The 55024-nt window shown below is 42.6% G+C and overlaps 3 protein-coding genes and 1 long non-coding RNA gene across 5 annotated transcripts; 2 read left to right on the plus strand and 2 right to left on the minus strand.

The window, feature by feature from the left end:
• Positions 1–705: 705 nt before the first annotated feature.
• Positions 706–5309, minus strand: LOC129160824 (uncharacterized). Its single transcript, XR_008561311.2, has 2 exons — positions 3661–5309; positions 706–1824 (listed from the first exon to the last, which is right to left on the minus strand). It is a non-coding gene; the product is annotated as an uncharacterized lncRNA (long non-coding RNA).
• LOC107396439 (rho GDP-dissociation inhibitor 1) lies at positions 1606–11029 on the plus strand. The gene is made up of 5 exons (XM_015976176.3): positions 1606–1792; positions 2349–2432; positions 6471–6547; positions 6971–7034; positions 9480–11029. Exons 1-5 carry the CDS (start codon positions 1606–1608, stop codon positions 9677–9679), a joined length of 612 nt encoding a protein of 203 aa, XP_015831662.1. The 3' UTR covers positions 9680–11029.
• A 5164-nt stretch (positions 11030–16193) lies between these two features.
• Positions 16194–43120, minus strand: ppp1r12c (protein phosphatase 1, regulatory subunit 12C). 2 transcript variants are annotated; one of them, XM_015976171.2, is made up of 20 exons: positions 42456–43120; positions 40183–40363; positions 38544–38674; positions 38066–38184; positions 37363–37522; positions 37128–37272; positions 36956–37030; positions 36797–36876; positions 36422–36534; positions 36278–36345; positions 34992–35137; positions 34809–34896; positions 30051–30168; positions 24993–25105; positions 21879–21928; positions 21229–21268; positions 20933–21037; positions 19062–19112; positions 18838–18888; positions 16194–17176 (listed from the first exon to the last, which is right to left on the minus strand). In XM_015976171.2, the coding sequence occupies exons 1-20, from the start codon at positions 42662–42664 to the stop codon at positions 17090–17092; spliced, it is 2130 nt and encodes a 709-aa protein (XP_015831657.1). In that variant the 5' UTR covers positions 42665–43120; the 3' UTR covers positions 16194–17089. The 2 variants fall into 2 exon arrangements, with proteins under 2 accessions (XP_015831657.1, XP_015831656.1); XM_015976170.2 differs by having other exon boundaries at positions 20924–21037.
• Positions 43121–43235: 115 nt separating this feature from the next.
• On the plus strand, positions 43236–46022 carry LOC107396437 (nicotinate-nucleotide pyrophosphorylase [carboxylating]). The gene is made up of 6 exons (XM_015976172.3): positions 43236–43398; positions 43747–44014; positions 44147–44457; positions 44887–45018; positions 45095–45278; positions 45394–46022. Exons 2-6 carry the CDS (start codon positions 43762–43764, stop codon positions 45399–45401), a joined length of 888 nt encoding a protein of 295 aa, XP_015831658.1. The 5' UTR covers positions 43236–43398; positions 43747–43761; the 3' UTR covers positions 45402–46022.
• Positions 46023–55024: the final 9002 nt, after the last annotated feature.

The following is a 55024-nucleotide window of genomic DNA, read 5'->3' on the forward strand; positions in this document are numbered from 1 at the left end:
TCTTCAGCAGAGCTGATCAACTTACTCCCACTGTGGAGGTCACTTCAGTAAAACCTTCTGTGAAAGAGGAAGGAGGGGGCCAGCGGTTACATAATCCGTCCAGTACCACCTGCCATTTCCTTCTCCCTCGCTCGTCTTTTCTGGATTTGACACTTAATAATGCAAAGCAGTGAAATGCAGTATGTGGCCCGTTCTCTTTGTATTTTGCGTTAACGATGAATCAAAGCGGCCAGTGAAGCATAAGTCGTTTCATGGTTTTACTCTAACATGGTCAAGACTTGAAATATTTCTGGTTTTGTTTGTCTGGATTATGAACCGGTCGGTAATAATATGGGAGTGTTTGATTTGTTGTTTTTTCCTCTTCAAAAATTTCTCACATGACAGCTAGTTTAGGACCAGTTGGATCAGAAATCTGTATTTTAATTTTAGATAAAGGAACATGACAAAATAATTCTGTTTGAAAAGTAACAAATGTTTAACTCTTAGTGAGCTGGTAAGTGTATATATGGTATATATATTTTTTGTTTCATAAAATAAAACAGCTGATTGTCTTAAATTGTTAGAACCAACCGGACGTATCAGCGTTTTTATCCTTCTTGAACCAGAAAAATGTAATGGTTATGTTTACTTAAGTGTTAACGCTTGTGCATGCTGTCTCTCTGTGAAATCTGCTTTTTAATTCATATGACCACATTTGCTGTCCTCTCAGGATGATGTTGTAGACATTTTTATTTAAAAAAAGCATCCATCCATCCATCCCTCTCTCCCTCCCTCTTCAGCTTATCCAGAGTCAGGTCGTGAGGACAACAGCAATAAATCAATTACAGTAACATTGTTAAATATTAGTAAGCAGCTCCAAGTTGGGAAAAGGATAAAGTAATTCTAATAAAAACTGAAATCATTCTGAATAAATGTTTAAACTGCACAACTTTGGTCCCCTGGCCTGTATTGATGGTTGTGTGGAGATCTGCGGGTGGGATGGCCGGAATGTCAAACCAAACGGAGCTCTTCCTGCTTTTGTTACTCGCCGTGTTTCGGCTGAGGAAATCGTTCTAACACTGACTTCTGAGCGGGAGATGACTTTTCCACTGGAAGACTGCCAAATGAACAGTTAGTTGTTAAAATAAATTGTAGCACTAAACGCTCATCACAATCATATGGTCTTATAAGAATTAATTGAATCTGTGGCTAAATTAAAGAAAAACCTCTAAACTGAAATATAAATTCTCATAATGAGATGATACCATTCCTTAAATCCCATCTGTCTCATTCCTGATGCTCCGGAGAAAGTTGCGTTTTTTCCCATGACCTGAACAGTGAGGTCTTCACCACATCCTCCCAGAGAGGCTTTTATCATGTGATGCGAGACACGTAATTCAGTTGACCAGAGATGATCTCACACGGCAGTGTCAGTTTTGGCAGCAGCACAGAGATGATGATTTCAGATGATGAATGATGATTTCTGTCCAGGCTGATGGTAGCTTTATGTTATCTGATTCACAGTCTTCACCCTCAGGAATGTATCCAGTTGTTTTATCCATTTATTTTACTCTTATTCTCAGCTAGCTCGTTTTTTGTCTCCCCCTGCCCGCTCCGCCTCTAGACATGGCTGAGGATGAGGTGACTCCAGAGCAGCTAGCAGCTATTGCCGCTGAAAATGAGGAGCCAGAACCAGTAAACTACAAGCCTCCAGCCCAGAAGTCAGTAAAAGAGATCCAGGAGCTGGACAAGGATGATGAAAGCTTACGCAAATACAAAGAAGCCCTTCTTGGCCCAGGGATCTCGGAGATCGGTAATGTTGCTGAAGCACGTTCATGCAGGTTTCTGAACAAAAACAGAAGCAGCATTAATTCAAATGTATGCAATGTGAAACAAACATGTTAAATGCTAGTTGGTGGTTTATTTTGGACTAAATATGTTGTTTGTTCCTGTCCAACCCTGGACATCCTTGATTTGAACCTCCACTAATCCATTTTCTCTCACAAATCTCAACTGAGGATAAACTGAAGTGTAACTAACAAACAGACTCAGTAGAGTTGTCCTACTTTCTGCTCCCCGAAGCTCTCAGAGCTACAGGATATGGGACATCGTGTCAAGTCCAGATGCTAAAGTACAAACTGAACTCAATGATACCTTATGACTTAGAAAAATGGTTTTACAAAGGAAATGGGATCTCCTAAACGTTTAAGTCGATAGTTACGGGATCAGTGAGTCAGCAGGTTTTGGTTCTGTTTATTCTGAAGACCCAGAGCAGCTGATCTGTCATGTGATCAGTCTGTTGAGCTGCAGATTACTAAAAGCCGAAATGATTCATCTTTTTTTAAATTTTTTATTTAATCTCATCTCAGATCCAAATGCTCCTAATGTCCAGGTGACCCGGATGGCACTCGTCTGCGAGGGTGCACCAAAACCTCTGGTCCTGGACCTGCAAGGTGAGTTAAACTATGTAACCACACACTATGTGATTTTTGGCCATCTTAGCCAAATTCCTCATCCTGAGCAGAATTGTGACAAAACGGTGAACGTGAGGGTGATTTGCATATCTGTGAACACAGTGTGACCGACTCCACGACAGCTTAATGAGTTGTCTCACGATCAAATCAACCTCTGTCTTCAAGCACTGCTTGAAAATCTACACATCTTGTCTACAATTGACCAATGAAAACACACCTTAGGAACGCCGCCTCCCTGAGCTTCGGTTTCAGTTTGTTTAAAGTATGGATTATAAACTACACACCAGTTTTTATTTATATTAATAGCCCCAGTTAAACTGGAGTTATACTGAAAATTAAACTACATTTTTAGACCATCAGCTGAATTGTGAAAAACTGTGATTTTAGTTGTGTGTGTGTGTGTGTGTGTGTGTGTGTGTGTGTGTGTGTGTGTGTGTGTGTGTGTGTGTGTGTGTGTGTGTGTGTGTGTGTGTGTGTGTGTGTGTGTGTGTGTGTGTGTGTGTGAGAGAGAAAGAGAGATGAGCTCACAATCATAAAAAAATTTAACACAAACATGAGCTCCTTTTGCTGTTGGTGGAAATTTCACATATTGAACTGATAAGGATGGCTTCAGTAGTGTTTTGTGTTGCAGAGCGACGGGAAGCTCTAGCCTGATCAGCCAGCTCCATGCTTCCGCATGGAGCTGGGAACTCTTCTACTGAAATAACCCCACCCCCTGGGAATTCTAACTGAGCCAATCAGCACAGAGCACACCACGGCGCTGAGTTTCTCATAAACATGGCGTCTGAAGTGGAGTTCGCTGCGACTCTTTCCTCTGTTCTAAATGACTTGGACATGTCTTTAAAACCACGACAAGTAGAAGCGCTAAAAGCCTTCTTAAAAAAATGTTTGCGCTGTCGCCAGACGCAATTTTGACTATAGCTAAAAACTACAGCATCGCGCGGTACAGTCTGCGTTTCTGCCTTTTTTCTGATTGGGTATTTTTGTGCTGGCAAGTCCTGCCCCTCATATGCCTCTCTTGCCTGTGAGTTAGCAGACTAGTTCTCTGTGTAGACAGAGGATGAGTCTGGCAGGCCAGGCTAGGGAAGCTCCGGAGTAAGACAGAATTCACGGCAAATGTTTTGATAGATATTAGAGCGATCTGTGACCGATTGTTACTTCTCTGTAGATTAGTGGGTTTTGTGTATAAGGCCGTCGCTTTTATTACCTGACACACGGGAGGCGATCCGCGGCAGCGGCAAAGCCGTCTACGCGTTCTGTTCCATGGCGAAATCGAAACTTCCGTTGTTTTGTTTGGCTGTGTCACGTTGGAGGGAATTAATGTTATTTAAGCGGTTCAGAGTTAATAAGTTGGTACGTATGATGTTTCACAAGGTGCTGCTAGAGTTATGTGAAATCTTACTTCTGATTTTACTATATAAAACATAATAATAATCAACTTCTCCTCCATGTTTGCTCGGAGGGGTACGGAGCATCCTGTCCGCTCATTGGTCAGTGAATGAAACCTCCGTTGATTGGTTCTCGTCCGAGCGACAGCGATGAAAAGTTGAAAATGTTTAAACTTTCTGGGATCGCGTCGCTGGGTTGCCTGTGCACGACACGTGCACGAGCGCAAAATTTCACACGCACGTTTTTCGCGTTTCGCTTGGTAGGAGGGAGACCTGCGATTATCGTTTTGTCACGTATTCGGCTCGACACACGGGAGGCGACAAACGACCGCGATCAGCGAAATTTGTCGCTGTCGCTTTTATTACCTGACACACGGGAGGCGATCCGCGGCAGCGGCCTGCGGCAAAGCCGTCTACGCGTTCTGTTCCATGGCGAAATCGAAACTTCCGTTGTTTTGTTTGTCTGTGTCAGGTTGGAGGGAATTAAGGTTATTTAAGCGGTTCAGAGTTAATAAAGTGGTACGTATGATGTTTCACAAGGTGCTGCTAGAGTTATGTGAAATCTTACTTCTGATTTTACTATATAAAACATAATAATAATCAACTTCTCCTCCATGTTTGCTCGTGTACGGAGCATCCTGTCCGCTCATTGGTCAGTGAATGAAACCTCCGTTGATTGGTCCTCGTCCGAGCGACAGCGATGAAAAGTTGAAAATGTTTCAACTTTCTGGGATCGCGTTGCTGGGTCGTCCGTGCACAGCACGTGCACGAGTGCAAAATTTCACACGCACGTTTTTCGCGTTTCACTTAGTAGGAGAGACCCGCGATCATCGCTTTGTCGCGCATGTCTCATTGAAAATGAATTGAGGAGAGGCGATGTCGCCTCCCGTGTGTCGAGCCCATAAAGGACGATGAGAAGAATGAATGTCCAGCAGACAGATCAGCTGTTAATCTGGAAGACAGGAAAAGAAGACCTGCAGTTGGAGTCTGAGGCCAAAGCAAGGGTTTTGAAAACGGTCCTTCCTCTTCGAGGAAGAGCTGGGTCATGAGCTGAGCTGATGCTAAAAAGAAGTGTTAACGGCAGCGCTTTTATCTTTTCAACTCCGTTTTGGTTAGCGGTCTGCCTAGTGTCTTTGTCCTCATGTCTTTGAGGGGTGCGCTCATGACGTAGCGTGTCCTGCTGGAGAGACGTTGTGTAGTCTGCCTCACTAAAATCTTACATGGTACAGTGTGCCACCTTTCTGAAGTTCTCACAGTGTGACATGAACAATCCTGTGTGACGGCCAAAACTCGCACAGTGAAATCCCAGCTCTAGAGAATAAGTGCACCTGTGAGTATTTCTCATCCTAAACACCAGTAGATGTCTCCTAGCAGGAGCATCTTCTCCAGCTGGCCACGATTTAGAATTCATCTAGAACATTCTGTCCCCTTATTCTCATCCTTTACATCGCCGCAGTTTTTAGAAGTTCTTCCTGTAATCTCATGGCCTGGCAAGCCAGACTCAATAAATGCATTTAGTCTGGCAACGCTCCATTGACGGCTCTCGGTCGTGGGACAGGTTCTACCGTTGTCTTTCAAACGATCTCCACGTGCTACTGGACAACAACTTGAGCCACCACAACGGATGTCTGTAAACGAGGCAGTCCGCTGTTGAAGGCTAGAATACATCCTTTTTTTTTTTCTAAAGAACTTAATTACATCTATCTGCTCCTGATTCTAATAAAGCCCAAATCCAAAAAGTCCAGATTTGATGTAAAAACTGTTTCAAACGAGCTGTCGCCATCTTGTTCCACTCTGTTGCATCATCCCACCCACCAAATGAATAGAGGGCCCTGATTGGTCCACAAAGCAGAGCGCTGTGATTGGGCCACCATTTTGGACCAATCACGGCACTCTATTGGATTGAAACCCCTATAGAGAGCTGTGATTAGCCAGCCAGAATGCTGCTAGGGGCTGCAGAGGTTCCAGTGGAGCGTTCCTAGACCCAACTTTGCAAAGCATGGATTTGGTTTAGTTCACTAGGCTAATGATCTCAAGGGTCTGTTTTGAGGATATGAGAGGTCAGCAGTAAAGCCCATCCCATTATTCCTGCTATCCTGCTCAAGGTAAACAAAATAAAATAACACTTTGGAGAAATTTAGACGGCCCAAATATTTTAGTACAATGGCCAAAAAAGTCCTCGCAGGACACAAACATTTTATGGTGAATATTTTTAACTGTACTGCTCTAAAATTTTAGTGAAAAAAAAAATCTGTAAAATGTTTTAAAAGTCTGGGTTTTACACCAAAGTCTTTGTCTGTCCTAGAAATACAGATACCCTCTGAGCTTGCTCCCAGAGATGCTGCAGTGTTTTAAAAATAAGTCCAGGTCCAGATTTAAACTTTAGCAGTGATGCCAGAACGTCATCCACAGGCTGTTCTCACAAGAGATGTTCTTGTGAAGTTTGTAGCAGAACCAGGTCGGCGTGTTCTTGCACACAGCGCCAGTAAATGTGTCTAAGTTAAAGATTTCCGACAATTGTTTTACTTTTGAGTTTATAAAACCAATAATCTTCTACTGACGGGTCATGTGGTTCACATGTTATAGCTAACAAATGAATAAGTGACTGAACGTTGTGGTGTTTCAACAGGAGACCTGGAAGCCTTCAAGAAGCAGGCCTTTGTGCTGAAGGAGGGAGTCGAATACAAAATAAAGATCAGTTTTAAGGTGAGAGCGGGTGTCACCTCTTGTTTTAAAATATAGGAATCTTCATCTAAAATTAAGATTCATTATGATGAAAACTGATTTTTTTTTCTCCCTGAAATAAAAAAAGTTATGAGGTGAAACTGAGAACTTCTATAAATGCTACTTGTATGTCCTGAAAGTCACTAAAATGATATGTACAGTGAATAATACCCATAAATCCACCTGGTTTATCCTTCCCAGCTCGCTTTATGATTCCAGTTTATAATGTGTTGAAGAAATCGGCATGAGAAGCAAATTTATATCCATGTTTATTAACATTCAGGAGTATTTATAAAATATAAATAACATCTATAATGTTTCTGAAACAGATTTTGATGAATTGAGCATACTAATAAAAAGTTCTGTATCTTTTGACATTATATTAAAATCAGTTTCTGTCTTCAGGTGAACAAGGAGATCGTTTCAGGTCTGAAGTACGTGCAGCAGACGTTCAGGAAAGGAATGAAAAGTGAGTTAAAAAAACAACAAAGTAAACAAACAAGCTCTGGAGTTATTCCATCTGGCCCCATGCAGCCCAACAGCCTCCGGATCAGAGAAAAGGAGAGGGGTTAGGACACCTATGGAAATTAGTTTTCTGTTATTTGATACAGAGTAGTGAATAAGCTCGACTCTCCCATGTTCCAGTCTGAATCGACAAAGCTCCTCGGATGAGAAGAGAAACGTCTTTAAGAAAACAAAGTCCAGTTGCCTTCATCTGAACTCTTGTGGATTAACAGAGAAGTGAAGCTTTTACTTTATTTCACTGACAGTTTGGGCTACCTCTGGTTGCCTTCGTCAGCGCTTTGGTCGTCGTCACACCCGTTGCTGCTTTTGTTCTCCTTATCCATCACCACTTCCCATGAAGGAACCTGCATGTAAACTCCTTCATCTTTACTCACGGTCCAGGGTCCACGCCTCTTGATCTCAGTTGCCTCTTTTCTCCTTCTTTTGTACTTCTGTTGTTGACCTGTGTGTTGTCCCAGTCCATAATGTGGTCTCTTGTGCATTGGTCAGTTATGGCCGATTTCTTCATTTAGTTATTTACTTCTACTTTGTCTGTTTGTTTGTTTTTCACAAAAATCAAACAAACAGGGGGGGGGGGGGGGGGGTCATTTTGCCTTGGCCCCCAAAATGTCTTGAAACAGCCCTGGGTGTGTGACTGAGTTTTGAGGGTGGTCTGAATTGTATCAGATGTATAAATATTACATGTGTATAACTTATTGCTTTATACAGGTAAAAACGTGTAGTGGAGATAAATCTACCAACATTTTACTTTTTGTTTTGTTTTCTTGTTTTTATTTAACCATTTCCTGTCCTGTCTGTCTCTCATCTTCCTGCATCTCCTCTAAACTCTCCAGAAAAACTTCTGCCTGGATTCTTACTTTTTCACCTCATCAGTTACTTCTGAGCAGATCAAAGGGATCTCCTGACCGTAAAGCGGACAGCGCGTTTCGATGCTGCGTCAGTGAGGTGAAATCACCGCAGCACAGGTGATGAGCTCCGCAGTAGCAGAGCGCTTCAGGCACAAATAAGATAGAAAGTAGAGAACATGTGCGGACATGAACGATCGTGTGTTAATTATAGTTTTTTGGTTGCGCTACTTTGAGAATGGACCGTGCGCTGGAAGCAGCTGCCTGGAGCGCTGCGCAACAACGCGCTGTGCTGCCCTCTGCTCAAAAGAGTCCATAAATGATGTAATATAGGTAGAAAACTTTTTTCCGGCTCCCCTGGATGTGTAGGATATACAGCTCCCCCATAATTCGATCCCTGCTCCTGGATGAAAAGCCGGACAGAGAGTGAAAAGTGGACATGTCTGGGGAAAACAGGATGTACGGTCACCATAGTCCTCATAAAGCGGGAAATTACAGATACAGTATTTTGCTCGTGCCCTTGCTGCCCTGGGCCCTTTAGAGTTCGTGGGCCCTGGGCAATTGCCCAGTTGCCCATATGGTTAATCCGGCCTTGCTCTTACTCTACTGCCTGCAGAGAGCCCGTGTGAGCGTGACCGTCAGAAGGCTGAGTAATAACCTGTAAAATGACTAACGTCATCATGCTAGAGCAGCCTTTCTCTGTGGTGGACGACTGACACCGGGTTAAGCCACTAGGAGCCGATAAAAATAATAATCATTAAATAGATCTCACAACACACAAAGTTGTGAGATCTTTAATTTCCTTTTTGAACTATTTAGTCTGACAGTTTTAACATTTTAAATCTGTTAGATTGTTACTAACAGCAGCTACATTTAAGTTTCTGTTTCTCTTCTGACTGAATCGCTGCTGCAGCATGTAGGTGTAGGTTCTCAGTCATCCCAGACATCATCCTGATGGGTTTGATTAAAAACAGCTGGACTTCTCTGGTTATGCTGGAGACATTTAACTCATCCCAGAGGCTTCTGCCATACTTTGATTGTGGTCAGAAACAAACACATGGATTGTTCTGCAAGTCTTTTTCTAAGTGAAGGTGATGTTATTAGTCATAGAATTAAAATTCACGTTATAGTTGTTGCATCAAGTAGGACCTGTGGTTAGCTGGCACATTTAAAATGGGTAATGGGTTGAAGGAATCGGAATTATCAATTATCATTGATCAAAATCGGGATCAATGGGAACCGGAATTGAAACAAGGAATTGGAATCATTTAAATTCAAATGATGCCTAACCCTAGTTGGTGGCAGTCAGAGTTTGATGGATGGATCAGGATCCAATCGCTAAGAATGGGATGTTCACAATGATTGGATGAGGGTTTTCCAGGATTATGCTCCAGACGTGATTAAAATTAATATTTTGACAAAATGTATAATTTTTTTTATGTAAAGAACATTTCAAACAATGACAACATCTCCTACCCCACCTTTAAGGTATACTGAAGCACTCAGGAAGTTCCCAGCTGACCTGTGTGTTTCTGCCTTGACAGTTGATAAATCGGACTACATGGTGGGCAGCTACGGGCCTCGCCCTTCTGAATACGACTTCCTGACCACGATGGAGGAGGCTCCTAAAGGCTTGTTAGCCAGAGGGAACTACATCATCAAGTCCAAGTTCACCGACGATGACAAGCACGACCACCTGTCCTGGGAGTGGAACCTGAACATCAAGAAGGACTGGGATGATTAAGATGCCTTTGTGTGTGTGTGTGTTGGGGGGGGATGTCTGTGGGGGTGTGAGGGAGCCAGATCGCTCAGCCTCAGCCCCCGCCCTCCACCCCCCTATCCCTCCATCCTTGTCATGTGTCCTCCACCATTTCTACGTTTTTGTTTACGTTGCATTTTGTGCTCTGGGGCCTTCGTTCTCAACCCCCTCCCCCACTCCATTTGTCCATCCGTCACTGTCCTACCTGCAGAACCTCTGATTGGTTGCACACCTCCCAAGTAGCAACTTCTTCCTCCCAGCAGCTTGAAGAGATTTACAACCCCCCCCCCCCCCCCCAGAATGGCGTCTTCCTCTTTCAGTATGAAGTTAATGTGGGAAAAGCAACTGTACAATCAACTTTTGTTTGCCTTTTTTATATATATAAATGTATTACTGGTTGTGTCATGTGACTGTAATCATGTTAATCATCTGTTGTATTCATAGTCCCCCTCTTTTTTTTTTTCACCCCACCTTGCCATCACCTCTCACTGCATCATTTCTCGCCATCTTTTGATAAATAACCAATATCTGCCTTCTGCCAGTGTGATCGGAGCTGCTCTGTAGCACCTCCCGACCCTCCCTAAATGTACTCACCCACTCATTCAAATGCCTGGGGGGGGGGGGAAGCTGCCTTATGTTGAAATGTGTCTTTAGTGTCTGAGCAGCCTTTGTCAGGTAACCTGAGTGAAGTCTTGCTACCATCTGTAGCCCTGCTGTAGTGGAGATTATTGAAACAGGTTACCTGCATGCAGCTCTGCACAAGCTCACTGCCCCCCCCGATCTAGACCTTTATAATTGGAGGGACCTGAATGTTCAACATAAAATTGGGGAAAACTACGAATCCAGTATGGCCTCTTCTGCTCCTTTTAGCCAGTTGGAGAAAAAAACATTGATTTTTATTTCTTTTTGCCTTATTGACCCAGCCCCCCCACACATTGTTCAGATTGTGTAGTTTGCAGTCAGGAGGAGGTATGTAGGAGAACCATTGAGGATGCACAGGAGGAAGAAGGATGCTGAGTCGGACACCGTCTGCTGCTGTTGGAGACCCCGACGGTGTCTGGTCTGGATCACTGAAAGTGAAAAGATGACTGACGAGCCCCTCAGCCTTTTTAAACAGCACTAACACAAAGATCAGGTGCACTAAACTGACCAGTAACATTAAATTATAAATCTAGTACTGTACCAGAACATCTGGATGTAAAACCATCTGTATTCCTGCTCCCTACATTCCTTCACATTGTACAGTTTGTATAAAACGCTGGCATGCTGGTGGGGTTGTATATTCAGTCATTAGTTGTTGCTCTTCTCAGTCAATAAAGGTTTTGCTCAACTTGACTTTGTTGTGTTTTACAAACGTTTGTTTTGTACAAAAATATAATTTCTTTCTAAACACTTGCATCGATAAGAATCTCCACCTGAACACTAACCAGACTAAAGAGCTTATCGATTTCAGGATGCTTGGATCACTGGAAGTGATCTACACAGCAGTACATCCAACTGGCCTCACAACCGTAGACCACGTGTGATCACACCAGACCAGGGGCCTCATTTATCAAGCTTGCTTACGCACAAAACGGGGTCGGAAAACTGCGTAAGCAACTTTCCACGCAAACTTTGGGATTTATGAAAGAAAACTTAGCGGAAAAATGTGCGTAACTTTAAGTTGACTAAGGACCTGGCTTACGCACATTTTGGACGTGGAGAGCACCTGCAGTGCTGCTGCTGAGAAGGATAAAATTATGAAATCCTGCAGCATTATCACTTGTACTGCTTCGTTTTCACACAAGACCCCCCACACGCGCACACAAGCGCGCGCACACACACACACACACAGCCTGAAGCACAGAATACGGAATGCAGAATATCAGCAGGGAGACGATTGAGACAGCATGTTATGCGTCTGTGACAGTGTGAGTATCCTGTCACCGTGACTCGATTGATGATGCGTCCTGGCTGCTTGGACAAGGGAGATTTCTGTTCGGGTGACTGGTTAGCACGCGTGACTTTGACCTGGTAGTCTGGGGATCGAATCCCGACTGGACCATTTTTTTATATTCGCCACAGATCTCTCTGAAGAATTCACAACATTGACGGCTTCAGCAATGCTGTGCCACTCCGTGGATTTTCTCTTATTTGTTTTGCAAAAGCACTTCCTTTAATTTCTCCACCTCACCCACAAGTACCTCAATTTCTGCTTCTGTGAAATTGTGCTTCCTTGATCTGCCTTGATCTACGGTCACCATCGTCATTAGCGGAGCGCTGCAACAGCCGGCTTATGTATATGCATGAGATTCACAAGGCTCTTTGCAGTGACTATTTATGGCAGTAACTGGGCGTGGTGAGGCCGGGATGGGACTAAAAAGCAGCTGAGAACATTTCTAGATAGTTTCTGATTTATGAAGCGGAGATTGCGTGCAGCTGTGCGTACTCCATGTTTGATAGATCACAAACCTACTTGGCAGAAGTACATATTTTTTGCTGAGCTTACAGGTGCTGGCCAGTAAATTAGAATATCATCAAAAGGTTGAAAATATTTCAGTAATTCCATTCAAAACGTGAAACTTGTACATTATATTCATGCAATGCACACAGACCAATGTATTTCCAATGTTCATTACATTTAAATTTGATATTCATAAGTGACAACTAATGAAAACTCCAAATTTGGTATCTCAAAAAATTAGAATATTCTGAAAAGGCTGAATATAGAAGACACCTGCTGCCACTCTAATCAGCTGATTTACTCAAAACACCTGCAAAGGCCTTTAAAAGGTCCCTCAGTCTTGTTTTGAAGGCACCACAATCATGGGGAAGACTTCTGACTTAACAGCTGTCCAAAAGACAATCATTGACACCTTGCACAAGGAGGGCAAGACACAAAAGGTGATTGCTAAAGAATCTGGCTGTTCGCAGAGCTCTGTGTCCAAGCACATTAACAGACAGGCGAAGGGACGGAAAAAATGTGGTAGAAAAAAGTGTACAAGCTCTAGGGATAACCGCACCCTGCAGAGAATTGTGACGACAAACCCATTCAAAAATGTGGGGGAGATCCACAAAGAGTGGACTGCAGCTGGAGTCAGCGCTTCAAGAACCACCACGAGGAGACTCATGAAAGACATGGGATTCAGGTGTCGCATTCCGTGTGTCAAGCCACTCTTGAACATGAAACAGCGCAAGAAGCGTCTCGCCTGGGCCAAGGACAAAAAGGACTGGACTGATGCTGAGTGGTCCAAAGTTATGTTTTCTGATGAAAGCAAGTTCTGCATTTCCTTTGGAAATCAAGGACCCAGAGTCTGGAGGAAGAGCGGAGAAGTACAGAATCCACGTTGCATGAGGTCCAGTGTAAAGTTTCCACCGTCAGTGATGGTGTGGGGTGCCATGTCATCTGCCGGTGTTGGCCCACTCTGTTTCCTGAGGTCCAGGGTCAATGCAGCCGTCTACCAGGAAGTTTTAGAGCACTTCATGCTTCCTGCTGCTGACCAACTTTATGGGGATGCAGACTTCACCTTTCAACAGGACTTGGCACCTGCACACAGTGCCAAAACCACCAGCACCTGGTTCAAGGACCATGGTATCCCTGTCCTTGATTGGCCAGCAAACTCGCCTGACCTTAACCCCATAGAAAATCTATGGGGTATTGTGAAGCGGAGGATGCAATACGCTAGACCCAACAATGCAGAGGAGCTGAAGACGACTATCAGAGCAACCTGGGCTCTCATAACACCTGAGCAGTGCCACAGACTGATCGAGTCCATGCCACGCCGCATTACTGCAGTTATTGAGGCAAAAGGAGCCCCGACTAAGTATTGAGTGCTATACATGCACATTCTTTTCATGTTCATTCTTTTCAGTTGGCCAACATTAGAGAAACAAACATTTTTTCATTGGCCTTTAGAATATTCTAATTTTCTGAGATACCAGATTTGATGTTTTCATTGGTTGTCACCTATAAATATCAAAATTAAACGTAATAAACATCGGAAATACATTGGTCTGTGTGCATTGCATGAATATAATGTACAAGTTTCACGTTTTGAATGGAATTACTGAAATATTTTCAACCTTTTGATGATATTCTAATTTACTGGCCAGCACCTGTAAGTACGGTTTTAGTAAGGATTCTACGCAATGTTTGACAAATGAGACCCCTGGACCTTCACATCCAGCATGTTCACATCCAGGATCACCGGAGACCTGCCACCCGGACAGCTGCAGCAACAATCGGTTTGCATAACCAGAGAATTTCTGCAAAACTGTCAGAAACCATCTCAGGAAAACCCATCTGCATGCTCGTCATCCTCATTGGAGCCTGGACCTGATTGCAGTCCGTCATCGTAACCGACTTGAGCAGGCAAACACTCGTATTCTATGGCGTCTGGCATGTTGGAAAGGCATTCTGTTCACAGGTGAGTCACGGTTTTCACTGTTTAGGGGAGATGGCAGACTGCGTGTGTGGCGCCAAGTGGGTGAGCAGTTTGCTGATGTCAACGTTGTGGAACAAGTGGCCCATGGTGGTGGTGGGGTACTGGTATGGGCAGGCATATGTTATGGACAGTGAACACAGGTGCATCCAAAAGGGATAATTTTGGATTACCCTGACCTGGATGACTGAGAACCTTCATCAGCATATGAACACAGGTGGTATTTTGAATGCACAGAGGTACTGTGATGAGATCCTGAGGCCCATTTTTGTGCCATTCATCCACGACAATCATCTCATGTGGCGTCCATGTGGAAACTTTCTGGAGCTCCAGATCTGCAATGCACAACAGCTAGTGTGAATGCTGGAGAGGGAAGTCTGGGCCTCTCAGCTTAGGCTGCTGCCCCCGCAACCCGTATCTGGATAAATGGAAGAAAATGGATGGATGAATAGAGAATAATTAAATCAATTTTTTTTCAAATTTCCTCCAGTTATTTATCAGCTTTCCCTAGTTGATGGATTCCATCCATCCATCCATTTTCATCCGCTTATCCGGAGTCGGGTCGCGGGGGCAGTAGCCTAAGGTGAGCGGCCCAGACTTCCCTCTCCCCAGCCACTTGGGCCAGCTCTCCTAAAGCCGGGCGTACACTGTGCGACTTTTTCACTCGTAGCACTCAGCTTCAGCTCAAACTGTACGACTTCCTCTCAGAGCAGATCTCACGAGCCAGACGCTCACACTGTACGACCCAGTTCTCGGATGCGACCTGACTGCTCACACTGTACGTCTGGTAGCAACACAACGGCCCTAAAATATGCTAAAAATAGCTGTTTTTACACAACACGTTAGACTTTTTTGTCTTGTTTTGCCTGTTGTCCTTCGGGAGTGCTGCAGGAGGACACACAGGGATTTATGGGGGTTGGATGAGGAAAACGAAATAAAGAAAGTAAATCTGTGTTTTGTGATCAGTTTAATTTGACAAGAACACAACAAACACGCTTTCTTAACAATCTTTGTGAGTAAAAAAAAAAATGTGTAGAAATTAAAACGAACAGCGTGTGTTATTAGGGAAATAGCGGGCGAGCGGCGTTGATGCAGGATTGCGCATGCGCCGTGAGCGGATCGGATACATTTTGGGTCGCAGCGCCGCTTCAACAGTGCGATACCCTCACGAGGGACGAGCAAAATATTAAACACGCCAAAAGTCCATGCAACCTCACGATTGCTGATCGGCAGCTGGTCACGTGGTGTTAATAGCCTCTCGTAACCCCCTGTACACTACACGACCGCTCGGCGCAAAACTCGCCCCAATGTCGTGGATCCTCGCACGACTGGAAAATCGGCTCAAAAAAGTGAAAAAGTTGCACAGTGTACGCCCGGCTTAAGGCATGTTCCCTGACCTGCTGAGAAACACAGTCCCTCCACCGTGTCCTGGGTCTACCTTTAGGTCTCCTCCCGGTTGGACGTGCCCAGAAAACCTCACCAGGGAGGCGTCCAGGAGGCATCCTGACCAGATGCCTGAGCCACCTCAACTGGCTTCTCCCGATGTGGAGGAGCAGCGAATCTACTCCGAGCCCCTCCCGGATGACCGAGCTTCTCACCCTATCTCTAAGCGAGAGCCCAGCCACTCTTCGGAGAAAACTAATTTCGGCCGCTTGTATCCGCGATCTCATTCTTTCGGTCACTACCCAAAGCTCGTGACCATAGGTGAGGGTAGGAACGTAGATCGACCGGTAAATCGAGAGCTTCACCTTCTGACTCAGCTCCCTCTTCACCACGACAGACCGGTACAACGCCCGCATCACTGCAGATGCAGCACCAATCCGCCTGTCGATCTCACGCTCCAGTTTTCCCTCACTCGTGAACAAGACCCCGAAATACTTGAACTCCTCCACTTGGGGCAGGACCTCATCCCTGACCCGGAGAAGGCATTCTACCCTTTTCTGAATCAAGACCATGGTCTCAGATTTAGAGGAGCTGATTCTCATCCCAGCTGCTTCACACTCGGCTGCGAACCGCTCCAGCGATGGATAGATTATAATAGCAAAATAAAACTGTAAAAAAGAACAGACTTGTAACAATTTATGCCCGTATTGTATTTACTCAACAATGTACACTGCCAAAGCAAATAGAAATATTACTTACAAATGTTTATCCAAAGGCACAGCATCAAAATACAGTTCGACATGCATTTCTGTCTCATACTGAAGTAAACATTCAGAGTATGACCCATCTGGTCGTTCGTCACAGGATGAATTCTTTACTGTAGGGAAGCGTTGGGACAACACAGCAGAAAGGTTCCTAGTAATGTGCAGCACTGAAGTCCAATCAGGTCTCACTTGTAACATTTCCTCTAAGCTGACATTATTAGCACCCAAAACGTCTCTGATTCACAACAGACTCTGAACGCACCTGAACTCCACCGCGTCCCACAGGCGGCCCTCGTAAACACGTGAAATGCACATTTACAGGTTTGAGGAGAAATGAGCAGGTTTGGTCCACCACCATCATCACCATCAGCAGCAGCCAGATAAAACCAGTAAAGACTCATCCTGAGAAAGATTTGATGCTTTGACTTGAAGGATGTGCAAAAACTGAAACCAACCTTTCTTTTTCCTTTTGGCACATTAAAATCTGGCATTTGTTTTTTTAAATTCCTCCCCTTCTTACGGGGAGGCTTAAAGCCTCTAAACAAAGGATCACTGAAGCAAAGCACATTAAAATATTCCAGTTAAAAAAATACAACAGTAAAAACGTAATATAAAAGTGGATGTGAACATCCCGTCGGTCCATGTGAGATATGCAGGTCAGCGTGTTATACAGTAGATCTGCCCAAAACAAAAACATTAACAAGGCCCAAGTGCAGACAAGAACCCTGAAATCAGTTTGATGCTGTGTCTCCCTTTAGTGGTCCGTGTCCTCCGAGTGGCTGACTGATACATCGTGTAATACTTTGTGTCTCCAGGGTTTTCCAGGCTCATCTGGACAGTTTGCTGATAACTCGGATGAGGGCGGCGTTCTCGTCCTTCAGCCTCTGGTTGTCTGCTCTGAGGTCCCCCAGAACCTGCGGGCACACGGTGAAACAGCATCGTTTTAAGATCTCAAACAATCTGTGGCGTTGCCAAATTATTTTAAACATCCACAGCTGAAAGGAGACAGGTGGGAGAGTTTTGGAGGCGTCTGAATTCAGGGGTTGCATTTTAAGTTTGATTGCGAGTCTGAGCTCTGTCTTCTTAATCCCCAGTGAGTCGTGGCGGACGGCTGCTTATACTGAGCCAGGATCCTCTGGAAGTTTCTTCCTGTTAAAAGGGAGTATTCCTCTCCACTGTCACTACATGCTTGCTTAATATGAGGATTGAGTATGTAGGGCTGGGCGATACGGCCTAAAAATCAATATCACGATATACTGAGGACTTCACCTTGATGACAATAGATGGTAACTACAGGTATGCACAGAAACAAAAGTTGTCCACTAGATGAGGCTGTCACATGTATTACTTGAGTCACAACTGTATGTGACTTAATGTGGTACAGCTTCTTAAAGGGACATGAATGTTGCCAACCAACACACATCTTTTCGTTTTTTTATTATCAAATTTACTGACATGGGAAGAATTATCTTGATAAGAGTCAAAATTTTCAATAATGATACATTTTCAATTTATTGCCCAGCCCTACTGTAAAGTCTCTGACACAAGTCAGTGACTCGATGCAATCTTCTGGGCTCCTTATATATTTAAATACTCACAAATGAGCTCGTAATGCAGTTCTCACACCTCTTCATGTATTGCTGTTGACTTTAGTTTTAAATTGTGTTTAGTGCTGTCACGGTTGCAAGGCGACAGAATATATAACGAGGTAGAGGTGTGAATAAATATGAATGCTAAGCCGTCCTAATCAACAGCCGATGAGTCTGTTGTGGAGGACTCAGCCCACGTGGACTGGGTAGGAAGGGTTGATGCTGCCTCTGCATTTGCACACAGTCATTGTTTACCCATCACTGGATGAAAATCAGCAGATCAAATTCAGCAAATGGCTAAAACTCATTCAGTTTTATAGCTGCTCAGCTAAAATGTGACGTGTTTGATGCTACGATTAATTTACAACGAACAGAATGGTTTAGGAAGATCATGTGAAAAAAACTTTATTAGTTCTTGTAAATAAACAATTATGAGTCTGAAAAGCAGAACACAGAAGCTCTACGCTGCTGTTAACTTGATGCTTTTCCTTGTTTTATATCGAACACATTCAGTTTGTTTTACACTCTCAGGTGAACATGTCTGCGTTTCGTAAGTCTACATCAACATCATGGATAAAAGTGTCATCCATGGACGTAATTTTGGGGGGGGGGGACAGGGGGGACATGTCCCCCCCACTTTTTCCAAAGTCAAGTTTTGACCCCTGCACTTTTTACCATCCAAAAACAATATTACGCTATATTAAATTGACACTGGTTGAGCTGTAGGACCAAGCGGAAAGCAACCGTTTGTGTTGAAGCCGGTTTCCTATTAGAACATATTATAAAGATACCCCCCCCCCCCGTGTCCCCCCCACTTCTAAAGTGAAAATTACGTCCTTGGTGTCATCTCCAGCTAGTTCAGACCCAAAACAGCTGATGGGTGTTTGTCCTGCCAGCATTTTGTTTTTGCAACACGTTCACATTTTTACCCTGAAACACAAAAGCGTTTTAGTTTTCATTTAAATCAGTTATCGTTTCTGACATACCTTCAGCTCGTCCTCCAGTTCCAACGCTTTCCTCTGGAGGGACAACTTCTCCTGGGAACCAGAACAGAAACTAATAAACTCAGACCTGTTCTGCTGCGGAACCGCAAAGTTCTCACACGTCAGCGCTTGGTTCACCCCCGAGGCATTACAAGCACCTCAGGTGTGAATTTCAGCGCCTCGCAAAACTGGAGTTTGCAGTAAAAGCCGAGACAGTTTGAACTTACAAATCTCTCCAGCTCGAGCAGAGCCGGTCTGTCTGTGCTGCTCTCCTGACTCTGCAAACAGACAAACAGGAAATAGGTTCGTTCACAAGTTTAAGACAAACTAATGTAACAGGAAGCACAGAAAGCTGAGAGGAAAAGACACACAGCAGCCATCGTTACTGATAAAAGTAACGTTATTAATGCTTATTTATTTGTTAGTTTAATCATTGATCTATTTTAATATCACTTTAGTATTTTGTGATAAAATGTCTCAAGACAATAACTTATGTTTCAGAACAAATGATGTCTCCACAGTGCCTAAGTAACATCTTAATCATATGGGCCAATCATTGCTCTGAAAGGTTTAAGGTTGGTTTATGCTTGACGCGTCTGCGAGGTCCGCACGGCTCCGCGCGGAAAAGTTGCGTCATTTTGACAACCGCGGCTCTCCACCGCGTCTCTACTCGGCCCAAAATTTCCACAACGCGCACCTAGGAAAATTTCTAACCACGCGGATGGTCGGACGCAGATAAACATAGCGGACCGGCAAGAACTAGTATGGCAGAGGTTGGTAAATACAGACATTTGTATGATTCAGCTCTCAGAGATCACCGTGATCAACATGTTGTTAATAATTCTTGGAGAGAAATAACTCGCACTGTCGGAAAAGACGAGGACGCTGTTAAAAATGCTGGAATGCCATGTTGTAAAGTCATTTCTACTTCTGCTATGGTGTAGTGTTGGATGCATGCTGTAGAGCTCCATGCTGCCCCCTACAGTTTGGGAGAATGTTGGCTCACCGCAGAGACGAGCCGCACGAACCATAAACGCTGCAAGTTGTGAAGCGCGTTCCATCCGCGAGCCGCATCACCAAGCGGAAAGTGAATGCGTCAAGCATAAACCAAGCTTTAAAATAGCAGTTCCTCAAAGTATCCGCTCCGTTTGCAGAGACGTGGAGCAAAGACACGCAGGAAGGACGTTTCTCAGCTAGATTCCCAGAGAGGTGCTGGTCCAAGTGGCTGGGGAGAGGTAAATCTGGTCTTTGCAGCTGCCTATAACCCGACTCCAGATAAATGAAAGATAATGAATGAATCAAAGGAGAGGAGACTAGGATTACAGCTATGGCTAAAAGACTACGATTTGTCTGATGGCCATGTCCCAGCAACAATCTCTGGTGTGTGCGAACCACTCCAAGGCAGACTGCTTTTGCCTCACTTCCATCGAGTGCTTTGGTCCAGTTTGCTATAGAGAACAGCAGGATTAGCTTAACTCCTCTGCCACCGTTGCTAAGAATAAAACTGCTGAAACAGCTTTATGTGAGAGTGATTTAGAACAATGAACTCCATGAAAATGTTTTGTATCACTTTGGTCTTGGTTTAGCTCAAACTAGCCATTAGCTTGTCAGTCCTATAGGACATAAACCTCATATCTCTAAACAGAGACGCTTCAGGAAGCTCTACACAGAATCAGACATCAGAATGGGTGAAATACACCTCTAGACTCCCATGGGTTCATCACAAGGCTGAAATACATCCCAACATAAAACCTGCCGTAAACATGAGACTGAGAATTACCACGAAACTTCACCAGCATATATAAGAATTATTATAATTAAATATGCTGAGAAATTGCTAAACATTTAGAGATTTACTGGTCTGATATGCATCATATTCAAAGGTTCACAGTTTATGTATTCCATCATTTTAATGAGTGCAGAGAGACAGTTTGGACGGATCTCCTCCTCGTCTCCGAACGCAGCTCAATGAAGATGTTGCAAAGTAGTATTATGTAGCCTGTAATGTGCCATCTCTGACACACGCACGCACGCACGCACGCACACACGCACGGACGCACGCACGTAAAGGTCAGAAGCAGCAGCAAACCTTCCCAACCTGTCGAAGTCTCTCCAGCTCCACTTTGTTCTGACTGAGCTGAAGCTCCATCTCCTGCAGTTTCTCATTCAGAGACAAGTTCTTCTGCAGAACCTTGATGTACAACTAGATGGAGACACAACCACAGGCATGTTATGACAATATTTAATGACAGTTAATAAGCCTTCTGTGCGTTTTCTTGTTGAAGCAAACCGCCTGCTGAGCATCACTCCTGTCCTGCATTTATCTGACTGTGTTCACATTCAGCCCTCAGGTGTGTTTCTCAGGTATGTGCAGAGGCAGAGTCAGACACATACCTTCTTGTAGTCTGCAGACGGGTCCTCCAGTTGATTCACACTGAAGAAGAAACGGGGAAGAAGCTGTTAAGATTCAGGTAAACCACATTTAGATCTGATGTAGCCACATGAGCTAAAACCCACAGGAGAAGCTTCTAAAATATGTGTGACACATCTGAGTAAAATCTGCTGAGACGGGAAGGAGTGACAGTTAGTTTTAAAAGTATAATATCCTCCCAAGTTTTCCCCAATTCTAAACTTTAAAAATCACCTGAAAATTAGGGCAAATTCATGTCTTCCTTCTCCAATAATCGGCCCTTGACTTGGACAAAATCTTTCACTTTGGACCCTGATGAATCAGTTAAGATTCCTGTGTTAGTTAAATCTATGACAAACACCTAAAAAATGACAGACGAGGATTTAGTCACACTGGTTGTTTCTGAAAGCCTTTAAACACCGATTGCTTTTACAGGACTGACACTCGGCTACGAGAACTGGACCAAAAATGAGAAAGCTCAAAGAAATTCTATGAATCCAGAAAAAAGGAAAAATATCTCAAGACTTCAAATCAAGCCTTCAGGAACCTGTTTTTACATTTAGCATAAAATATCAAATGAAATCCCAGATTTTCCACTGATAAAACATCAGTTTCTACATTAACTCAGACTCACTCAGTGCTGTGGCCGTTTGCATCTTCTAGTTGAGTGTCAACGTCGTCGTTCTGAAAAACACGAGGGTTCAACCTGAGAGGTCATCAACAACATACATCTCATCATCGATCGAGCTGAAACTCAGGAAGCTTTCAGGTGGAAACAATTTTCTGCCGCAGATTTGATATTTTAGAGTAAACTGGTGATTAAAACATGCAGCAAGCTCTTCTGCGGCACTTCTCTGTAAAAAGGAGGTCATGCACAATTTTCCACCACCAGATTTTAATTTAGAGCATTTAAATAAGCTAAGCCACCTTGAGTTTTTTGTTTATTTAATTTACACACTCCCAAAAGACAAACGTTCCTGGATGTACTGGTTTCTCACTGAGCTGCGTTCACAAGCAAGTTTTCAATATGTCAAGTGTTCACAAGGTGTGTTAACACACTGCTGAAGTTTGGAACATTTTCAATAAAACTACGTGACAAATAGGGTTGGGAATCGTTTGATTTTGAACGATTCCGATTTTAATTCCTCGTTTCGATTCCGGTTCCTATCGATTCCCAATTCCGATTCTTTCAAGACATGACATGTTTTAAATGAGCCAGCTAACCACAGGTCCTACTTGATGAAATAATCTTAACTTCAACATGAATTTTAATTCTATGAACAACAACATCACCTTCATTTAGACAGAAACATGTTTTGGAGAAAAAAAGAAAAAGACTTGCAGCACAACCAGGGTGTTTGTTTCTGACCACAACCAAAGTCTGGAAGAAGCCTCTGGGATGAGAGGCTAAATGTCTCCAACATATCCAGGAACGTCCAGCTGTTTCCAGCTAAAACTCTCAGGATGATCACGTCCAGGATGACTACAACTACACCTCCATGCTGCAGCAGCATTCAGTCAGAAAAGAAAGTGAAACTTAAATTTAGCTGCTGTCAGTAACAATCTAACATATTTTAAACATTAAAACTCTCAACAGAAATAGTTCAGAAAGGAAATTAAAATGTTCACAACTTTGTGTGTCATTTATTATTGTTATTAAAATTATTTATTGTGGCAGAAGCTGGTGTGGTCCACCACAGAGAAAGCTGCTCTAGCATGATGACTTTAATTATTCTACAGGTTATTGTTCAGCCTTTGACGCGCGCGCACGCACACGCACGCACGCGCACGCACACACACACACACACACACACACACGCACACGCGCACACACACACACACACACACACACACACACACACACACACACACACACACACACACACACACACACACACACACACACACACACACACACACACACACACACACACACACACACACACACACACACACACACACACACACACACACACACACACACACACACACACACACACACACACACACACACACACACACACACACACACACACACGAGTGTTGGTGAGCGGCTGCGTCTGACTGCTGACGCTCTGTGTGTGTTTTTATTTCTGCAGTGAGACAAACTCGCCTCACACTGTCCAGAGTTTGTTCCTTAAAGCTTCTATTAAATCCACCGTGTTGACGTATTTTAACAAGTTTCCTCTACGCTGCAGGAATTAAAAGTTTACATAACAGAGTAAAAGTTCGGCAGAAGCATTTGTTTATGTCTGGGTGGGGGGAGGGGGGACTCGGTGCTGCACACAGACAGCTGGTGTGATCAGCTCTGAAAAGCGTTGATCACAATTTGCAGATCACCTTTATTTTTCCACGGAGATCGGCCACGGATTCCTCTTCCGTCGGCATTCTAGGAATCGAAACTAAGAATTGAAATAAAAAACTTTAAACGATTCCAGGGAAAACTAACAGTTGGTCACGGTTCCAATCGATGCTCGATGCCCAACCCTAGTGACAAATTTTCCCTTAGAGGAGTCAAAGTCCTCACAGGTGTCGGAAAGTGTAACAAATGTTAGATAACGTAAAAGAGAATAAAGTTAATTTGCAAAAACTGCTGTAACTGGGTTATGGACTCCACAAGACTTGTCCCAAAAAGTGTCAGATGTCAGATGCCAATTGAACCTTTCAAACACCTAGTCCGGGGGGCGAGACAAGCTCAGATACGCCTGAATAAGGACGTACAAGTCAGCTGGAGGAGAAAGTAGCTTCAAACGGCATGTTTTGGACTCTTATTTCCTGATATTTGGACATCTCGCCTCTGATTGGCTAACAGCAACGTGACAATACCACTGACTGGCGTTTTATCTGCACAAATAACAAGCCTGGAGGTGTGTGGTGGAGTTGCTAATGCAAACGGTTAGCTTATACTAGCCGAGATGTTCTCTGCCGTTTCCTGGATGCTAAACCAACAACAGCTTTCTCCGTTGCTAATCAAGATGGGTGAGTGCATGAATGCTAACTGATAGTGTGAAGTAGACATATCAGGCTTTTCTAATCCTAGAGTTTCACCGTCTATTTTCTATCAGAGGCTAATGCAGGAGATAGGTGTAGGAGACTATTTCATGTTCAGCCTGCATGAAAAACTCAAAGCAACTGATTATAATCAGAAATAATCATTAAATGTTTTTCAGTGTTCCACAGCTTTAATGTGAAGTTTCCTTCTACATTGTCACTACATGCTTGGCGACACACGGACACAAGTCTGTCAGGTTTTCTTAGACAGAACACTTTTAACTAATTGGCGTAATGAACTGTGGTCAATGCACTGATAATTGTTTCAGTTGGACTGTTTACTTTATAAAGTGATTTGACTTTATATATATAAAAAAACTGAATTGAACATTTTTTTGTTTCTACTCTATAACCTGTTCCAGTCCAGTAAGACTCGGTCTTGATGTTTTACTTCACTAAACATAATCTGTATTATCAGATTAAGCAATCCTGAGAACAGCTAAAACGAACCAACCGTTTGACTTTCAGAGTAAAATCAGTGAAGTGATTATTGAATGTGAGAGGGTGAAGTCCGCCCCTCCCTCTGTGAAAACCCCTCAGAAGAAACATCAGAGTTTTTAACTTCCACTAAGAGAAGTTCCTGTTTTCTAAGGACTTGTTCCGCTGCGCCCTGACACCTCTTTGACCTAAAATGTGGTTGCATATAAACTGATGTGTTTGCTGAAACCAGCTGATAACCGTTTGAGACGTTTCTTACTTCTCCCAGCTGCACGATGCCAGTGGAGCGTCTCTCCTTCCTCTGCTTCCTCCTGTAATTAATTCCCAAGCGTTTATCTCCATCCGACTCCACCTGCTTTATCGGGTCGGTGTCTGAAACCAACAGAGAGAAACAGGGAAGCAACCAGGAGGGTCCAAGACTAAATAATACAGCTATGAGAATTAAACCAGAGTGGAAATTTGCTCCAAAACCAGGAACATCAGCGGTTTATCATCAACTCGCCCCTCAAACAAACGCTGAGGTTTTAGAAAAGCAGCATCAGTTAACATAAACACAACAGAGACAAAAACAATGAAACTGATTTGTTTTGGGCTGTGAAAAAAAGAAGCCAGATTTTCATGTAATCCAGACTTTCTGAAGGCTCTTAAGAGTCTTTGTGGAGTTTTTCGGCCTCTTTTAACTTATTTTCCTATCCGTTCCTTCAAAAATCCTGTAAAACTATTAATCAGAACCACCTTAAATAAAGAGTAATAAGGATGTTTGGCTGCTTGGAAGAAGAATATGAATAAATAAGAACTGGATGAATTTTAAATTCCTGTTTTGTGTTTAGGAGCTCATCAACACACCAGGTTTAAGTTTAGAGGCTGACTTGCTTATTACAAGGTGGTGCAACACATCCGGTACATAGCTCCTGTGCAACAGAGGTCACTGAAAATGTTGCAACAGGAAAAAAAAAAAACCAAAAAAACACAACGTTGCACAAATATCACAAACCCACACCGTGTAAATTATGCTCAGTTAAAAGACTCAGTTTCAGCATAACATTAATATTAATTCATAATAATAAAAAAAAACTCTTCAGAACATCTGACCCAGAACCAAACTTCGGGATGTTTGTGATGCTTTTGGACTGAACGGGGTTGTAGAGCTGAGTGAGAGAATGACCTGAATCTCTGCTCCAGTCCAGCAGAAAGTGTATCGTGGTTGTTCTTGATGAAATATTTCATCAAACCTCAGCAGTGCAGAATCAGTTAAAGGGACTTGGTTTCATCTCAAAGGCGAATCCATGAAGACGTTACAAGTCTGGACAAGTATGCAGCGCAGCAAGTGCTTTAAGAGGCAAAGGTCTGTACGCTCTGTGCTGCTGCACTAATTGTTTTTAACAAATGTTCTTTTAGGTTATTTTCCTACTTCAGCCATCAGAATGTGCCTGCTCTGATAAAAATAAATAAAAATAGACAAAAAAATAAAGTTTGGTATCTTTTCTACACACACAATAAGATAAAACTACAGTAAGAAGCAGGCAGCAAAACAAAACAGAGCAACAAATGTCTGTTTACTCTTCCTACTTTACTTTAAATAAAAACATGGATGAACCCTTTAAACCAACCACAACCATAAAGTCCCCTGAAGTGGAGGAGGTCGTTTTAATCTGCCACATGCTTTAGTTCCCACCGAACTAAAACTGATAAACTAAGGTGGAGTTTTTCGAGCAGCGATCTGAAAACCACTGACCAGCAGCAGCAGCAAAAGCCCTCAGCAGAGGTGAGAAAAAAACCATTTCCACCCTCAAACAACCTCACAGCTCGCTCATTATGTCATGTTTTTTTAGAAAGGAGTGAGGCTTGTTAACGGGAAGTCTGAATAATAATAAAGGTTACACTTAAAAACAGTTCAAACACATTAGATCGTACAATATTTAAATATATGCTAAATGCATTTCAGCATAAACAAAAGTGGACTACAAAGACTTTTACTAGTTTATAAAAAAATAAACATTTGATACTTAAATATTCTTTAAAAGAAAAACACTTAAACTAAACAAGTCAAAATGAAAGAATATGTTTCCTGTTGAGGAGCAACATTAGAATCTCTTTAAAAAAACATCCAACTTTGTTGGTGAAACCAAGAAATAACAGGTTCATAACGTTTGACCGTTTTGTACTTTATTACTTCAGTCCAGGTTGTGAGCAGAAACTAGACATTACGAGTCATATGTAAATAAAAAAATTAATAAATAAATAACTTGTTGACCAGAGCGAATGATGTTTGTAAACCAGAAACAGTAGGGATATAATATTTTATGCGATGCAATGGAAAATGTTCAAAATTAATCTAATGTTATAAAGAATATAAAAAGCAGAGCAAAAACATGACAGTGCAGCATCTGGACCATTTGAGGAGCACATAACAGAGAGAAGTTCTACCCATAGACATGAATACTTAAACACACTATTGGGTGCTGGAGAGCGTAATTGGATGTTCCTCACTCTCCAAACTCAACTTGAGTCAATGCAGAGTGAGCAACTATGCCCGTTTTTTGTTCAGCCTATGGTTGCAACAATTATTGCAATATTAAAAACAAATCTCGTGGGATTATTATTGACTTTTCTAGCCTACCTGTTGGGATTTTATATTTGAAATTATTTTATGAAATATTTTTAACTAACATGCCATACTATATGAAAAGCATAGTAAAATGTGTTTTATGTCTTTTAGACAGGTAGGCACCTTCAGTAGAAATAAATGCAATGAGGTTGAATGGGGACCCATCCAAGATGGCGGCCCGCTGCTACGTCAGGTCCAATAAGAAGCCCCGATCCATGGGGTGTCTGTGGTTCTATCTGTGTGTGATAAACATGGAGTTGTTCCTCCTCCTCCAGTATGTCTCTCCCTCACCGCTTTAGTTGAAAGAACCGAGGCAGATTAACGCATGAAAGATTAATCTGTCCAGGATTATATGGGTGGTTGATCTCTGAGGAACTTTTAAAGTTGTTTGCAAGAACTCCGTTTCCTCTGTGAGAGCTTTTAGTGTTTATCAGTTTGGACAGATTTTAATCCTGTATGGGATTATAACAATTTAAACAAGGTTTTGTTTGTCAGTAGAAACCAGCTCTGACTGGAGTTAGAACCAAACTGGGGCTTAACTGGATTGCAATGAACCCAAAACATTAAATAATCTTTAAATTAAAGCTGCAATAGAAAATCTACAGAACAAGCTAACTTTTGAACACAAACCCATGGCCACGTCCACCTGATACCAGAACCTGCACCGCCAGAGGAAACAAGAGAGCGCTAAACACCAGTCACCGTTTTCTACGTCCAAATGTCTTTTCTTGTCCAAACTTCAAATGGTGTTTATCTTTTTGGGACTCTGGTAGTTTGCCCTAGTTCTGGTAGTTTGCCCTAAAGTTGAAGTGGTAGCAGCCGTCGGTTTCTCCTTCTCTAATATTATTGAGTGGAGAACCTCCCACACCAGTGGTGTTCTGTTGAGTGTGTAATGAAGGAAGGATTCGGCGAGACCAACAACCAGATGGTCCAATTGTTGGTTTTGGACCGAGTCGTGTTATTAGCTAAGGCAGTGGCGGTTCTACATCGAATTACTCCCCGGGCGAGGCCCCCTTTTGATAATGTCATCATATGAAATCTGCTCCCCTACTGAGTGATTGATACTAATCAGAGCCAGGTTAGTGAGCCGCCCCTGAAACATAGGTGACCTCAGGTATGACTTGATCAAGTTTTGAAAAGCTTCTCTCAGCTTGAGCCACAGTGACTGGCAGTCCAAAAGTTGGGGTAGATCTCCAATAGATCTCATGATCCATAATATTTTAGAATTGCCTCTGAAATTGTAATTTAAACTGACATAAAAAACTGTAGACCATCAAAAATGCCAACTTTTACAGAACAAATCAGGTAAAAAATAATCAGTGCAGCCATCTGCAATAAATAAACAGGATAGTTAGTGGTGACTGGGGAGTTTTCTTCTGCTTGTAGAATTGTTTTATTTATTATTATGTGAACATGATCAACATGTGTTTGTTGTTGTTCAGGCAGGCCACAGGCTGCAGTGAGCATTTAACAAATCCTAGTTTGAATCAGTAAAAAACGATTCAAGGAATTTTTTCGAACCATTTGAATATTCGTTACAATATTTCAGCCCTATTAGCTCTGTTAGCAATTAGTTGACCGCATTTAACCGTTAAAATCCCAGTTAACTGGTTCAAAAAATTGAAAACATGCATCATGAGAGCTACATACCTTTATCTTTCTCCTCTTTTTTCTTTTTTTTCCCCCTGAATGGGGCACCTGGTGGTTTTAGCCTTTTTATGTTCATCTCTTCTGTTTGGCTCCTGACTCGTTTCCTTTAGTCAGGACTAAACAATTTGACGTTGATGGGGGGGTGACCACAAAATCGTTTTGTTTTTCCTTTTTTTATTCGGCCATTTCACACAATTCAGAGAAACCTGAAAGAATGATAGGCCTGTGTTTATGATATTATGAATGAAATATGGAAGAACGTTAAGATGTGATTGACTTTAGCCATGTTAATACAGTTGATTCAGCCCCTGCACGCTCATTTCATTTGGGAAAGACGCAGAGGTGAATTCCCCCGCCGCACCCCTCCCCTTCCTGTTCTTCAGACACACGGTGCACGTGAACGTTCTCAGTCAGCAGGAGTGCCTGCAGCTGCAGGGGGCGCCAACTTGCTGTTTCCAATCCAGACACTGTCATATGACAGATAATAGAAAACCTCGGTGCGGCGCAGATTTCCTTTTTTTTTTTTACTCCGCGCCTGTGCGCCCCTTTTGTGTCATGAAAAAATGCCGCCCCGGGCAATTGCCCTGTCTGCCCGTGCCTAAAACCGCTACTGAGCTAAGGTTTTAGACAAATGCTCGGGAACCAATTCATTACTTTTTTGTTCGTTTTTTTTATCTCTACAATACATTAATAGCTATACAACGTTACAACATTGTTAAGAGGCATGACATTTTTTTCAATCCAGTTTATTTTGCAGATAGGCCATTGTATCTTTAAACAAAAACAAGTGAATCATAAAACCTTTTTGTATGAAAAAGGTGATTTAAGTTCAGTGAACTCATTTTTAACCTAGAGATTATTTATTTTTGTTTTATTGATAACAAATTATTGGAAGTAATTTAGTTTTGTGTCATAAAAAAACTTTGAAAGCAACAAAGTCACTCAAGAGTAGGTGAGGTGGTAGAAAGATGCATCGATAGTTGTTCTATAATCATATCGAAACCCTCTGAATCATAGCGGAACCATAAAGAGCCTGAACCCAGTCCCGTCCTAACTCACCTCTCTCAGCAGGTGTGAAGGTGACGATGGGGCTCACAGTCTGGATGTTCCGAGCTAGAGTTTCAATAGCTTTACTGACGTTTTTTTCTGCTTCTTTCAGGTCCGTCAGCGTCACGCCCTGCAAACACAGAACAAAAACCTAACCACTCAGATTCCTTCAGTTCCTTTAAGAACTTTTAAAATGTAAATAAAAACAAATAAGACTGACTTATTAGCAGCTAGATTCGCAGCTTTTTCCTGCTTTTAGTGTAAATGATTCCCTGTTGGTTTTGTTGTTTAGAGATTTGTTCAAGTGGGAATAACTAAAATAAAAAAAATGTGTTGGAGCAAATAAAATCCCATCAGCAGAAATAACCGAGTAATCGGAAAAAATCTGAACGTGTTAATTATCTGTCCAAGCGGAGATCACAGAACAGAAAGATATTTAACAGAAAGATTGAGAATGGAGAACATGTTTCTGCCCGGGCCTTTTAGACACGACACACTGAGCCTTTCAACTTTAGTGTGTTTTCATAAAAAATAAAAACGTGTTTACTGGGGGATCATTTTTAGCTTTAACACAACTGTGAGCTGGTGATTGGGTTAAACACCAGCTGTGGAAATACGTTAGCATTAGCATGTTAGCATAAGTAGTTGGTTATATTCTTAAATGTTTTAAATTGGAATAGTATGGTTGACTCCTCAAGTGGAGGAGTTTAAGTATCTCTGGGTCTTGTTCACGAGTGAGGGAAAGCTGGAGCGTGAGATCGATAAGCGGATTGGTGCTGCATCTGCAGTGATGCGGGCGTTGTACCGGTCTGTCGTGGTGAAGAGAGAGCCGAGTCAGAAGGCGAAGCTCTCGATTTACCGGTCGATCTACGTTCCTACCCTCACCTATGGTCATGAGCTTTGGGTAGTGACCGAAAGAACGAGATTGCGGATACAAGCGGCCGAAATGAGTTTTCTCTGAAGAGTGGCTGGGCTCTCGCTTAGAGATAGTTAGAGATAGAGTGAGAAGCTTGGGCATCCGGGAGAGGTTCAGAGTAGACCCGCTGCTCCTCCACATCGAGAGGAGCCAGTTGAGGTGGCTCAGGCATCTGGTCAGGATGCCTCCTGGACGCCTCCCTGGTGAGGTTTTCTGGGCAAGTCCAACCAGGAGGAGACCTAAAGGTAGACCCAGGACACGGTGGAGGGACTATGCCTCTCACCTGGCCAGGGTACACCTTGGGATTCCCCAGAGGAGCTGGCCCAAGTGGCTGGGGAGAGGGAAGTCTGGGCCTCTCGCCTTAGGCTACTGCCCCCGTGACCCGACTCTGGATAAGCGGATGAAAATGGAGGGATGGTTGACTGATTCAGTAACAAATAAAAAATAGTTCAAAATGAATACGTTGATGTTGCTGTAAAAATTCTGTTATGTAGGAACAGGAAGTTACTAAGATAACTTTTAGGTTATTGTATTAGGCTATGCAAAGTTTGGATAGTGGAAAAAAGCCTTAAAGCTATTAAAAAGGTTCTGTATGAAAAAAGTTCTTAAAACAACAAGAAAAGCAAGTATGGTCCAAACGCTTCATAAAGGAACTAAAACACAAAATCTTTTGAGAACAATGAAACTACATTTTTGCCTTGTATTCATTAAGCCTATTAAACAGGATATTTCAAAGTTCTGTTTTCAATTCATTTAATAAAATTCACACAGAATGTCGTTTTGAAACGGTGATGAAAAAATCCAAAATGGAGAAACGAGTTAGTGAACTTCTAATCTTAAGGTCCACGGCGTCGGTTTAATGCATCTTAAAGTCCACGGCGTCGGTTTGACGCAGACAGTTTTTAAAACCTCCACTGTGACATAAACAGTAGCTAGCTCCTAAACTGCAGATAAAAATATAAAATTCTATTAAATTTCTCTCTACAGCGTGTTTTTTTTACAATCATCATTTTGACAGCATCATGAGCTGTGACTCCCGAGTGAAGGTTTATATAAATGAATGAATGAATAAATGAATCTTTAATTTGGGAGAGGCCCCTCCGTACTTAGCGGCGCTCCTGAAAAGATATTTGCCTTCACACTCTCTGCGCTCTTCTGATCAGGGCCTCCTTGTAGTCCCTTGCGCTAAGTGTCGACCTCATGGGGGCCGGGCTTTCTCGGTTCTAGCCCCATCACTGTGGAACCAGCTGCCACCTGCAATTAGGCTGTCTACCTCTTTGCCGATCTTCAAGAGTCGACTGAAAACTAACTTTTTTGGTTGAGCGTTTCCAGAACATGTTTGAAGTCGGCTTGCTTTTATGTTATTTTTAATTCTTGTTTTAAATTGCTATTTTATTTCTTGTAAATTCGCTTTAATTCATTGTTTTATTCCTTTGTCTTATGCTCCACGCTTTATTTTCGGTGTTTTAACTTTGGGTGTGGTCAGAGGGACTGGTGGTGCCAGTGCTCGGCAGCCTCGCCTCTGTCAGTGCGCCCCAGGGCAGCTGTAGCTACATTGTAGTTCATCCCTACCAGCGTGTGAATGACTGATTGTGTTGTGAAGCGCCTTAGGGTTGTAGAACCCTAAGAAGGCGCTATACAAATACAGGCCATTTAACTTATCTTTTCATGATTGTATGTCTTTCTATGATTCAATTCAAGTTTATTTATATAGCGCCAAATCACGACAAGAGTCGTCTCAAGGCACTTCACATAATAAACATTCCAATTCAGGTCAGTTCATTAAGCCAATCAGAAATAATGTTTCCTATACAAGGAACCCAGCAAATTGCATCAAGTCACTGACTAGTGTCAGTGACTATACAGCAATCCTCATACTAAGCAAGCATAAAGCGACAGTGGAGAGGAAAACTCCCTTTTAACAGGAAGAAACCTCCAGAGGATCCTGGCTCAGTATAAGCAGCCATCCTCCACGACTCACTGGGGATCGAGAAGACAGAGCAGACACACACACACGCACACACAAAGACAAGTAATATAAATATAAAATTTCTTATACGAATGTGATGTGTTCCAGCGCCTTAGGCACCCAAATAGGGTTGTGGAAGGCGCTATATATAAACAAAGATTTGATTGATTGAGTAACGTGATGAAGTAGCTAGTCCACTGAAAGTTATTTACCCTCTCTCCTCAGGAAGAACTAATCTGCATGAGACTGCCTCACAGGGTATCTGCAGGTTTAAGGGAGCCAAACTTAACACTTTTTAAGACCATTTTTAAGGCCATTTTGACCAAATTTAAGCAATTTTTTAAAATCAAATTTAAGCTATAATTTCCAGCTAATTGCCTGGAACCGGGGCTAACCACGTCGCCAACGTGGGATAAGCCATCCAGTTACCATTAAACTTTCACTTCTCCATGGTGCAAGCTCCCACTAGCTTAACCAGCTAATGTGCTCATCTAAAAATAGCCCACTTTCACAACCAACTGAATGTGTATGGTTCCGCTTATGTCAATATCATACACAAAAAATGCTGAACACCAACTAGAAATTTATGAAAATTTTATAGAAATAAAATAATCTTATTTAATGGGTCTTTGGACATTAAGACCTTTGCAAACTGTATTTAAGGACTATTTGTTATTTTTAAGGATTTTTAAGGCCTTAAATTTGGAAAAGCAAATCTGAAGACTTTTTAAGGACCCGCGGATACCCTGGCCTCAAGGTCATGCATTTGCATCTAAAACTGTTTCCAGCTCATAAGAAAGAAGACAAACTCTTTCTTTTTAATAAATCAAAGAACTCTATTTTGATAAAGCTAATCAAACAAAGTGTTAGTCCAATAACAAGATGTGAACCAATCTGTGAAATGACAATGGTTATGATCAATTTTAATAAGTTATAAGACTTTAATCTAGCTGCACTAGACATACTGATACACGTACTGTAAGTCACAAGACACATTTTATTTTTCTCATCCAATCGGAACCTTCCTTTCTGAAGCGTGGCATAGTCTCTGTGGTGTTTATAAATCTGTCAAACTCTGATTCGACCATAAATCAAAACATCCAGATTAATAAAACCAGTCCTACGCCATCTTAAGCCAGTTCACCGCATTCTAAGAGAAGTGTCGGACCGGCCACCCGGACTTCCTCTATAAGCAAAGAACTAACAAGCTGGATAAATTCTGTTGCACTTTACCAACCAAGCAACGGTTCCTTTCAGAATAAAAGCTGAACTCACTGACCCTCAGGGTCCATCTGACACTGTCAACCAACTGTCGCTTTTTACCTGGAGAAAATCCAAAGACTAGTCTGTTGTATTGCTGACGCTGTTTCATCGGCTCCGGTACCTAAGGGGGGTGCGAGGACCTGGCATTCTGGATCTGTACGGAGGTCTCATCCTAAGGGTATGTGTGGAGCGACAAAATGGCATCTCCTGTGTTTATGAAACTCCGATCATAGCTTAAGTGCAAAACATCATGTCCCACTCAGACTTGCTTCTCCGGATACGAGAGTTCTGATGACAACATCACTCACACATACACCATTCATCTCACGTCTCATTCACACCAAGATCCATTCATCACCCAGAGTTTAGAGTTAGTCTTGTTTAAAATTGTTTAGAAATAAATCTTCTTTAACGTTTTAAAGGTGACTCTCTCTTCTCTTGTCTCTCAGTTAATACGAAGTGGTTACATAATCCCTGCAATAAAAAGTTCCAGTCTTCTGGTTAAAATTACCCAAAGATTCATAAGATTGATTTCAAATTTCCTGTGGAATCACACATCTTATGGTTCATTAAATAGATGTAAATTAATTCATTACAAATGATTGATTGATTGATGTAGTACCTGTGTGGAGCGGCGAGTCTGGCGCAACAACCGAGACCGAACTTTCCTCTGAGACTCAGACTCCTCGTCTCTAACTGGAGGCTGAAATCTAAAGACAGAAAATTTGTTTTATAAAAAAACAAACTGGATCCTCCCAGCTTCCAGAAGCAGCAGCTGAGTAAAAAAAAAACAAAGTTTCATTACTGTTTGGATTGTTGTTTCTTTTCCATGTTTGGACTCTCGGCTAAAGCGTCCTTCATCTGAGGAGTTGGTTGGACTCTGGCGGTACGGCTCATCTTGTCCTGCTCCTGCTCCTTCTCCTCCACATCCTGGTCTTTCTCCTCGGATGTCTGGACCACGTTAGAGAAAAACAAAGGTTAGGAGGTTAAATACATCACCAAAAAAATTTAACCAATCAAAAGAGAAACGCCTGCACAAACAGTTTAATCCTGATTTTATCTGCTAAATTTCACATTTAAAAAAAAAAATAATGTTGCTGCCATTTAGAAATCAAATGTACTATTATAAATATATAAAAAGATGCTACACATTCGGTTTTTAGCCATAATTAAAAATATTTTAATCAAGAGTTAACATGCAGACTTAAATGCTAATGATAAAAAACTTCCTCGATGAGGACCAGTTAATTCCTGTCAGAACTGGAAATTTACTTTCTAGCGTGTCAGCACAAATAAGGAACTTTGAGTTTGTTTTTTCCTCACAGCTGATTGCATCACATACAACCTAAAAGCAAAGAGCAAAACCGTAGCCGGGGCTCGTTCCTGATGGCATCTCAGTCCTGAGAGAGGTAAACTATTTCTTTGAACAGAGGCTGTACAGAGAGCAGTAGAAACGTCATTATTTATAACTTTTATGCAATAAAAAAGTCCCTTTAAAGGCTGATTCTGGGTCAAACTAAACACATACCTTAACCTGCATTTTAACTCCCTGCAACATCTGATAAACCGCAATACCCATAATGCCTCTGTGATATCAGATCACAGAGGCACAGAAGGTCATAAACATAATGACCTTAGGGTTCAGTCAAAGCAAAACCATGTTTGTCTTGTTTTTTTAACTGATTTACATAAAATGCATACATCAGATTCGTTGTTTTGTCATTTTAACTGAGTGGATTTAAAGCGTTCGAATGTTGAGGAAGTTAATGTTGCCAGCCAGGAAGTGGACTGAACCACAGACTGTCACATTATGGTTCGTGTTTTGAGTTTGAGTCACTTTCTCCCTTTTTGCTCATCAGTTTCCTCTGTCTTCCATTTTATTTGGTGGTTGCGTTAGCGCCGTGTTGCCAACAGTAATCCAGGATCGCTCCTCTGACTTTATTCACCCTCATTTTTGTGTTTTCTTTTAAAGATTAACCTGCTTGGGGTGTTTAACGTGTGACCTTACATTGAACTTTTACCATAACCATTGCTTTAAAACAGGTTAGCTGTTTTAACACAATTTTTGGATAACATCACTTTGATTTTCACCTTTTCAGCAGGACTGACGGTAGATGCTGTCACACTCTCGGAGTCTGGACTGGACACAGTGGAGCTTTCTGAGATGAAACCAGCATTTTTTAGTAATCGGCATGAAACCCTAAAGCACTGAGGTCGGGGGTTGAACAGGGTTACCGGGGCTGCTCTCCTTCTCCTCGCTCAGCTCCAGGCCTCCTGAAATGCCCCTCTCTTTGGACTGGTCCTGAACGCTCATCTTGTCTTTACTGCTCATCCTGCACACCGAACTCCTGGGGAAGAAAAACACACAAATGGGAAAAGTAAAAAACCTGGAGGCAGTACGAGCTGACACGTCTCAGGGGTTGGGACTCTGGTTGTTCGCACTCTAGTTGTTATTGTGTATTTCACTTTATTAGTGTTATTGCAAGTGGTTTGAGTTGGTTACTAAACGTATTGTTTTAAAAGGAAGTCAGGCACATTCCCGAGAACACTCAACCACCATTTACAGTTAAGATATTTTAATAAGGAATAAAGTTAAGGAATTATATTAACCTCCGCCGCTTGTTCTGTGTGTTTGCAGCATTGGATCCAGCTTGGTTCTGCCTGTCTGATATCGACCGTTCATTACGCCACTGTAAGACAGAAAAACATCACTTATTAGAGGAAAAATCAAACAAAATATCACCAAACAACATAAAAAGGCTCCTTTACATTGGCTTGTTTTTGTGACAACTCCTCTAGGAGATCTGTGAGATTTTCATCAGCCACGTCAAAAGGTGTCTGGCCCTGTGGCGATCAAACAAGACAAAAATCTGATTTAAGATAAGCAAAGAGGTTGAAAATAGAAGTGCGGGGTGGGGGAGGGGTATTCTGAGGGCCTCACCCCGTTGCTGCGAGCCTCCATGTTGCACAGTTGTTCGGCCAGAACGCAACATGCCTCCGGTTGACCCCAGTGAGCGGCGGCGTGGAGGGGCGTCCAGCCGTCAAAGTCTATAGCAGACACGTCCAGCCCACACTGACACAGTATCCTGACGGAGCAAATTCAGTTAAAATAAGGATAGCTGGAAATCTGGATAAGGACTAGCTCAGAATGTTGAAGGTGTGTTTTTTCTTTTTACTTTAGGGCCTCCAGGTAGCCTTTGGCTGCAGCCACATGCAGCGGTGTGGCGCCGGTTCGAGGGTTTCGGACATCAGCAGGCAGCCCTTCGCTCAGCCAAGTCCGAGCATCAGCCATCATCTGCTCCTCTTCTCTACGCTTAGCTGCTTCCAAGTTCACTCCTGAAACAAATCACAAGATGCAGAAGGTGTGAAAATGGGTGATAAACCGATTCTGGTTTTCTGGGCTAATACTGATTCATGTCAGAGAAACGGTGAATAAAAAAACCTTAATTTATGTTTCTGGTCTAAAAAATCTACATGCATCACAACTTAAATGATCGAACAGCTCTGAACAGCAAATTACTGGATACAAACACATTCTGGTCTACCGTTTCTTGGTTATGCAATGTGCAGGCTGTGATATCCATGTATCTGTGCTCCATTGATAAGCCTGTGGTCACGTAACTCAATAATTAACACATTTCTCGTTTATACTAATTTGAATTGTAATCATACGCTCCAAACAACAATTTTATTACTGTTAAATTCTTTATTCAAAGCCATTTTTGTCCTTTTTAATCAAGCTTAAAAAGTTGACATCTATTAAAATGTGCAGTAAAAAGAAAACATTCTATGTAGAAATAGGTCCAACCCGCTCTCTCACTCCACATCCCCACTGGTGAAGTGAGTCCAACACAACACAAACAAAAGATGGCGACTCACCCAGTTTTTGAGAATAATCCTGGAGAAGAGTGTCAGTGGCTTCATCCAGAGCGATGTCCAGGGGAACGTCCCCGTCACAGTTCACAGCAGTGAGAGATGCACCTTTCTGCAAAAGGAACCTGAAAACGCAAACCGTAGAAAAATAAAACTAAATTCCTTTAGAACAGGAACTCCTGATGCTATCAGTCAGTCATGTTATCTGTGTTTGTGCTTCTGATAGCTGCCCAGCCTCTCTGTGGGGGTGGAATCTAACAAAGAACAAGCTTCTGCAGAAGAAGGAAGAAAAACCAAATCTGTTTTCTAATCTTTAGGTTTCTGGACCACTCACGCTTTAGCTGGCGTGCGGTCTTGCCAAACATGACAACAATGTTAGCATTGTGGAGGGCAGAAATATCTCAGCACCCACGCTGTGCTCTGACGTCCCTACAGCGACAAAGGCTGATGAAGTGCTGCAAGTGTTTGGGAACATTTTACACACTCGACTATGTCTGGGTTGCCGCAGGAGGAAGCGACGTGCAGCGGCGTCCATCCCTCACTGTCGACCTGGTTTACCGAGGCACCGTGATCCACCAGGAAGGTCACCATCTCTATGCTGCCGTCTATGCAGGCCTGCAAGAGACAAGAAATGATAAAGCAGGTTATTTGTGGTTCTCTTAGAGGGGGAAATATCCAAGTGAGCTGTTCTCGTTAGAAACCAAGCTGCAAGGCACGCAAACGGAAATCAGTATTTAGATAAATATCAGAGCCTCAAACCTCAGAGGCTCACCCTGACCCTTTAGTCCTCTAAAACTAAATAACAATGACATCGTTTATTATATTCTGCTTTATTAAATGGACATATTTCAAATACAAAACTAAATATTTATGAGACTAGACCACCACGAATTTCTGCTGATGACATTTCACATTTCTTCTGTACATTAGGTTTTCCATGCCAGTGGTTGAAGAATACCAAATTTCACATTAAATTCCAAAAGTGTTGGACACAAAAAAATTTATTAAATGTGTTCAAATAAACAATCAGTTTATACAAACTCATAGAAAAGTCAAGAGGACGGAATTCACAGTGAAGCTGAGAGTTTTTATGAGGGAGGACTTAATGCAGCTGTTTTTTTCGAACACCCGGACTTGTTACAGAGCGTGACTTGATACGAGACACCACCTAAAAGATGGAGCAATAAACACCAGTTTTCTTTTAATTCTTAGGGATTTACTGAGTTTTGGCAGGCAGAACACTAAAGGCTTTCCTCTAGTGTTTCTGAAAAGTAGTTTGTGTAAATATATCAATCCCAAAACAGACTAACCCCCAAATTCCACTACCTTCGCCCCCGCCCTCCGCAGCCGCTCGCTTCCGAACTCAATTTTTACTGGTACCCGCTCTACAACGGCTCCGCTCCGGTGCGGAGACCTGAGGTGGGCAAATAAGCATGCGCGGGATTTTCGAAATCTTGCAATACAGTCAGAGCAATAAACGCGGAAGTTAGATCCAAACACCCGTTGTGTGGGAGAAGCATCGAAATGAACTGTTTAATCTGCCCATCATTTGTGTTGAGAGATCAGCAGTGTTTGGATCAACAAAGTGTGACTACTTTGATAGTGGAAACTGTATTTATGGCTTACTTTTGTGCATTTAAACTTCAGCCGCCATTGATAGTTGTTAAAAGTTGTTAAACCTGTGCATATGAAACAAAAAACGCATTTTGTTTATCGATGTATTGTGAAAAACGGAAGTTGTGCTTGCTCCTTTTCCTGTTGGACGGTTGTGATTTCTGTCCATTTACTGCGGAGGTGCTCCGGCGTCCGGCGAAAATAGGATCGATTCTATTTTTGCCGGACGCCGGAACAGAGGGCGGCGCACGGCGCCGCACTGCCGGAGCACGGCCGCGGTAGTGGAATTGCTCGATTGACTACAACGGGACCGATTTTGCTCCGGCGTTCGTGTCGGAGCGGAGCGGAGGTAGTGGAATTTGGGGGTAACCAAGCGATAAACAGTGAAGGGGTAGAGCTGCGTGTCCTCTTCTTCAACAGAAGAAATATTAAGACGATGAATCAGAAGTCTTATTTTTAAAATCAATTCTGAATTTAACAGAATATTTGGCGAGGTGGTCGTGCGTCACCTGGTGCAGAGCAGTGATGCCGTCAGCGTTGGAGCAGTTGACGATATCCAGCATGCCCTCCCCGTTCCTAGTTTTGGTCTGTTTGGCCTCCTCCAGCATCGCCTCAGCCTCCTCCGTGTCTCCATTTGCACACGCAGCCAGAAACTCAGCAGCTCTGTCAAATCTCACACTCTTCCTAAATCTGGATAAAGACAACTTTAATTAGTTCACCAGTAACCAGTTTGGCTACTTTTACCCACATTTAGCTCATTTTTCAGGGCTGCAGTGCAAAAAACTGGCAACACAAGCATGTTTTATAAGAGATTTCTAAGAACCTTTTTTTTAAAGGTTTAGATTTCCACTGAGACTGACTTTTCTCAACTTTAAAAATAATGTTAAAGACCAAGTTCACTTGTTTTTTTAAAACACATTTGCAGTGGTCTCTAGTATAAACAAAAGCCTTGCGAGTCGATCTCTGTAAGGAAAAAAGCTCTGGCGCTGCCGTTTCAGGAACTAGAATTGAGCTAGAACAGAGGGAAGCAGAAGACGGCAGAATTTGGAGTCTTACTTCCTGATATCCGGACATCTCACCCCTGATTGGCAAACAGCTATGTGACTACCACCGACTCTGTATGCGTTGCAATGTAGATGTTTTAGCACCACAAATAAAAGAATGAAGGAGTTGTGCCATGTTTTGGAGTTGCTAATGCTAACAATTAGCTTCCACTAATCAAAATGTTCTCTGCCATTTCCTGGAAGCTAAATCAACAAGAAGACTGTTTTCACGTTTAGCCTACACTCAGTGACTGATCATGTTTAAAAAAAAAAAAAGTAAAAAACTGCCTCAGTGAACTTGGTCATTAGTCTTTTCAAAAAGATCTGCCTAATATACTAGCAAACACACAGGGTCCTTTTAATCTTTAGCTGACAATTAAGTGTAAAACAGACATTTTCTACGTTTGTTCTCTAGAAAAAGCATAAACTCAAAGACGAAAAAATTTGGCATGGAGAGAAAGTCAGATTTGGTCATCCAAATCATTGATTCTCAGGCCCACAACATTAAAATCTCAGAAAAATTGTGACTCCAATTATACTATTTGTCACTCTATACAAATATTACTCTATACAAACAACAAAGAGTCTGATCAACATTTATAATATTTTATCACAGCTACTTTATTCCGAGGCAACATCAAAGGCTAATATGCCACCGCTGATCCTTTGAACAATTTTCTAAGACATTTCGAATCCTGGAGATCTTCTCGAAAACTCTTAACTTTATGGAAATAATAACAGCAGTTGGGGCTGGGACCCCACTTTGAATCCTGTGATAATAAAATAGCTATCAGACAAGGGTGAAATTATTCTGATACTTCTTTACATTGATATTTGTTACCGTGCTCTTGCTTTGCTTGTTTTTAATCAGTGTTTGGGTGTCTGTTTTTATTATTTGGGTGAGAATCGGAACAGTTTGCAAACCACTGATCTAAACTGAAATGTCTGAAATCAACACATGAATGAGTCCCATCATTCCTCTCGTTTAATCTGCTCAGCAAAACACAAACACCCTGTTAGGTTCATGATGAAAACCAACCACAGCAAGACCAACACGAACAGAGTAACACACTCAAAAAGGGACCGGCTGTGGGATCTTCACCACTAAGGATGGTTTGGAGTTGGTAAGATAAGTCCATCAAACATCTGACACAGAACCAGACTCATGAATCCTCCTTGATTTGATCATCTACTGTCATGTTATGTTATCATTAATGGGTTCTTTAGCATCACCTTGTTGGTGCTAAAGCCCTATTTATTTTGTTTTGTGTCAACACAAAACTGGCTCATCCCTTGAGTTTAGGAGTCTTATGTATAACTGATTGGAGTTAAGTGGCCTAATCAAAAATACTATCCATCTGAACTGGGTCAGGCACGAGCTGAGGACTGGAACTGGGTGAAAAGCTCTGCAGTGAAGATAATGAGCCAGACTTGGAAGAAACGAGGGTTAAAGATGATGTAGAAGGGAAGTGGGGGCCACAAAATGACTAAATCCGCCCCTTAAACAGCTGTCACCCGCTGTTTGTTAGTGCTACACTGATCAAAAACAAGATGTGCTTAAAAAAAACTGCACAAATAATAAATAACAAACACAACCGGAGGTGTAAACAATTGCTCCCTGACAGAGATCAACAGAAGATCATACAGGAAGCTTCCGCTTTCAAACAGACTGCTGATGGATAAAACGCCTGGTCCTCGACTGGTGGCGTCAGCCGGCTAGGGCATGGAGGTTTCCTCACCGCTGTTTCAGGTTGGGGCTGCTTCCATCTCCGCCCGCGGACTCCGGCTGCTCCCCCGGCGGGTCGCTCTGTTCGGCCTCGGCCTCTCCTGCGCCGTGCGCGGCATCGACCCGCCGCCTGCGCCGGGGCACGTCCGACGCCTTGTCGGTGGAGGAGCCGGTCCAGCGCTTTAGCTGCTCCCGCCGCTTGGCCTTCGCCGTGTCCCCCATGTATTAACCAGCGGAGGACGGTGTTTTAAAAACTAAAACAGGCGCTGGCGGGGGAAGACACACCCTCCATGTGTGTACTTTCGCTTCCTGGTTCTTGCTCCTGTTTCTGAAGGCGGCGAAGAGAAGAGCCTCGGCTCGTGCTCGTGAGCACCGGGAGCGCGTGAGTACGTCATCGCCGAAGCAACGTGCCCGCGCATTGTGCACACACTGCACTTCCTGCCATTGTGCTTTGCCTTGGCATCCCTAAACCCACACAAGAGGAGGCAGTACGGTTTCAGAGAGGATTCTCATGTTTATTCATTTATTGAGAGATCACAAACGCATGACCTTTATCATGGTCCTCCAGCGTTAAAAAATATCAAATAATGTGAATTGTTCACATTTGCATAGATAAATGTCATTTATTGTTTAATTACCATAATGTCCCAGCATTTATATTTGAAATGTTTGGGTGTCTGTTTAATTAAACGTTATTAAAACATTTTTTTTCCTCAAGTAATCTTGGTGCTTTTTGGGGGGTCCATGGTAGTGTGGGGGCCCCAAGCTGCCACTTAATTTGTGTATGCCTTGGGCCGGCTCTGGAAATCAAAACAATCAATGCTAACCCCATGAGCTCTCGCTGAGCGTAAACATTCCAACATGGACCGAGGGTCAAATTCCACATCACATTTTTTCTGCACCTCTGTGTGCTCACCCTACAGTCTGCAATCTATACATGTGAAGAACTGGTGAAGGTAAGGCTGAATTCTACTCTATATTCTGCACTGATTTAAAACCTTGTAGCCGTTTTACAAAATAGTGGGTAAGGGATTATTCTACCATGACTTCCCAGAACTGCTTCGGTATTCCTAATCCCTGAGGTTTACCTCTTTGGTCTTGTATCTGCTCATTTTCATGACTTTCCGCTTGTCTTTTCTCTTCTGGGACCAGAAAAAATAATGAAATTCAACAGTGAATCTTCTCTAAATGTCCACCTGCTACTTCCTTTTTTTTAAATCTCAAGAGTCTTTGGATGAAAAATGTGCACCACAATTTTGGTTCCCGTGTAAAATGAAAGCAAATTGTAAATCCTTTTAATTCAGAGGCAAGTTTAGAGCATGTCTGCATTGAAAACCTCAGCGGCGCACTCAATCCCACCCCACACCCTGACCCGGCTGGCACGAGAGTGGCTGTCTGAGGACACACCTAACTTTGACCTGGCAGGAGTGTGCGTGGGATCAGAGGAGACCGAGGCCAGACTGTTGTGTAAAACTCCTCTCATCGTGCTGGCAGGGAGCCCTTTCTTCACGGCAGTGTTCACCGAGGTGGGATGCACAGTGGACTGGGTTTACCAGGAAGGAGCTGAGATTGGTGGGCTTGATCACTTTCATATTCACAGATTATAAAGCAATGTTGTACGTTATTACATGGTGAAAAATATCAGAAGATGCTAAACTGAGATAATAAACAAAATTGTCTTCCCATTGTGTGACACATCAACAGGTCTGGATGCAGTCACCGTGACTGCTGTGGTGAGAGGCCCAGCGAGGTGCCTCCTCCTTGGGGAGCGACCGGCTCTAAACTGTCTAGCTCGGGCCTCCGGGATCGCCAGCCGCTGCTCACAGCTCAGGGCCAAGGCAAAAGCTGCAGGATGGCACGGGGAGGTGGCGGGCACCCGCAAGACCACTCCGGGCTTTCGGCTGGTGGAGAAGTATGCCATGCTGGTGGGGGGGGCATCCATGCACAGACATGACCTGAGTGGGATGGTGATGCTCAAAGACAACCACATCTGGGCTTCGGGAAATATCACACAGGTGAACAGCAATAAAATGAATCACCATGTATTTATATGGCGATGTTAAAAATGTGAGTCTACCTATCTACCCACCATCCATCAATCTCTCGCTACTTATCTGGGACAAAGGGAAACAGCTTATACAGAGAACCCGAGGACCCATCAAGCTTTAGCTCATCCTTTTTTGCAAACGTTCTGATCTGTAAAAGGTCAAAGTGTCACATGAGCAAGCTTCCACTTTTCTTAGCTTGACTTAAGTAAATGTTGCAAAAGGTCACATCTTGATCCTGAGTCAGACATCTGACACCAGCAGATATGAAACCGAATAATCAGAAAATACTTATCTGCTTGCTGCCAAAATCCTCAGTAATCTGCAGATGACTGTCCGCTGTCACAAGTGCAAGTAAATGAAAAACAATACAAACACAGGGCCTTGTTTGTTGTTCAGGCGGTGAAAGCGGCCCGGTCTGTGTGCGGTTTCAGCAGTAAGATTGAGGTTGAGTGTCGTTCCACAGAAGAGGGCAGGGAAGCAGCTGCAGCCGGTGCGGACATTGTCATGCTGGACAACTTTCATCCACAGGTGGGGATACGTCTAAAAGCAAAAACCCAGAAAATAGCTACAAGAAATGAACGCCCATCCACCTTCTCACCTGTAGGAGCTCCACACTGCAGCCCGAACCCTAAAGAACGAGTTCCCTTCTCTTCAGACAGAAGCCAGCGGAGGAGTCACTCCAGAGAACTTAGATTTATATTTTTCTCCACATGTCGACATCATTTCTCTGGGTTGCATCACGCAAGGATGCCCAGTGGCAGATTTCTCCCTCAAAGTTCAAAAATCAAGTAAAATGATGCACACAAATAAACTTAAATGAAGCAACAGCTGAACTGATGAATGAAAAAGCCTTTTAGTGCACATCAGAGCGTGTTTTACAGCCTGTTTCTTTGTCGTTTGCAGACAAATGAATAGAAACCCACCTAAAGGTTCATCTGAAGGATGTGACTGACGATGCTGTGTTGCTGGACGATTCAACAGAAAACAACCTTTCAAACAGGAAACAACCATCAGAAATAGACACTACTTAGAAAACATTCAATTCAATTCGATTTAAAAATACTTTATTAATCCCAGAGGGAAATTGATTGCTGTAGTAGCTCAGAATAATAATAATAATCAAGTTGTCAAAGAGTTGTTGTATACTACTGTCATGGATTTTATCAATATGTTTATCAATAACCCATTTCCTATAGTGAAGAGAGAAGGAGACAATAAACAACAAGTCAAACAGTTGTAACTGTGGCAAGATGCCGAAGCAAATGCCTCGAACATCTGTTCACAGGCTTTATTTATAGAGGGGTATCAGAAAGATAAGAGGTCATTGTGTGAGAGAGAGAGTCAGTGTGTGTGTGTGCGTGTGTGTGCGTGCGTGTGTGTGTGTGTGTGTGTGTGTGTGTGTGTGTGTGTGTGTGTGAGTGGGACAAGAATGTGTGTGTAAGTGAGCATGCAGAGAGGCATAGAGCAGTACATATTACCTTCAGTTGATTGGGTCAATGATCAAGAATTAATAAACACAGATTTTTCCATAACATTCCCTCCTGTTTATCTGAATAGGATGACCAACAAAAGGAAGCAACAAACTAAACAAAACCAAAGGAGGAAAATAAAAAGAAGTAAAACAACAAGGAATTTTATCCACTTCCATAACTTGTCACCACTAACTATGAAAGCTACATCAATCACAAAAATCGAGTAATAGAAAAGGGGTAAACCAGGAAAGGTGATCATCTCAGTAGTCATAAGTGCCAACGGGTTTCAAATCAATTAACTCACGACAAATGTAAATCAAAAATGATAAGCATCAAAACAAGAAAAATAATAAGTAAAGTAACAAACACTACAATCAGATATAAAAGGTCAGAATCAACACGAAAGGCAAACACAGCATGAGGTGCTGCAATCATATGTCTATTGCGGATTGTAACCTCAATCCTGTTAACTCGTCCAAAGAATCATTCCATACAAAGTTCAATACAAAACAAATCAGCAAAAAAGAACAAATATAAAAGATTATTCCAATGAAAAGTAATAAGTACAAATAAGGTAATAAACACAAATAAGGCAAACACAACCGACAATAACATCTTACAGCCGTACACAGAGATAGAAAATGGAATCAGCTAAGTCAACACAATTATAACCTTAGGAAAAACTATTTCATACATACTGAAATGAATTTACTGTGATGCACAATTCAACAATTTTATAGCAGTTCCTGTAAGGAGATTGGGATGGGTCAGCAAAACCATATAATACACAGAAAACATCAGTACAGTGTATTGAAACGTCAGGTGAATTTAGTTTAAGGCTCCAAGTTGCAGACAAATCTTTCTGTTAAAGAGGAAAAGAGAAGGTGTAATATTAATTTACGCAGCTCTAACTATGGCAGAGCTGAGGCAAACCAGGCGTTCTTCATCAAAGAGCTTGTCCATGGACTGAGAGTCCTGGTTGGAGAATAGGTTTGAAAGTCAGAGTCCTCTTCCGTTGATCAGGATGGTTTCAGTCTTACGTTGATAAGAATCTTGAAGTTCAGGTCTGGAGCGTAATAACGTAGTTCGGAACATGAAGCGCAAAGTTCAACTTCTCAATAGGAAGACTTCAGGGTCCTTCCGTGGCGTGTCGAGGCGGTTGTCCAATTGTCAGGGAGCTGATCTTGTCCCCGAAAAGGTCCTACAGGTCGTTGACCGTGAAACCAGTTCTAATTATAAAAATAATATTTCAAATCCACATAGATTCAGTGGGGTAAGGTCACTTCAGAGCACATCAACAACGCGCTTCTCAAACAATGTGTAAAATTTTTCAACAGGAGATAAATACTGCTAAATTAAAGCTCCACAAGTGAATTTGGACAGCAGAATTATCCAAAGAAAATAAAACTCAGTATGTTAAATTGAACAACAGAAATAAAACTCATTTGTCACGTAAAGACAGTGACCGATCAAAAATAAAACGACTGATGGTGTTCCTAAATACACACAACCCTAAAGGTGCTTGAAAAGATGGTAACCGTTTCAGGAAAGGAAAAGATGTTCTAAACAAAAGAAAAGAACAAATAAAGAAATAATTCATAATTTACAAAAGTGTACGTTGTATAAAAATGGTTATACCACAGGAAACTAGAAAGTGCTTGGGGAAGAACCCTAAGTAGCTTAAGGGTCATGCTGCAGTCCTTTTGTAGTTCTTGAGCGTCAGCCTGAGGAAGTTTGCAGCTTCAAACGAAACGTAGCGGGAAAACAGGTAAACAAAACTGCTCTGTGTTTTAAAAAAGAACTACAGCGTGGAATTAGAGATACGACACAGCAAGAACCCACCTAAGAAGCTTAAGGGTCAAGCAGAGGAGTATAACTAAATGTGATAATGAACAACTAAAGGATTTATACTCAGAAAACAACAAAAAATAAACAAAAATAACAAAAGTAAAAACTACTAGATGCATATGTAATCAGGTCATTCTCATATTAATGTGACCATCAAATAACAGGTGTCAGGTCACCAGGCTACTGATCAAATCTAAAGGTCATTTAGGACAAGCGTCATCTCATAATGCTTGTCTAGCAATAGCAAAACAATGATGAAGTCAAGGGCGAGAGCTGTCTGATGAGCTGCTGCTCTGTCCTTGTTGTACTAAGGAGGTGATAAGAAAGTGGGAGCTAAACTGCTCAAAAGTAGGGGCAAAATAAAGAATTTGTAAAAACAACAGAAAGTATTCACTAACCTACACAGAAGGAGTTCAATATTAAATCACATACATATTTAATTTAGAAATGATATGGAATGGCTAACACAAGGTAGAGGTATGCACATAACTACTATACTCTTCATAATTATTAAAGAACTAGGCTCTGATCATAAATCAGTGCTACTCAAGTCATGGGCACTAAATCAAGGATAACTTCAGTCATAATTGGGGAGACTTGTTTAAGGCTCATTTGTTAGGAAAGTCCCAAAGTTGTGAATGGTCAAAACACATGGTTCTTGTAGGAGTCTGACCTTTGAAGAAGTCATATGATAACAGCAAACTAGATAAACCATTGTATCTAGAAATCTCAAATGGCAAATGTTTATAAGTAGGGGTGTTCCAAAAAGGGTAGTTCACAATTCGATTCGATTTCGATTATGGGAGCTTCGATGCTTCGATTATAATGATTTTTGGTTCGATTCGATAACTGGTGCCACGATTCTTCGATTATTGACATTTTTAATGCTTTTTCATACAAGATTGTCTTCTTCTTTATCTACATTTGTAAATAAATAACCTATCAATTAATTCAGTTCCTCTAAAACTACTCTCTGTAAGTAAATACATTTTTTTAACATTTAACTATTTTTCAAAGACAAATTCTTATTTTATGACTGTATGACGTGTAAATATTTGCACTTTGACCAACTTACCTTCGATCAGGGAAAGCTTTACTTACATTAGTGTCCCCTCCATTGTTGGGAAACACTGAAAACAGGCAAGCCCTGGATTTAATGAGGTAATTAATTCAAGTAAACAAGATTTTTACTTCCATCAAATTTATTTAATGGAAACTTCATGAGTCTGGCATATGATAACATTACAAAAATGCTGCCATACAGATCAAAAGTGCATTCCTCAAAATAAAATAATTCAGCTTATTCAGTCTGGAATATAGGTAACAGAAGAAACCTGCTATATTTGAAGGTAATATGTTGCATTTTTTCAGCACAAAAGTGCATCATTCAACTGAACATATATTCAGCCTGGAGCTTCAGTACAATGAGGCGAACACAACAAAATAGAGCAGAGTGACACTCATACTCATCTCAAACGTAACTGTCCTCCCATACTCCCTCCCCTCCCTCTTGTCCCCCTACATCCTCCTGTTGTGTGAGATGGGCAAATGTCAACATGGTGCTACTTTGACTCTCACTCATCTCGAGTTTGAAGAACGTGACTCACCAACTTCCACCCGTTCTTGTCCGACGCGAGAACAAAATGCGTCGTTACAGTAATGAAGGATTTGGTGGCAACCGATGTCCATGCATCGCATGTGAGCGCTATCCCGGTTGTCTTCTTCATGGACTCCAGAACGTTTGCTTTGGTTTCCTCATAGAGGTGGGGGACTTCTTTTTCTGCTAAGTGTTTTCGGTGAGGAAGTTTATAGCGCGGCTTCACGGTGCGCACCACTAACCGAAACCCCCTGTTGTTTACTACTGAATACTGGCGTAGATCCGTCACAATAAAAGTAACTATTGCTTTTGTAACGCTCCTCACCTTCTCTGAGTTCTTCAGTAGTTTGGAGACTAGGGTTGTCACGATACTAAAATTTCAAACTCGATTCGATACTTGAAAAAAAACTCGATACTCGATTTCGATACTATTTAAAAACACCAATTTATTGAACAAGTTTATTCAAAAAATAACATTCCTCAATTTATATTGCAAAAATTAAATGTTAAGAATTAAGTGTATAGAGTGCTTAAACCTGTCAAGTATCAGCATTTATTAAAACGTGCATACAAAAACTGGCGAAAGTTATCACCCGAGTCAGAAGCATGTGTGCTGCTGAACGTAACTGTGATGTGGGGATCGGGAACTACTGACAGACAAGCAGGCGCTAGAGGAGTGGAGGCACTGGTTAGAGGGTGCCAAGGAGCCATTCCTTGTTTGGACTGACCACAAGAATCTCCAGTACATCACCAGGTGGGCTTTATTCTTTTCAAGATTTAATTTCACCTTCCATGCTTTCGTTCTTTTTTAAACACAGAAACAGTTTTGTTTACCTGTTTGTAGCTACGGTTTCGCCGACAGCTGCCGGCTTCTTCAGGCTGACGCTGATGGTGGCGCGTCACTTCCTTCTCCGTTTATCTGCGGGCAGCAGAGGACGTTGTCGCCCTCTACTGCCCGCTCTCCCCTCTCCGACAATGCAGTCCCATGCGTGGTCCAGCGTGTAAACTCCGTCGTCCCTGTTCATGGTCCCACATCCACGTCTCCTTATCTCGATTGCTTCCTTGATCCATCTTTTGTATTTTTGTTGTTCAGTGGTTATGATCCGTGTGTTGTCCCAGTCCATTATATGGTTTTCTCTTAAGCAATGTTCTGTTACGGCAGCCGTAATGGACTGGGACAGCACACGGATCATAACCACTGAACAACAAAAATACAAAAGATGGATCAAGGAAGCAATAGAGATAAGGAGACGTGGATGTGGGACCATGAACAGGGACGACGGAGTTTACACGCTGGACCACGCATGGGACTGCATTGTCGGAGAGGGGAGAGCGGGCAGTAGAGGGCGACAACGTCCTCTGCTGCCCGCAGATAAACGGAGAAGGAAGTGACGCGCCACCATCAGCGTCAGCCTGAAGAAGCCGGCAGCTGTCGGCGAAACCGTAGCTACAAACAGGTAAACAAAACTGTTTCTGTGTTTAAAAAAGAACGAAAGCATGGATTTACAAAGACACAGCAAGAACACACCTAAGATGTTAATTTCACCTTGTCCTACAGACCAAGGACCAAGAATATCAAGCCGGATGCCCTTTCCCGGCTCTACGAGGACTCGGCGGAGGAGCAGGTCACTGAAAGGGGAGACTACATCCTGACAGTGTGCGATTGGCGGTCCAATTGTCTATCAGTACATGGTAGAAAAATGAGTGCCCAAATAAAAGCTGAGAGTGTATATTTTGGTTAAAACAGTAATCCCAGACCAACTAAAACTAATGACTATTGTCAAATTGCATTTTATCTCTTTATTTTGTTTTTAAAATACTGCATCAGACTGCAGGTCAGTGAGTTCCAGCTGCACATCACTGGGTGCATTATCCACACTGCAGGTAAAGGGAGAGGAAATCATGTGCATTTCATCCTCGATTGTTCTGAGATCTTCAAAACGCCTTGAAAACTCACCATGTAATGCTCCTAACATGGATGAGTACCTGCTGAGGTGATCAGCTGATGGTGTGACTTCGTTCAGGGTTTGCACGTGAGTGAGAGTGTTGCTCTCCAGTTGACTTGAAAGAAACTGCAGCTTTCTCATGAAGGCCTTCACGAGGCTGTGCATTTCATGAACAAAAAGGCCCTTGCCTTGTAGTCTGGTGTTCAGTTCATTCATCAGTGCAGTCACATCAACAGCAAATGCAAAATCTGCCATCCAGTCCTCATCTGAGGGCTCTGGAATGTCTTTGCCTTTCCTCTCGCAAAACTCTCGAATCTCTGCTTTCAAGTCCCAAACCCTCTTCAGCACTTTCCCCAGGCTGAGCCATCTGACAGCTGTGTGGAGTCCTCCAAGAGAGCGACAAACTGTCTGTGATTCATCGCCCGTGCCCTGATGAAGTTTATTTTTTTAGCAACAACATCAGTAACATGGTTGATATTTAGCACTGACTTGCACAACACATGTTGGTGTATGATACAATGCAAAAACACCAATTTTTGATCTGCATCGATTTCTGTCACCTTATCTTGCATGCGTTTCAAAAGTCCGACATTTTTCCCTGTAAGGTTTGGACAACCGTCTGTTGTGACACCTGACAGTCTCAATCCCAGAGTGTCCATGCACGCATTTACCTCTGTAAAAAGATCACTCCCTGTCGTTGTCCCTTTCATCGACCGCATTGCTGCCAGCTCCTCTGTGAGCTTGAAGTCCGTTATCCCCCGGACGAATACGAGCAGCTGGGCTGTGTCGCAGACATCACAGCTCTCGTCTAAGGCCAATGAGAAAAAGTCAAAACTTGCCACTTCACGTTGCAGCTGAAGCTACAGGTTCCCCGCCATGTCCTCGATCCTCCTGGTCACGGTTCGCCTGGACAGCGGGATTTGCTCAAATGCACCTTTTTTTCAGGGCATATTAGTGCGGCAGAGTCCACCATGCACTCTTTGACAAACTCTCCCTCCGAAAACGGCTTGCTGTTTTTAGCTATTTTGTGGGATATCACAAAGCTGGTCCTGGTTGCTGCATCCCTGGATGTGTGAAGCTTAGTAAAAAAGCCTTGCTGCTTTTGCAACTTTGCTAGCAAAGCTTCGGATGTCCGTGCCCTCTCAGCATCAGACAAGTTCTTGTATTTTTCCGAGTGTTTCTTGTCGTAATGCCGACTCAAATTGTAGTCCTTAAACACGGCAATCTCCTCCCCGCAAACCAAACACACGGCTTTACCTCCGACTTCAGTAAAAAAAATACTTAGCAGTCCAATTTTTGTTGAAAATCCTGCATTCGGCATCTCTCTTTCTTTTTTTTTTTTCGTGAGCGGACATTTCTGGGGGCTACAATCACCATGTCAACCGCAGGCACTTGTTGCTATACGTATTGCGTCATTGTGCACGTAAAAAACAACTTCAAAATAAAAGCAATGCAGCCTAGTCCATGCATGAGGTAAAATGAGAAAATACATTTATTTTGTAATTTCCAATTAACCTTACGCGGGCCGGTCAAAGTCAACCAAAGGGCCCTGCGGGCCGTAAAATGCCCAGGTTTGGTGTAGAGGGAAAATGTGGCAGAGGCAGAGACAGTGGAAACGTTGGCTTGGTTGGAGAGTTCCCAGGATGTTCCTTTGACAGAAAACTGTCCCTCCTCTTCTGTCTGTGAATATGTCTCCTCTTATGTGACACAAATATTTTTATCCACAACGAATAATACTCAATGCATTGGCAGCGCTCAGAAACAGGCAAAGGTCATCAACAGAGAGGCAGAAGCAGGTATACTTAACAGGAGGAGCAGACTAGGATCAGAAGCCGTGGTTCAGAACTGGGTTAGAGTCCAGAGGTCAGAGAAGCAGTGAAATCCTTTAAGGGCGAGGCAGAGACAAACCAGGGATGTGAACGTGGCACAGCAGGGGTGTTAAACTCAAACTCACACGGGGCCGAAATGAAACCCTGGGACAGAGTCGAGGGCCAAACTTAATATTTTTGAAAAAGTGACGGCAAATTTGCATATTTTCTTTATCAACATATATGCAATTTTGAATCTTTAAATTTGGAAACACACATATTTCTGCATTAACACTGAATGTGGAATAACCAAATTACACACGAGCAAGTAAGTTTTAAATAAAAGGCATCAGTGGTATTCATTACTTGTGGTATAATCAGCATTTTTAAAATGTATTCAGGATTAATGTTTTCTACTTTATTCATTTTTCTTATTTTTTATTCTCCTTTTTTTCTCCTGTAATACGTGTCATCGCTGCTGTGACGTCTAGCTTTCCCCACTGAGGAACAATAAAGGGATTTTCTATTCTATTCATCTATCTGCAGCCTTTCCACTTCCTGTTTACTGTAGGTTAAATCTTTTCTCACGGGCCATCAACAAAATAAAAATATCATTTTTTCTTAAATGAAAATGCAACATCTCATCTATTAACTTTCATGTTTTGGAGCAGAAAAAGAGCATAAAACCAACATATTTAAAGCTCAGTTTGCTCCACTGGTTTACTGTGATGCTCACCTGTTCCAGCCAAATACCTGCATCACGGGGTTGAGGAGCTCTGAGCTGAGGAGGAGACTCCTGTTGTTTTGTTCATCTTCATCATAATAATGACAACATTAGATGACGACAAGTGCTCACATAGGTTTGTGCTGATGAACATGTCTGAGCAGCTTGACCACGTTGTTGTGTGTCGGGGAGGAAACACAACGACAGCAACCACAGAGCCGTGCTGGTTTGAGCGTGTCGCTGTTCGCTAGAGTTATATCAGCTCTGTCTGGACGTTAGTTGGAAAACTTTCTCTTTCAGTCGTGAACACATTACTGAGCGGCTAGAATCGCCGTTTCTGGGCTTCAACGTCAGAAAACAGCTGAGTAAACTCGGCGCTGAGTGAGAGGAGAGTTTCGTTTGTCCGAGACAGCGGAGCTGCAGACTAGTGATGTGTCGGTTGCGAACGAACCGGCTCTAAGAGCTGGCTCTTTGAAGTGAACGACGGGAGCCGGCTCATCATTGGGAGCCGTCCCCTACCCTCCCCCCTCCCCTCTTGCTTTGGTGAACGCTACAGGCGATTGGTCAACATGTGTAACTGTGTGACCAGACTGTCCACACACAGAGCAGTAGGGACGGGGAAGAGGGAGGATCAGACTCAGACACACAGCAGAGCACATGCGGGTGGAGGATCAGACTCAGACACACAGCAGAGCACATGCGGGTGGAGGTAGACGAGGGGGAATGAGGAGGAAAAAGGCGAGCGAGATAGAGAGGAGAGTGCAATGAAGACGGTGAGAAAATGAGCGCCAGCAGTCGGAAAGTGACAATTTCTTAAAGTGTTCAGTTATTAAATCCATAGAAATTATAAATATTTGATATATAGAATTTTTTTTTACATCAGTAAATAATTTTACATATAGTTTTGCATTATTTTGGTTATAAATGTACTCTACGCAACAGAAAATCTGAGGAGCCATTTGGGAGCCGAAAGAGCCGGCTCTTTCTGGTGAGCTGAGCCAAAAGAACCGGCTCTCTAAAAAGAGCCAGAATTCCCATCACTACTGCAGACACCGGCAGCAGACCCTGGAAAAAACACAAAGGAGGGGGCGCGTCGGCTCCGCGCTAACGCCGCAAAGCATCATGGGAGTTGAAGTCTT

The sequence above is a fragment of the Nothobranchius furzeri genome, chromosome 4 (assembly GCF_043380555.1).
Source record: "Nothobranchius furzeri strain GRZ-AD chromosome 4, NfurGRZ-RIMD1, whole genome shotgun sequence".
NCBI lineage: Eukaryota > Metazoa > Chordata > Actinopteri > Cyprinodontiformes > Nothobranchiidae > Nothobranchius > Nothobranchius furzeri.

Bases quoted from the DNA above. Each gene is read 5' to 3' on its own strand.
- LOC107396437 (XM_015976172.3), top strand. From the start codon at position 43,762: ATGTCTGCATTGAAAACCTCAGCGGCGCACTCAATCCCACCCCACACC. The intron at 44,458-44,886 runs GTGAACAGCAAT...TTTGTTGTTCAG, and splicing joins CTTCGGGAAATATCACACAG to GCGGTGAAAGCGGCCCGGTC. The intron at 45,019-45,094 runs GTGGGGATACGT...TCTCACCTGTAG, and splicing joins TGGACAACTTTCATCCACAG to GAGCTCCACACTGCAGCCCG.
- ppp1r12c (XM_015976170.2), bottom strand. From the start codon at position 42,664: ATGGGGGACACGGCGAAGGCCAAGCGGCGGGAGCAGCTAAAGCGCTGG. The intron at 36,877-36,955 runs GTAAAGGAGCCT...TCTGTCTTACAG, and splicing joins TGTCACAAAAACAAGCCAAT to TGGCGTAATGAACGGTCGAT. The intron at 18,889-19,061 runs GTAAGTTCAAAC...TCTGGTTCCCAG, and splicing joins TGCTCGAGCTGGAGAGATTT to GAGAAGTTGTCCCTCCAGAG.
- LOC107396439 (XM_015976176.3), top strand. From the start codon at position 1,606: ATGGCTGAGGATGAGGTGACTCCAGAGCAGCTAGCAGCTATTGCCGCT. The intron at 1,793-2,348 runs GTAATGTTGCTG...ATCTCATCTCAG, and splicing joins CCCAGGGATCTCGGAGATCG to ATCCAAATGCTCCTAATGTC. The intron at 7,035-9,479 runs GTGAGTTAAAAA...CTGCCTTGACAG, and splicing joins GTTCAGGAAAGGAATGAAAA to TTGATAAATCGGACTACATG.